The sequence below is a fragment of the Euphorbia lathyris genome, chromosome 1, assembly GCF_963576675.1.
Source record: "Euphorbia lathyris chromosome 1, ddEupLath1.1, whole genome shotgun sequence".
NCBI lineage: Eukaryota > Viridiplantae > Streptophyta > Magnoliopsida > Malpighiales > Euphorbiaceae > Euphorbia > Euphorbia lathyris.
Window position 1 is genome coordinate 134843342 of NC_088910.1, and position 72089 is coordinate 134915430.

Sequence of the window (72089 nt, forward strand, 5' to 3'; positions counted from 1 at the left end):
GCTGGATTTGGAGAAGGCCTATGATCGCATCAACTGGAACTTCCTGATGGAGAGTCTGGAGAGAGCTAGGATCCCGAACAGTTAGAGAAATCTTATTAAGGCTTGTATTACTTCTCCTGTGTTTCAGGTTATGGTGAATGGGGATATGTCGGAGGAGTTCTCTCCGGGTCGGGGCATCCGTCAGGGTGATCCTATGAGTCCCTTCCTTTTCGTTATTGCTATGGAGAGGCTGTCCCACCTTATTCAAGATGCCATTGATATTGGGAGTTTCCACCCGGTGGCCATCAACAGTTTCTATCCCCAGGTGACCCACTTAGTCTTTGCGGACGATGTCCTTATCTTTCTTGAAGGTAATGAGGAGCAACTGAGTGTCATTATGGATATTCTGGATTGTTTTTGTTCGGCCTCTGGTCAGAGACTTAATATCCAGAAATCTAGGATGATGTGCTCTAAGAATATGAATCTGAGAATTTGTAAAAGATTAAGTGATTTGTCTGGTATTCCTCTTACTAATTCTCTTGGGAAGTATCTGGGGATTCCTCTCCATAGTGAGAGAGTGTCTAAAGTTTCTTTTAAAGATACTTTGGACAAAGCCAATACGAGGTGTGCCACATGGAAAGCCAAGACTCTCTCCCTCGCTGGCCGTCTGACTTTAATTCAATCTGTGAATTCCACTGCTCCCAACCACATCATGCAGGCTTGTCAGCTTCCGAATCCTGTGCTTAATGATCTTGATAAGATTAACCGAAGGTTCCTGTGGGGGGAAGCTGCGGAGGGAAGAAAGATCCACCTGGTGCCTTAGAGTGAGGTTTGTCAGCCCAAAGATTCAGGGGGTTTGGGCATTAGGAGAGCTAAGGATAATAATAAAGTTTTATTAATGAAACTCCTTTGGCGTATGTGGCAATGCCCCTCCTCTCTCTAGATTCGCCTTCTTTGTGGTAAGTATCGAAAAGATAAGATCTTTGGGGGCTCGAAAGAGAGAGTTATCAATTGTTCCTTCCTCTAGAAAGGGCTTAGCACCGTTTTTGCTGAGTTTTGCTCGGGGGTTGGTCTGGATGTGGGTAATGGTAAGTCCATAAGCTTCTGGTTTGATACCTGGATTGGGGATAAACCTTTAGTGGATGTGTGCACTTCCCTCCGCCTAGTGATATCCAAAACTGGAGGTTAGCCGATGTGGTGGACTCTGAAGGGGACTGGGTTTGGCCTAAATTTGATTCTTTCTTTAGCCTTGAGACTCTCCTTAGAATTAGAGGAGTGAAGGTGAGTAATCAAGAGGAAGACATGGATAAGCATTGATGGGCGCTGACTAACAATGGAGTCTATTCTTGCAAATCTGCCTTTGAAGCTTTTTCCCTTAACAGGACTGATAATCCCTCGGATATTTGGAAGACCATTTGGTCCCTTAAAATCCCCTACCGCATGAGGAGCTTCCTGTGGCTGGGCGTTAAAGACAGATTACTTACTAACTCAGATAGATACAGAAGGCATTTGGCGACCTCTGGAGCTTGCGGTAGATGTAGAGGCCATGTTGAATCGTTGTGCCACGCTCTTAGGGATTGCCCTAAGAGTGAAGAGGTTTGGAAGAAAATTCTCCCTCATCATACTTTCTCTTCCTTCATGTCCCATTCTGTGAACGACTGGTTCTCAGATGGTATTAGGGGAAAGTTATTGTCTTATATGAAGCATGGGGACATTTTCTTTGCCATTATCTGTCATCAAGTGTGGAAATGGAGGAACGAGGACATTTTTGATAATAAAGCTGTGCTTTTGCCTAACTTAGCTGAGTTCTTCTTGAAGAAACTCTCCTCTATTATTGATAGTTTCAAAGGTGAGTCCCTTGCCAGATCTTCCCTGAGTAGTGATGTCCACCTCGTGAGCTGGAGCAGGCCGAGAGAGGGGGTTGTGAAGCTGAATACTGATGGTTCCTGCCTCAGTAATGGTAAGATTGCTGCCGGAGGTGTTCTTAGGGATGCGGGAGGCGCCTGGCTTTCTGGGTTTACCTAGAATTTGGGTTTGGGTTCTTCCTTCTCTGCGGAGCTCTGGGGCATTCTCTCTGGGATCCAGCTGGCGATTAGGCTGGGTGTTAAGAGGCTTTCTGTGGAGTCAGATAACTTGGAGGCCATCAATATGATTTTGGGTAGTCATGCCATGGGTCTTCATAGCCGCAACCTTATTAAAGCTATTAAGAGGCTTAGCCCCTCATTTGATATCCTTGAGTTCAGCCACATTTTTCGGGAGCAGAACCGTGTTGCAGATCACTTGGCGGTGGCAGGCCATGAGGAGGTGTTTAGGTGTTTTTACCATTACCGTTCCCCCTATCGCTCTTTCTCCTCTTCTTTTAGAGGATAGGATTGGGGTTAGCTTTCCTAGGCTAATCCCGGTGTAGTTGCTTGTTTTGCTTTGCTTTTCTTTCCTTTTCTACCAAAAAAAATTTATTTTGATGGACCTTTGAAAAAATAAATAAAGGAGGGACCATACTTCATATTTAACCTAAAAGATCTTGCTCTAAATGCATACCCACATGCAGAAATTTCTGTGCATATAATTGATGTCAGTTTGTAACTATTCATCTCTTTAATGCTATCTCTAAATTCATTTTTTCCAACCCAAAAATAGAAAATTGATTTTACTAATATTGTTGTATATTAATTCTTTTAATTTAAAAGCAGAGAAAAATTCATGACAAAAGATAAAATAAATGGTAAAATAAAATAAACATACTTTACCATTATATCACATTCCAATAATTTTTTTTTTGGTTGGAACAGGAAAGAAAAACAAACAAAAACCAAAAAGCCTAACCCGGGATTAGTCTAGGGAAGCTAACCCCCACCACATCTTCCAAAAAAAGAGAAGAAAAATACTCAGGAAGAGAAGAGAAGTTTGTGACGCCCAACATCCTCTCATGGCTAGCAACCGCCAAACGATCCGCCACCCGGTTTTGCTCTCTAAAGACATGGCTGAAGTTGATGGAATCAAAGGAACAACAAAACCTTCTAATACCTTTGATTAAATTTTGGCTATTTAAACAAATAGCTTTATTATCGGAGATCATTTTGATAGCTTCGAGGTTGTCAGATTCAACAAGCAACTTCTTCAAACCCAGACACTTGGCAAGTCTAAGGCCAGAAAAAATCCCCCAAAACTCAGCCGAAAAGGACGATCCCAAACCCAGATTCTGAGCAAATCCAGACAACCAAGCACCACCATCATCTCTCAGAACACCTCCTGCAGCAATTTTACCGTCCTTAAGGCAAGAACCATCCGTATTTAATTTCACCACCCCTTCTCTAGGCCTACACCAGCCAAAGAGGTGAACAGTCTTCTTCTGGGTAGACCTAGCAAGGGAATCCCCTTTGAAGCTATCAGTAATATTATATAATTTTTTAGAGAAGAACTCAACCAAATTAGGAATAATAACAGTTTTTCCTCCAAAAATCTCCTCATTCCTCCAATTCCAAATCTGGTGACAGACAATTGCAAAGAAGATATCACCATGCTCCAGGTCAGCCAACAACTTCCCACTAACGCCATCTGCAAACCAGTCAAGATCAGAATGGGCCAAGAAAGTAGAAAGCAGGTGGTGAGGGAGAACTTTCCTCCACACCTCTTTACTCCTAGTACAATCTCTAAGAGCATGGTAAATTGTTTCAACATGCCATCTGCATCTACTACAAGCACCAGAATCTACCAAATGCCGTCTATTCCTATCTGAATTAGTAAGCAACCTACCTATCCTTAACACCAAGCCATAGAAAGCTCCTAATGTGGTAAGGAACTTTTAAAGCCCAAATGAACTTCCAAACTTCAGAGTGAGGAACCGCCACATTTTGATTGAAGGCCTCAAAGGCAGATTTACAGGTATAAGCCCCATTATTTGTCAAAGCCCAACAATGACTATCCCTATCTTCCTCCTTGTTACTTATCTTAACCCCTCTAATCCTCAGAAGCGTATCCAGACTGAAATAAGAGTCAAATTTAGACCAAATCACATTCCAATTAATAATATATAGGTTTAATTTCAAATTAAATCATGTAGTTATAAGTTTTTATAGATCGGGACTTGTAGTTTTTTTTGTTACAAACAAATCATGTGGTTTGCAAAATTTTCATTTTGAGTTGACTTTGTCAAACAACGATATCAAAATGAAAACTTTCAACAATGAATATTGTTTAGTATCATATTTATTATGGAATCACATTTTTTAGTTTTCAAAATCATTATTTTTGGAGTTTTCTTTCTCTAAACATAACTTTCTCTCTCATAATAAACAACATATAAATGATCTCAAATATAAAAAGTTGAAAAATTAGAATCGCTTAAAATATAATTTAATTCTTGAAAATTTTTATTTTGAAGTCGTTATTGGTCAAGTTTGGCAAAGTCAACCCAAAATGAAAATTTTATAAACCACATGGTTTGGTTTATAACAAAAAAAAAAAAAAAACCCACATGTACCGATCTGTAAAAACTTATAACCATATGGTTTAATTTTAACCCTAATATATATTATTTCTTTCTACCTATTTTTTTCAACTGAAATCTAATAAACCATATGAATTCATCACCACATAGGTCATGAGTTGACTCAAGTTCTTATCGGGTTATTGAAGATTAAGAAACCCAACATGATCTAGAAGAGAGACCTAACCGGTTCCCAATCCAATCAATCAGATCAAGCGATCTATCCAAGTTTGACAACATTGTTAATATATTTAACATGAATATATATAATATAAGTACAACAACATGGTAAATTTTTCAACCAAATCGTGCTATTAGAATTATCCCGGTTAATCATATTATCTTGTTAGAAACTAAGAGTTAACTTATATAGTTTGGTTAAATTTTTCGAACAACTAGTAGTTCTAAAGCCCCGTTTCTTTGTCGAAAAAAAAAACGCTTTGGAAAGGATTTGGTAAAAAAAATTGTGTTAGGAATAAATATTTTCTGATGTTTGACTACAATAATGGAAGTAATGGATGACTACTATTTCAAAATGGGAAGAAAGAATGAAACAGAATTCTTAGGAAAATGTTAATCTTTTGCAATAGGGTAAAACATTTTCCTCATTTTCTTCGTAAATTTTCTATGTAAACTAATTTAAATTTTTTATTAACTTATTTTTCAAAGAAAACAAATATGGGAAAATCAGTAAAATATTTTTCTCCTTAATATTTTGAGAAAATTACATATAAAATCAATTTGGAATTTTTATTATGCTTTTATTAAATATGCAGTTTTTTTTTACTGAATTCGAAAAAAATAAAATAAAAAACCCAAACCAAACTTTTTTTTTAATGTGCTAAAACCATTTTTATTATTTTTTTTAAATGAGCTTTTATTTTTCAAGTACTTGATATTTTAAGAAATTCTTTATAATATTGATTTATCACGATATATGAGTATGAGATAGTTCTAAATATTTAGACTAATCATGACTAATATGTATTTTATCTTAATATTTTTGAATAAACAAACTCGTCCAATTATCTAAATTTGGCTTAAAGCATTATTTGGTCCTGACCTATCTAAAATTGTGTCATTTGACCTTTGATTACATTTGGCCATTGACCTATCTCATTTGGTGAAATTTCACCCAATTTATATGAATACTTAACGGAATCATTATCTCATTGATAAGTAACGATATTTTGACACTTGAACTTGAAACGTGATATTTCTTAAAGTTTTTTTTCCATATTATGTGGAAATAATTAATTAGATTAAAAGAACAAAAAAACAAAAAACAAATCCTAAACTAAAATCTATTAAGTTCAAGTGCCAAAATATTGTTACTTATCAATGAGATAATAATTCGGTTAAGTTTGAATTCAATTTGGATGAAATTTCACCAATTTGGGATAGATCATAGGCTAACTATAACCAAACAATACATCAGAAGTCAAATAATAAAATTTTGGATAGATCAGGCCAAATAGTGTTTTAAGCCTCTAAATTTTGATCCAACACAAACGGGCTTCCTTTTATTTGAATTGATCCGTTTCTATGGATCACTGATTCTTGAGCCCGCCAAAGTTCAATGGGCTTCATAAACCCCAAACGCAGAGCCAGAGGTTTAACCAGAATCCGTCCGACAGCCCTCGACTGAGCTTCAGAGAATCAGAGGGTATGGAAATGGAGAAATCAGTGGTAACGCTGGATAAAGGCACGGTATGCTCATCCTGGAATTACTGTGGTCAGAGGTTGGCCACCGGCTCCGACGACGGGAATCTCTCCATCTTCGACCCGCGAGAGCCAGCTTCTTCATCCTTCAGTTGTACCTCAAAGTTTAGGGTTAGTTAGTTCTTCTATTGCTCTTGATTGCTCTTTTTTACTTCTACCTTCAAATGAGCATCTGTAGCTATGATATCAGTTATTTTCAGAATTCGTTCAATTAGGTGATATTTGTGCAGAGATAATCGCTGGATGTTTTGTTTGTTTTAGCGTTAATTGTCTTGTTTTTGGTGATTGTGAGATTGATTTAGGTTCATGAGTCAGGGGTGGTGAAGATTGTTTGGGTTCCTCCTGAACATGGCGATGCTGTAGCGTGCATTTGCGCTGATGGAAGTTTGTCTTTGTGGGAGGAGGTCGTAGAAGGTACTTGTGTAGTTTATTCTGTTTTTGGTCTGTCCACCGTTGTTATTTCTGTCTTTTTAATATCCAATATCTTATTGTGTAGATTCACAACCTCTTCAATGGAAGCTCTGCAAAAGCTTCCAGAGCAAGGCCCTTAAAGTGTTGGATGTCCAATTTGGAGTCTCACGGACAAGTTTGAAAATGGTGAGGGTTGAACTTTTTTGTCTTTTCTTCCCGGTGGCTGCATTCATTTCTTTTTTCAGCTTAATCTCTACCACTGTTTTGCTATAGATCCTAAATTTAACATATTAAGTGCAGCTTCGCAATAGCTGACATTAACTGTTTTTGTGGAAGCTTATGATTATATGTCTGATGATATTGTAGTAACAAATTTAAGAATTAATGGAGTGTCCTTTTAGAGTATGCTTCGGTAAAAAAACCAATTGAACATAATAATGACCAAATTTAAGATGTAGAACAGCTGGAGTAGATATTGTTGGAAGTCATTAGCTAGAATAATGATAAATTGAAAAATCCAGCTGGAACGTCCATCTCATGGCCCATAGTGTGCCCTCCTATGAGGACCGAGGTTTGATATACAGGGGAACCATGCGGGACGGTATTCGGAATTGGATAACGAGATTATACTATTAGCTTAGGTTGGGCATTACTCCTGTAAGTAGGACTTGGAAGAATCCCTCAGGAGTAGAACTTGGAAGAATCCTCATAGGGGAGAAATCCGCTCGGTATTAGTTCGCTAGCCGGTGGCTTGGGGAAGTCTTGTCGCCACATGGGGACGTTGGCCTAGCTCAGCTGTATTAGTTAGGAATTGCACTCTTGATCCTACCAGATGTTCTACATCCTCTTCTTTGCCATCACAGGCTGCCTAGACTGCCGAGTGAAAACAAGGAAACACAACACCACTTTAAAGATCACAAGTTACTTGAAAACAGCGAATTAGTATTTTTTATTCCTTGTGCTTGTATGATGCCTGTTCGTAGTAAGCTAATGCATGTGTTAGCAAGTGGCTGACTGGTCAATAATTTTTCTAGTTTTTTCCATGTCAAGTATTTTGGGAGATAATATGTGTTTATCTCAGATGTAATATCTTGATAACCTATTGATCTGATCTGATCAGATCATATGAGACCTTGTAACAGGAAACACAGCCTGTTGTTAATTTATGTTATGAATGCTCATAATTTGGTTGCTGAAAATGTTCAGATGTCATTGGGTGGCACAAAATGATGCTCTTAGTTTCCTTTTCTAAATGCAACGACTTCTGTATCATGTGCTTGTTTTACACTATCTTAATACCCATAAGATTGGGGTAAATGCACTGTTGGTCACTTAAGTTTTGACAATGTCCCAAAAAGGTAACAACACAAGAGTTTATTTTGTTTCACTAACATAATTCATTGCATTTTATACCAATAAAGCCACTTTAAACATTTTCAGATCAAATTCTGGCTAGAGATTCTGATTACACCTACTTTGAGTTTTGCCACCTAAGTGCCATGTGTATCCATTGTCTTCTTTGCTTTTCAAAAACCTTGACACTCCAGCTTTATCGATAAGTTAGTTGAGGTTAAGTGAAGGTTAGGATGTAAGAGAGAGGGAGTGAAATGTGGCAGTCAAGGGATACACACGGCAAAGATGAATTGACTAGGCATCCTTGTCACCATAATTTGATCTGAAAATGTTCAAAGTGACTTTATTGGTGCAAAGATGGGTTATTTTATTTAGACAAAATGGACTTTTTGTGGCCCTGCTAGTAAACTAAATTGTCCATCAGTGCGATTTACCCCATAGGATTTTGTAGATCAATCTCTCTCTCCATTTCTTGCCTATTGCCCCCTTCTTGCAACTGAAGAAAAAAAAATGATAATGAAATTAAAAAGTATTGTAAGTTGCTGTTTAGTCTTTGCAGAATGACGACTCTTAATATTTCTGTTCAATATGTAACACATTTGTACAATTTTGAAGGTTATGGCTTACTCAGATGGTCATGTGAAAGTCTATGAGCTCTTAGATCCCTTGGAGCTGAAGAATTGGCAGCTTCAGGTTACCATTCTTGCATGATTTAGAAAGTTAAATCAGGCTTCTTAAAAGATTTTATCTTATTCTTTTACCTCATTCTTTTCATACCAGGCTGAATTCCAAAATGTTATTGATTCAGTATCTACACTTGGGAAGGCAAATTGTTTTTCTGCATCTATTTCTTGGAATCCCGCACAAAGGGAAAATAACCAGGATTCAAGCTTTGTTCTTGGTTTCAATTCAGATACACCACAACTCAACTCCTCCAAGGTAGGTGATGTATAGCTTGGGAGTTCAATTTGATTTCTATTGTTCTACTTTTTATTTATGAATTTATTTAAACCTGGGTAAAATACATTCATGGCCTGTGAACTACAATGCTACTAACCTTTTGCCATTTAAACTTCATTTTGTGACATAAAAATCCTCGAGCTTTACATTATTGTAATATTAAAGTCCAGATCAAAGAAAATCCGCTTAGAAAATTAACTAAATGATGATCATGGCAAGTTTGACTATAGCACTAATTTTTTTAATCCATGTCGCCATGAATTATGGTCAAATAACTATATACAGGTCACCTTTTTGATAATTTTTTGATGAAGTTTTTGGACTTCAATGTTATAATAACATAAAGGTTAAGAACTTTTATGTCACGAAATAATTTATAGGGGCCACAATGTTAGTAGCTCTATAGTTCAGGTGCCATGGATGTATTTTACTCTGGGAAACTGAGTCAAAACTCTTCCAGTGTCATTCTGAATCACATTTGCACGCGATGTTCAATTGTTGAAACGAAATGCAAGTTTGGACTGGTTATTATGCTCTAAGTTCTAACAGAACTTGAGCTTTGTAATAATGCATAACTTCGAGACTGATTAAGAAAATAAGTAATTAGGTACGAGCTATCAGATTGCTTAAGCTAACTGGCTAGTAGATTTCCATAGGTATGGGAGTTTGATCAAGCCCATCAACGATGGCTTCCAGTTGCAGAGCTGGCTTTGCCTGCAGACAGAAGCGATCAGGTCTTCGCAGTTTCATGGGCACCCAACATTGGTCGGTAAGGGATTTTAATATCTTATACACTTCTTCCAATTTTTATGAATATGATCACATGTTGTTTCTATGGGAAATGGTAGGAAAACCGAAATTATTAGGAAAAAAAGCATCTTTAGGTTCTTGAGCTTTTCGATTTTTGTTGATTGAGCCCTTGATCTTTCAATTTGATGCATTGAGTTCTCGATCTATTGGATTCGCACACATTAAGTCCCTGCTTGCAAATTAGCTGTAAATATCTTATTAGTTAAAAGAGCGTTACTCATTTTATCGGCATCTTAAAATGTATTTTTACAGTTCGAAATAAGTTTTTAACAGTTTCTCTATAGTCACATTAGACATATAAGAAATTGCTTTCGAACTGTTAAAAATTCAAATTTTAAATGCAGGTGAAATGAATAACACTCTGTTAATTGAGTTGTATGTTCGAGGTTAACTTTCCTGGTTACCAGTTTCTTAATGCATGTAATTATAATTGATCAAGAGGTCAGTGTGTCAAATTGAAAGACCAGAAGCTTAATCAACTAAAATTGAAAAGATGAAGGGCTTCAGAATGTTTTTTTTTCCAAATTATTGTGCGGCAAATTTTTTTACAAATAAATTTTTTAACACTTTCTGCAGGTATTTTGTGAGACATTATCTAGAATGCTAGCAAAATAATAAGAACCAACTTGTTACACAATTATGGCTACTGAACTTTACTCATTTTCATGGTAGAACCACTAAACTTCAAAACGTAACATAAAATCCACTCAACTTAAACTAATGCGTTAAAATGACCATTAACGACCTTAAAATGGAAATGTTCAAGTATTAAAGTTGTTTAGAATGACATTTACCATGAAACCACATTTTTTTTTCCCAAATCATCATTTCTCGAGCGTTCTCTCTCTCATTCATTTTCTCCCTCCTAACCAAACAACCTCAAAACGAAAATTTTGAAGAATTAAAGTTGCTTAGAATACTAACAATTTTTGGAATTTTTTATTTTGATGTCGTCAATGGTCATTTTGAGGTGTTGATTGAAGTTTAGGGGTCATAATGTTAGAAAGTGTAAAGTTGAGTGGCTTTTATGTTACATTTTGAAGTTTAGTGGCCATACTGAAAACAAGTAAAGATCAATGGCCATGGGTGTAATTTACCCCAATATCTATGTACTTGTTAGTACAAGTTACAATTTTACCATTAACAATGCAAATACTTATAATGTATTGTTTTTTTTTTTTTTTTTGTAGTCCATATGAGATTATAGCTGTTGCTACACACAAGGGCATTGCAATATGGCATCTAGGCCTGAACCCTGACATGGATGGAAGACTTCCAGTGGAAAAGGTCGCAACGCTCTCTGGATTTCAAGGCGAGGTATTAGATCACTAATAAACTAAAAATCTCCACCCTTTGAGTTGGTAATGCATCTTAAAGAAGAAGTATTCCAATTTTTTTTCTTCATATGATTTTGAATGAAATCAAAGTAAATGCAATATATATGAGACTATAGTTACATGAATATCATAATTAATTATAAAATTACAACTATGTCAGATTATGAAACTTAATTCTGAAAATGTCATTATTTTCTATATATAACAAATAAAGTATGCTTTTACACCCTAGTCTAAAACTTCTAAACTCCAATTTATAAATCCTAAACTCTAGATAATATATTCTAGACCCCTAATTTATAAACTCTAATTCTTAAAATAAATTAAAAATAATGATTTTATTAGTTTGATATAATTCAAATTAGGATTTGATATAATCGTAGATACTTTTTCAAAAGTGAATTTCTGTATAAATTTCCCTAGTTAGTAAAGGCCTAAAGCACACTATGGCCCAAGGGGGTCCTGGAGCCTTGGCACACGGTGCTGGCTCGCGCCTGAGTGGCATAAGGTGCATTAAAAGAATAAAATTATATAGAACCACCATAAATGACAATATTTCAAATATAAGAAATTGTAATTAAAATCAAAATGCATAAAAAAATAGAAATCATGTCAATATCCTTAATAATAGTAAATTGTAACATACAATAAAACTTATATTCTAAAGTGTTATAAATCATGAAAATAGAGAGAAATTCATGGGATACGGTGTAGATTAAGATTCTACATGAATATATTAAACTTAAGATGCTTAGACATATTTATACAAGATTCTCCCTTAGTTACTCCTACAATTAAGCAAATATAACAGCCCCACTAGATCTACTAGCAGCCATCTAGCTGTTATAGCAGCCTTAGGCATGCTTACATTTATTACATTGACTTATTGTGTAACATACAGTTAACGTGTTAAACTAAATAGTAAACCCAAAGTTGACTAATAGTTACTTCTTATCAAAAGTCTCCAACTTCAAGATTATGCGTCTTTCTCTCTTTATGTTTTTTTTTTTGTTTATTTTTGCACACTAGATGTGTATAATGCAACGATGGAGATTGAACATGTGGGTCAATAATATAAAACCCAAAATAACATGTGACACGAAAGGTGCGCCATTACGCACCTCTGATAACCATGTCCAGGCGCACAAAGGCACATCTCGGGGTTGCCAGAGCAACATCGTCCGCCTTAGGGGGTGTGAGAGTATTAAGCCTAAAAATTAATTAGCGGAGACAGTCTTTTAGTTAAAATTAATTACATTTCTTAATTCTTGTGTCTTACCCTTAAAAGACATCTGTTGTGGAACTGAGTAGTTATTAGACTATTACTCCCTTCATTTCAAAATAATTTCACATTTGACCAAATCACACATATTAAGGAAATGATTGATTTGCATTAAATTTGTGGAACATAGACTATAATACGTTTTTATCTCTCTTTATTAATAATTGTCATTTTTTATGCCACTCATTAAATTGAACTACTGTTTATAAATTGAAAACTTAAAATGACAAAAAGTGCAATTAATATTAAAGTCATTAACAAAATAGGAAAAGGTTTCCTTGAAAACTAAACCAGGCAAATAATATGAAATAAGAAAATTTGATGAAATGTGACAAATATTTTGAAATTTGAAATGGAGGGAGTAGTTAATTAGCTTAGGATTTGGTTTAGAATTTTTATTATGAATTATGATTATGGAAGAGTTGGTAGTTAATCTGAAAATTATTTCATATTTTAAAGATTGTGGATAATTGTCTCTAAAAGAAGATTGTGGATAATTGGATATTGAAAAACTGTTGTTATTTATGATTTTATATAGTCCCTCCCGTCTCAAATATGTGGTGTTAGGATTATCAATTTGGTCTTTTTATACTTTAATTAATATTTTGTCGACATATATTGGAGACCGGAGAGAGTATTAGTTTTCGTTAGCGCGTTTTTGTCTTGTCTCGCTTAGGCACGTTATGCGCCCTATGCATTTGATTTGGAATGATGGTTGTAAAATTGTGATCAGGTTTGGGAGATGGAATGGGACATGAGTGGGATGACCTTAGCCAGCACAGGATCTGATGGGATGGTAAGGCTCTGCCAATCTAATTTGAATGGTGTTTGGCATGAGCAAGCTGTATTTGATTCCAATTCTTAGACATTGCTCTTTATTATTATTATTTTTCAAATGATGATTTTTCTTCATTTGTGCCAATGTGGAAACTTTGTTTTCCAAATGTTAAGGTTATCCTGGTCTTTTTTGTTTCATTTACATCTTTGATTGCTTTGGAAGGATATTCAATCAGTTCCGCATCGTTTTCCTGCCGTGTTCGCTGTTCACATGTAATTTTACTTGAATTAAGGGTCAATTTGACCCCTAAAGTTGGCAGACAGTTCAGTTTAGTCCAAATCGAAGTTTAGGTATCAATTTAGTTCTGAAGTTGGCAATATTTGACAAATTAGCCAAAATTTGAGAAATTTTAGATATTGAAAATTGATTGTATTCGGTCAAATTTGTTAAATATTGCAAACTTAGCCTATTTAAATAGTAACAAACCATAGTCCACCAGTGTTGCTTCAAGCTGCAATTTCCATGACAAATAGTTGGTGGTTGTCAGTTTGAGAACGTTTGAGAGGGAGAGGATGGCTGGGTTGAACATCATTCGGAATATTATTGTTTGCTGTAGTTGAGAAGCATAGGCAGAACAAAGGAAGAAAAAAAATAGGTTAGGTCTTATCTCCAATAAAATTGACTCTTAATTCAATTTTACTTACTATGTTAACGGTGACAAAAAAAAAGGGAAAAATACGAAAATAAATTGTGATTTGGCTGATTTGTAAAGACAATTTATGTGGTTTAAAAGTTTATAAACAGGATTTTGTTATTTGTGAAATTTTGTAGTTAAATTATACGTGAGTCAATTTTTCTATCAAAAAGTAATTGTGGTTTAGTTAATTTTGTAAAGTCAGACATTGTATTTTGAGTAATTTGCAAATTTTATCTTTTTAATTGCTTCAAATTGCATGATAATAATTTTTGACAGAATGATTGAGTTTGTAAATTGTACAAAGCATAGATCTGTTTGTGAATTTTAAACCACATGAACTGTTTTTTACAAATTGGTCAAAATATAAGATTTAACTTTAGAGTTTTTCCTAAAAAGTATAGGAGATATTAATAGGCTAACTCGATCAGGTAAACTCCCAATCCACTAGAGATTAGTTAAGCTTATGTGACATTTTTAAGTATATTTAACTGGAGAGATTTTTGCAAGCTCTCTTGATTCAAAATAAGACAGAATTTCATAGATGTTAGATGTGAATTTTTTTAATAAATATAAATAAAATGAATAAATAATATTGATAACATCAGAATACTATCACTGAATTTAATTTATTATTATTATTTATTTGAGTGATTAATTGATTATATTTTACATAAGTTTAGAGGACTAATTGAATATTTTATGCAAGTTCAAAAGACTACTAAAACACTTTAAAACTCAAGATCAATCAAACATTTTAGACAAGTCTAATAAAAATAAAAATATAGATACCAGCAAATATATATATATATATATATATAATTTAAGAACAACCGTACATATTTGAATATTGGGAGTCTTGAAATCAAGTTAGCATAAAAGAAGTGGATTACTAAACCCAACCCCAATTTCACACTTCCAGCCCCGGAAAAAGACGTAACCGCCCTTTAACCAAAAACTGAAAATTTCAATCCCTCCCAAACTCTCTCAAAGTCTCCCAAATACATTTTCATCCGAATCAAAGACAACACGTTTGATGGAAGGCAATCCGTTATCACCGGGAGGAGACGGGAGTGATGCTGTGTCTGAAGCCGAGGTATTTTTCCGATTGAACTTCATTTCATTTCTGTAATTTGAATTAAAAAAAATCTGGTTCGGTACTCGGGCGTGTGAGAATCACGCCTCACCATGTGGTGGGGCATATGGGTATCACGCCCACCACATGGTGAGGCGTGATTCTCACACGCCCCACTGCATGGTCGGGCGTGATACTCATACGCCCCACCACATGGTGAGGCATGATGCTCACACGCCCAAGCATATTTGTGGCTGTTTTTCAGGTTTAGACACCGAAACGCTGTAGAAATGTCACGTTTTGGAATGTAATGTTCGTTATTTATCATTTACAAGAGGTTTCGTGGGAAGAATTTGACGGAAACGGCATAGATTACAGTTCGCAGTTTTTTCCCAAACAAACGTTTCAAACATATCATAAAGTTGTTAACTGGGCAAAACAGACGGCAATTGGGATCAGGTTCGAGTTAACCACAGCGTCGCACAAGACGGGGCGCAAGTCAAAGTGGATATTGGTTAAATGTGCTCGCGGTGTTAAGAATTATAAAAGGAAAAATGATATGGATATGGATGTTATACTACAGAAGAATACAAAAACAAAGTACTGTGGTTGCAAATTCCAGATAAAGGTTATGGAAATCGCTGAATTGGGCGGTTGGGTGGTGAATGAGATTCCTGGAGATAGAGGACAGCACTGTCATAAGTTGGCTGTATATCGTCAGGGCTACAGACAGATGAGCGGACTAAGCCCGGCGTCCAAAAAACTTGTTCGTGAAATGAGTTCAGCTCAAGCTAAGCCTTGTGCTATTTTTGCTGCAATCAAAGAAAAACATCCGGAGGATTGCCCGACACAAAGACATATCTATAATTACAGGGAGAAAATCAGGACTGAGAGCTTTGAGGGCCGGGATGTAATCGGTCAGTTTTATCGGCTTGCTATAGATAAGGAGTACATACATTGGACGCAAGCGGTGCCGGACAGCAATGTTGTGACTCACTTATTTATGGCACATCCAACATCGATCACACTGTTCCGATCTTATTACTTGTTTGTTGGTATGGATTCAACATATAAAACAAACAAGTATAAGATGCCATTCTTTGAAATCATTGGAATGACGCCTTCAAACAAAAACTTCTTGATCGCCTATGCAATCATGAAGGATGAAACTGAGGGTAGTTATATGTGGGTGTTACAAAAATTGAAGCTTTTGCTCCAACCTGATGTGCATCCGACAGCCATTACTACAGACCGGGAGTTAGGACTGATGCGGCCAGTTCGTGAGGTATTTCCTCATAGTCATCATTTATTGTGCACATGGCATATTAATAAAGATGTGGAAGATAGAGTAGGCAAGTTATGTGGAATGAAGAGGTTTGGTGAAATTTTTAAGAATTCTAAATGGAAACGTATAATTGAAGCCCCGACAGTAGCCGAATATGAGGCGGCAGTGGTAGCCATGAAGAATACTACTGCCAACTGGCCTCATGTGATAGAGTACGTGGAGACCACATGGCTAGTGCATAAAGAGAAGTTTTGTCGAGCATGGACGAACAAGGTGTTGCACTTAGGAAACACCACAACCTGTCGAGTGGAGAGTTCACATGCACAGTTGAAACAGTGGTTGAATTCATATACTGGTACACTCGATACAGTGTGGGCGAAGGTGCACAAGGACATTGAGGCTCAGATTGAGGCGATCAAGTAAGACATTTATTCTGTTATTTGCTTTAATCTTTTAAAATTTAATACATTAGTTTTGTAATCCTTCACTGTATATAATCAGATACTCACTCGAGGACTCGAGAAGAAGATCTGCGGTGAATCACTGTGGAGCACCTTTCATGTATCTCGACTTACACGTTTCACATTACTGTTTGGCTGTACTAAATGTCGAGCTCAAGCGTATGCACGGATTGAGTATGGATGTGGTAAGTGAATGCGGATGCGTGTTGCCCATGACTCATGGCATTCCGTGTGCATGCGAGCTTAAAACATATATTGACACAGATGAATCGGTCTGTGTTGACCGCATCCATCCTTTTTGGAGATCTCTTGCGTTTGAAGGGTTGAGTGACATACCAGTTACTGCTCCAGTATATGCTGACGGGTCTGAGGATCACCGATTTTTTCAATCTCTTGTGGAAAAGGTTGAAAAATTAGATCCTTCAATGGTGCGTATCATATCGATGTACATTCATGATCAGATAAACCCGGAACAGAGTGGCTTCAAAGAACCTGAGGTCAAAGACACTGTTAGGGGTAGACCAAAGGGAAATTCATCGACGAAACGAAATCCGAGTGCATGGGAGTACAGTCAACGAGGTCGAGCACGGTCATCAGGTTCGAGGAGTAGTCATAGTCGAGGCCGTTCCTCATCCTCATCTTTGCATAACAGCCAGATGCCGGGTATATTTTATTTCATTAATATATGTTGAAGTTAAAGTAAATATATTTTTATTGATGAATTTCATATATTAATATTTTCAGTCGGATTTGATGCGGATATCGCCGGTTACCACCATTTGCATCAGGTTCAAGGTCTCATCGTACCATTTATTACTGGATTCCATGATGTTGTAGCAGATGGTAACTGTGGATTTCGTGTTTTAGCCGATGCCATCACCTATAACCAAGAGGAGTGGAAGCTGATGAGAGTGCTCATAGAGATTGAGATGCGGGCAAACCGTGATCTGTATGCGATAGTGTACGGGAACGGATTTGATGCTGCCCTCACACGTATTAAATGGGCAGGAGCGGGTTGTGGTGAGTCCCACTGGATGGTGAGTCCGGATGACTTATATGATGTTGCATCTGTATTGAATGCAGTAATATTCCTCTTTACTACACAACAGTTAGGATGTTGCACTATACTGCCGATGCGTTCGGACGATGGAAGACCACCAGAGCGAGAGATTGTGATTTGTCATTTGGGGAGTTATCATCACTACATACGTCTTTATTTACATCCTACGTTTTCAGTGCCTCCCATTGCCACCCAATGGCGTTTATTTTGTCATCCGAGTGTTCGTCACTTAGAGAATCTATACGCTGAAAGGAGAGAGGCTTGGACTAGATTATATTAGTTTTATATGTTGTGAGTTATAATATTTATTAATTAACTTATATTATTTTTACTGATTTTAGGACTAAATTGTATGGTATTTTTAGGTTTTAAGTACAATTCTGTAGTTACGGGTTTAACGGCCTATTTACGGGTTTAACGGCCTATTTACGGGGTTAAAAACCTATTTTTTTTGCCAATCCGACACGTATCACGCCTCACCGCGTGGTTGGATGTGATAGACACACGCCTCACCGCGTGGTCGGACGTGATAGCCAACTGTCCGACCTTGCGGTGAGGCGTGGGGCTATCACGTCCGACCACACGGTGAGGCGTGATATCTATACGCCCGACCACGCGGTGAGGCGTGATGACCACACGCCCGCATGTCGGATTGGCAAAAAAAATAGAAATTTCCCTCTCCAAAACCCATGAAAGGGCATTTTCGTCCTTTCACGGGGCTAGCGGTGGGAATTTGGGGCTGGGTTTAACAACACCCTAAAAGAATTAACAATGTTATCATTTTGTGCCCTAAGTGTGTGTGCACATATCAAATTTCAAAAGTCAACATAAAAACAGAGATTTTTGGAAGAAGTACAAATAAAATGTCTTTATTTGCCCAATTTGTATAAAAATTTACAAATGAAGATTTTTTGTATGTTTTATTTACAAAATAAAATATTATAATTACATAGACAATTTCGATTACAACCAAATACATTTTTATCTTAAAAAAATTATTTTTACATATTGACAAAATACAACCCTAAAAAAACAATTCTCAAATAGAAAAAATAAAATATATGATGGATATTTTACGTTTTTTACTAATTAGAGAGTTTATAAACTAAATTGATATTTAACTTCATTTTACACAGTTGCAATTTTATTTTGTGGTTTTTATTTTATCAATATATAAATATATAAATGTAATTTAATTTTTTTTTAAAACGCTCTTAATTATCATTTGAAGGACCCAAAAGATGGGTTACCAATAACAACAATCAAATACGCGGAATACCAATAACAACACCACAAGGATCAATCTAACAAACAATCAACCAAAGCACAACCCAAGTTCCAAATCAAAACAGCAACAATAACCACAAGAATGAAAATCCAAAACCACAATCAACAACACAAGATTTATACATGGAAAACCTCTTCGGTGTGAAAAGTAAAAACCACGGGACCTTTGAGGAGTCCACCCTACTTCTCTTATTATGATAAAATTGAGGGCAAAACAAACCCAACAAAGTCTTACAAAAGGTTTATAACCCACCAATAATCATGAAACAATAAGAGATTTCAAAAAGTAGACAAATACCAAGAAAGAGAAGAAATCAATCTACAATCTGCCCCAACTCCGAACAGACCTTCCCGACCTCCGAACGGCAATCCCAACGGTGAGAACAAGGAACAATATGTCTAGAAGCTCCTGTCCAAAAATCGTGACGATCCGACGGTTCAATCTCCGAGAATCGATAAAAACGTGAACTGACCTAAAGAGAGAAAGGCCAAATCCGAAAATCTCTTTTGTGGGTGTCTTTTCTTCTTCCTTCACTTATATTAAATGAATACAACTCATTCCAACAAATACACATTAATATAGCTTCTCAAAGAAGCCAAAATTAATAATAAATGGACTTTAAATATGGGCGAGACCCATAACAATCTCCCACTCCAGCCCATCACGGAGAGAAGAAAAACTCAAATTCTTCAACGTTTGAATCTCATCCCGGAAAGCTTATTACAAAGCTCAAGCTTGCTTCCGGGAACCACCTTGGTTAACATGTCTGCTGCATTTTTATCTGTGTGGACTTTCTTTAACAGCAATTCTTTCTCTTCAATCACATTCCGCAACCAATGATATCTGATATCAATGTGCTTGGTACGAGCATGATACATGGCATTCTTGCTCAAGTCCATAGCACTCTAACTGTCACAGAATGTCACATACTCACATTGCTTCAAACCCAACTCTTGAAGAAACCTCTTCAGCCAAATCATCTCCTTACATGCTTCCACAGCTGCTATATACTCTGCCTCAGTAGTGGACAATGCTACAAACTTTTGTAGCTTGGATTGCCATGAAATGGCTCCCCCTGAAAATGTAAACACATAACCTGAGGTAGACTTTCTATTATCAAGATCACCAGCCATGTCTGCATCTGTATATCCTTCAAGAATCGGTTTGCCACCTCCATAACACAAACTCAATTTGGAAGTACCACGCAAATATCTGAAAATCCACTTAACAGCTTCCCAATGAACCTTACCCGGATTAGATAAGTATCTACTCACCAAACCAACAACCTGTGCGATATCTGGTCTAGTACAAACCATATCATACATCAAAGAACCAACAGTAGATGAATAAGGAACATAAGACATACTTGCTTTTTCTTCATCTGTATTAGGACAAGTTCTTTTGCTCAACTTGAAATGTGCTGCTAAAGGTGTATTAACAGGCTTGGCATTCTTCATATTGAACCTTTCAAGCACACGTTCAATATACTTTTTTTGAGATAACCACAACTTTCCAGCTTTCCTATCACGGACTATCTCCATTCCAAAGATCTGCTTAGCTGGACCCAAGTCTTTCATGTCAAATGACTTGGACAAATCCTTCTTCAAGTTGGAGATCATCCCTGAATCTTGTCCAACTATCAGCATATCATCCACATATAAAAGAAGGATAATGAAGTTACCTCCAGGGAAATTTCTAAAATACACACAAGGATCTGCTGAAGTTCTATTATAACCATTCTTTGTCATAAAAGAATCAAACTTCCGATACCATTGCCTTGGTGCCTGTTTGAGCCCATAAAGACTCTTCTTCAACTTACAAACAAGCTTTTCTTTTCCCTTCTCTTCAAAACCTTCAGGTTGCTCCATATATATCTCCTCATGCAAATCACCATGTAAGAAAGCAGTTTTCACATCAAGCTGCTCCAACTCCAAATCAAGACTTGCAGTTAAACCTAAAATAGTTCTTATAGATGTCATCTTGACAACAGGAGAGAAGATCTCATCAAAATCAATGCCTTTCTTCTGATTGCAACCCTTTACCACCAATCTGGCTTTGCGCTTCACTATCTTGTCACCATCTTTCTTGTTCTTGAAAACCCATCTGTTTTTCAAGACCTTCTTACCTTTAGGAGGCTTCACAAGCACATATGTCTCATTCTTTTTCAAGGAATCCATCTCTTCCTTCATAGCATCAAGCCAAAGATTTTTGTCTTTACTAGACAACACTTCTTCAAAGTTCTCTGGCTCCCCCTCATCAGTGACAAGAATAAACTCTGAACTTGGATATTTTGTAGAAGGTTTTCTTTCTCTAGTTGACCTTCGAACTGGTACTTCTTCCACCAAAGGAGCCGGCTGCTCCCCCTGCTCATGAACATCCTCTATATCATTCTGATCATCATGTGGAACATCATCAAATTCTGCTACACCACCACCATCATTATCAAATTCTGGTGCATCACCATCTTCATTTGGTTATACCTCCTCAACACCATCAAGTGTTGCTTCAACATTCTCATTTGTTGGTTGCTCAACAGGAATAGGAATAGAAACAGAAGACACATCAGTAGTATCAAAAGACAACGTAGGAGTAGAAATTTACCTTGTACTTAGAAGTTCTGAGCCCATCTCGTGCTCAAAGAATACTACATCTCTGCTTCTCACCACTTTCTTCTTCTCTGGATCATAGAGTCTAAAACCATACTCCTCATCACCATAGCCAACAAATACACAAGGATTAGTCTTGGAATCAAGCTTTGATCTCTGTTCTTTCGGCACATGCATGTATGCCTTGCATCCAAAGACTCTCAAATGTGAATAAGTAGGATCTCTACCCTTCCATGCTCTCTCGGGTATCTCAAGGCCAAGAGGAATTGATGGTGAACGATTGATCAAGTACACTGAAGTATTAACAGCTTCAGCCCAAAATGTCTTTGGAAGATTAGACATTCTAAGCATACATCTCACTTTCTCCACAATTGTTCTGTTCATTCTCTCTGCTACACCATTGTGTTGAGGGGTGCCGGGCACAGTTTTTACATGTCTAATGCCATGGTGTGAGCAATAATTTTGAAATTCTTTAGAAGTGTACTCACCACCATTGTCAGATCGAAGACACTTCAATTTTCTTTCCGTCTCCCTTTCTACCATGACATGAAACTTCTTGAAAGTTTCAAACACTTCACTCTTTGTTTTCAACATGTAAACCCAAGTTTTTCGAGTAGCATCATCAATAAAAGTGACAAAATATTTACTGCCACCAAGAGACTCCACCTCTGAAGGACCATAAACGTCAGAGTGTATCAACTCCAACTTTCCTTCCTTCTTTGTAGACTTCTTAGAAAAGGAAGCTCTATGTTGCTTTCCTGCTAAACAATAATCACAAGGGTCAAAAGAAACAGATTTATCAACAGGAATAAGAGATTTACCTGCCAAAAGCTTTAACCCTTTATCTGTCATGTGTCCCAATCGTCTATGCCACAAATTTGGAGAGTTCTTTTCTTCAACTGCATTTAGCTCACCAGAACATACATTCAAGTATGTTTTATACAAAGAACAACACAACTCGCCACGAGCAACTGTCAGTGAACCCTTGGACAATCTCCATTTGCCATCTCCAAAGGTATGTCTGAATCCTTCTAGATCAAGAACATTTGCAGATAATAAGTTAAGGCGTATATCGGGAATATGGCGCACATTCTTCAATATAAGCATGCACCCAACACTTGTCTTCACTCGAATATCACCCATGCCAACAATGCTTGCCGAACTTTGATTTCCCATCTTGACACTACCAAAATCTCCTGCTTTGTAGTTCAAGAAGTATTCCCTTATAGGAACACAATGATAGGAAGCTCCTGTATCAACAAGCCACTCTGTGCCTGAACCATCAACATGATGACACTCACTAGTTGCACAAATCAAAGAAACACCATCATCACTTTTAGAAGTGACAGCTGCAGTATTTTTGTCATCTCCCTCCTTCTGAGAATCTTGCTTCTTGCCTTGTTCTCTTTTCCAATGGTAGCAATATTTCTTTATGTGACCCAGTTTGTTGCAGTGATGACATACCATAGGCTCTTTCCCATCTCTGGACTTAGACCTACCTCTTGAGTTACCACGCCTCTTTGGACCTCTACTCTTGCCTCTACCTCTGTTCTCAACAATAAGAGCTTGTGAATTATCAACTCCTATCTCCTTTCTTCTTATCTCTTCATTAAACATACCCTCTTTAATCACATCCAAAGAAAGTACACCATCAGGAGCAGAGTTACTAATAGTCACAACAAGAGTTTCCCAACTATCTGGCAATGAACTCAATAGAAATAAAGCCTGCAACTCATCATCAAGAATAATCTTCATAGTGGTAAGTTTGTTGATTATATCTTGAAAATCACTAAGATGCTCAGAAACTGACTTCCCACTTTTCAACTTCAAATTAACAAGCCTCTTAATCAAAGAAGCCTTATTATGAGCAGTCTTTCTTTCATAAAGACCTTCTAATTTCTTCCACAAATCATATGGGTCAGACTCTTGAGAAACATGGTTGAAAATGCTAATATCAACCCATTGTCTGATAGTCCCCAAAGTCTTTCTTTTCAACTTTTCCCATTCTCTATCTTCCAATGTTTCTGGTTTGACTGGTTTGGACAAACTACCATCCTCTTTGGTTTCTGCATCAATTGGGTTATACAAATCTTTGCAAAATAACAAATCTTCCATCATAGGTCTCCATATAGAATAATTGGTTGATGTCAATTTAACCATGGAACTATTACTGCTATTAGACTCCATAGCTAACTTCAAAAATTAACCTTGCTCTGATACCAATTGAAGGACCCAAAAGATGGGTTACCAATAACAACAATCAAATACGCGGAATACCAATAACAACACCATAAGGATCAATCTAACAAACAATCAACCAAAGCACAACCCAAGTTCCAAATCAAAACAGCAACAATAACCACAAGAATGAAAATCCAAAACCACAATCAACAACACAAGATTTATACGTGGAAAACCTCTTCGGTGTGAAGAGTAAAAACCACGGGACCTTTGAGGAGTCCACCCTACTTCTCTTATTATGATAAAATTGAGGGCAAAACAAACCCAATAAAGTCTTACAAAAGGTTTATAACCCACCAATAATCATGAAACAATAAGAGATTTCAAGAAGTAGACAAATACCAAGAAAGAGAAGAAATCAATCTACAATCTGCCCCAACTCCGAACAGACATTCCTGACCTCTGAACGGCAATCCCAACGGTGAGAACAAGGAACAATATGTCTAGAAGCTCCTGTCCAAAAATCGTGACAATCCGACGGTTCAATCTCCGGGAATCGATAAAAACGTGAACTGACCTAAAGAGAGAAAGGCCAAATCCGAAAATCTCTTTTGTGTGTGTCTTTTCTTCTTCCTTCACTTATATTAAATGAATACAACTCATTCCAATAAATACACATTAATATAGCTTCTCAAAGAAGCCAAAATTAATAATAAATGGACTTTAAATATGGGCGGGACCCATAACATTAAGAGTGTAATTTCAAATACTTTATTTTGTAAAAAAAATATATCACATATCTCCATTTATAAATTTTTAAATCACATATCTTTATTTGCAAATAGGACTAATCACGAATATTTTTTTTTTACTTTACCGATTTTTTTAAAGAAAATAAAAATGTTATTTGATGGAGCTTAGTTTTATATAGGATTGTCATTTTTTTTATTAGAAACCGGGATTTAAAGAAATAACCTTCTTTACACAATTTTTATTTTTATACTATTTAATATTATATAAGATCATTTGGAATATAATTAATATACATAACACAAATATGAAACGATACTTTTGACACCTCTAATTTTATCGTCAAACGACACAAGGCCACCAATCAACTATACTATTTGTTTATTGAAATTACAATATACTATGGAGAAAAGTATAGAAAATTAAAGTCCGTTTATTTGCCGAAAAATGCTATATGTTTTGGAAAATATTAAATAAGAGAATTTTTTTTGCAGGAAAATAAATTTTTCAATATTTGACTATAAAAGCGACAAACGAAAAAAAAGTGGTAGGTAATTATTGTTTTTAAAAAGGTAAGAAAAAATGCAGTAATACTCTAAAAAGGTAAGAAGAAACGCAGTAATATTCTAAAAATGTCTAAGAAAATATTTTACTGGTAAAACATCTTGCTTACTTCTTTCATATATTTTTCAGTTAATTAATCTAAACTTTTCCATTGATTTATTTTTCCAAACAAATAAACAGTAGAAAATTAAGAAAATATTATCATGTACAATATTTTCCAACAAACAAACGAGCCAATAAAACTAAATAGAGTTAATTTCAAATTAAATCCTCTGGTTACAAGTTTTTACAGATCGGTATCTATGAGTTTTTTTATTACAAACCAAATCCTATGGTTTGCGAAATTTTCATTTTGGGTTGACTTTGCCAAATTTTACCGATAACGACTTCAAAATAAAAAATTTCAAGAATTAAAGTTGTTTAGTATCATATTTAGGGTAAATAATTATAAGGTCTTTATGTTTTTACTTAACACGCTAGTAAGTCCATCATATTATTATAAGGTCCTTAAGTTTTATCTTAATCAATTCTTTAGTCCTTCCATTTGTTTTTGTAAATGAAAGTCCAAAATTGCCCTTAGTTATATACATAAGAAAAATTATCTTTTAGTTTCAAATTTAATCTAATTAATCTTAATGAAGTTTTTGAACTATATATACACCGAAATTAATATACTTGAAAAGAAAAAATGTATTGTTAATTTTCTTAAAGTGTAATTATTTTTTTCGTTATTTTTTAATATAATATCTTTAAACTAACATTAAATATTATTATAAATTTTTTATAGTTTTTTTAAATCATATATATTTTTTCTTTGTTTGTAAAATTTATTAGGATTGCAATAGTCTTACTCTTATTTTAATAAATTTTGAAATATTTTTCATTCATTTTTTAGTCAATAAATTTTGTGTTATTAAATTAAAGTTCTATAATTATATAAAAATTAATAAATCAATTACTTTATATTGGAGATATTATGATTATGTAGGAAAAAAGAGAAAAAAAATATAAAATAGAAAACATAGATGTTTAAAACATAAAGTAAAGGGTAATTTTGGTATTTTAAAATTTATTTAGTATAGTTTGACCATTGACCCAAACATAAGGACTAAGGAGTTAGCAAAAACAAAAACTAGGGGACTATATAATTATTTCTAAAAACATAGGGACTAAGTAATGTATTAGGTAAAAGCACAAGGACCTTATAATTATTTACCCTCATATTTACTATGAAACTACATTTTTTATTTTCAAAATCATTATTTTTGAAGTTTTATCTCTCTAAACATTAATTTTTCATCCCATAAAAAAAACAACACCTAAATGACCTAAAACCTAAAAAGTTGAAGAATTAAAGTTGCTTAAAATATCAGAAAAAACAACGCATATCATAATGTGTGATGTGGTAGAAAATGAGCTCAAAATAGGGGCCAAGGATCGGTGACCCCGTTCCCATACCTACATAAGTTTTTCAGGATGAGATGAGGACGAACATAATAATGAACAAAAGCTATGGATAATGAGCTAATGATTGAATGTGTAACGTAAAAATTGACTCACTATTTATAATGGACTTGAACTGACAGATTTTAAAGCGTGTAGAGACATGTATCGTCTATATATCATGCAGAGTCATGTATCCACTAAGCGAGAATCTGTTTACTTCAAATGTATCAGGTCCATTATTGATTAGGGGTAATATGCTGTAACGACTTGATCTCTAGCAGGTCCATTGTTGATTATGTGATTGTGTGATCTTTTAAGATGACGCCACGTGGATCCCAAACTCATGGGTGATGGTATGGTCTTACATAATAATGCCATATGGACCAATTTATATTCATTTGATATAAATCATTTATTTGACATGAAAATCCTGATCCCTAATCATTTCCCAATATAAAAACTCAATCTAACAAATTCTATGAGTTTTTATATCAAACATCTTTTGTTACGTAGAGTTTAGGTAAGGGTAGGTCTATCCACTCCCAATGTCAGGACAAATCATAAACATCGATGAGAGTTTACAGTGGAATTTACATATCATCTATCAATGAGGGCTAAATTTTAACGGAGTGGGGAATCGAACCTCAAACCTGTCAACCCTCATTAAACATCCGGTCTTCCACTTTATTTGGAGGACCCCAACGTATATTGTAACCATACTTAATAATTAAAATATAGGACCTCTTATAATATATGTAGATCTATGTTATAAGAGGTCCCCCATTTCACGTATAAAACCGGATATTTCTAATAATTTCCTCAAATCCTACACTATTTATGAGGTGACATGTCACCGATACTATCGAGGACTAATATTTTGAGATTAATTGATCATAATATATTTATATAAAATTACTTCTAATTCAGCTGTACACAGCGAAGCATGATTGAATTGTATATTGAGATCAACTAGTAGAAACTTGCAGAAAAGCAAAAGAAGTAGAGATTAAAGAGATGAATCATCAGAGAAAGGTGTGTGTTACAGGAGCTTCTGGTTATATTGGTTCCTCCCTCGTTAAAAAGCTACTGGATAAAGGCTACATTGTTCATGCTACTCTCAGAAACTTAGGTATAATTCCTCTCCTTAATTCATTTTTGTTTCTTGCTTTTTAAGTGTTTGTGTAAATGTCTGAGAGAAATCAATTAATAGTTTCTTTGGGTTAATTCATGATTGATTCTTGCTTTTCAAGTGTTTGCGAAAATGTTTGAGAGAAATCAATTAATAGTTTCTTTGGGTTAATTCATGGTTGTTTATTGCTTTTAAAGTGTTTGCGAAAATGTCGGAGAGAAATGGTCACTCAATTTTGAATTTTGTTTCAATTAAGTTATTCAACTTTTACCGATTGGTGACTGCCATTCAGCAGACATATGTCGTTTGGCAGCCACATGTTTTGATCAATAGTGAAAGATGATTACTGCTATGTGACAGTCACGTAGATTATTTTTTGCTTTTCAAATAGCAGGAGAAACTTAATTCAAACAAAATTTAAAGTTAAATGACTTTGTTGAAACACGTTGAAGTTTACTAAAATGTATAATTGGTCAATGAACTTTCACGTTTACGTCACTCAACTTTAAATTATTTCAATAACTTTGAATTTTATTTCAATTAAGTTAACCCCGTGATTTCAAAAGCAAAAGGATATCGGAAAATTGATGTAACCACATCAACAATAGTAAACTTTTATCACTATCTGAATCAACACATGGCTGCCATCTAGCTGACCGAAACGATACGTGGCTACCATCTAGGTGACACGTGTCGTTTCGGTCAACTAGTTGATAACCACATGTCATCTAGGTGGCAGGTGTAGTTTCAATCAACTAGTTGACAACCACATGTCATCTAGGTGCCGTCAAGGGTGAAAGTTTATTGGTGCTATGAGTCACGTCACTTTTTTGGTGACTTTTTGCTTTTGAACCCACCTAAGTGACTTAGTTGAGACAGATTGAAGTCGGGTGACCATTTTGAAACAACTATGAAAGTTAAGTGAACAACGATGCATCTAACCCATAGTTTCTTTGGGTTAATTCAGGATTGTTTCTTGCTTTTTAAGTGATTGTGAAAATGTTTGATAGAGAAATCAATTAACAGTTTCTTTAGGTTAATTCATGATTGTTTCTTGCTTTTTAAGTGTTTCTGAAAATGTCTGAAAGAAATTAATGAATGACTGCAGAAGATGAATCCAAAGTGGGATTGCTTAAATCACTTCCAAATGCAGAGACTAATCTTGTACTATTTCAAGCTGATATATATAATAACAACAATGATTTTGAGCCTGCAATTCAAGGCTGTGAATTTGTTTTTCATCTTGCTACTCCTCTGCAACATGATTCCAACAGCTCTCAGGTATTTATGGCTTTTTTTAACAGTTCATTTCACCTGCAATGCAAATTTTTTTTTTTTTTTTATGACTGATATTGCTGGATTAAAAACTGTAAAACCAAATTTCAAACTTCACAATTCAAATGCGTAACACTTGTTACCGGGATATAGGGATGTAAACGAGACGGGATCCGTTCCGTTGGGATTCTGCCCCGTGAGGGACGGGGAATCCTCGATTAGAATGCAGGGATGAAGATTGTTTTGTCCCTCGACGGGAGAGGGACATGGATAGGTATCCCCACCCCGTGGGGATCCCCATACCTGTCCCTGATACACTCCCAAGGGATCCCGGTGGATTCCCCGATTAATTCCACATTTAACATTTATTTTTTATATATTCTTTTGTGATTCTTTTTAGAGTTATTAGGGTAGGTCAATTTTATTTTTTTATTTCTGCCACTCAACTCTAACTAAATCTTATCTTATTATTTATCGTTATACTATATCAAATGCTAAGAAGATGGAGAGAAAATAGAATAAAAGTTTTTAATATATTGAAAAAAATAATGAAACGGGTAATGGGGGTCCTGTAGAGATAGGGATTCCATGTGGGCCGGGGAGGAGAACAAAAGTGTCTCCATTTAGGTTTCGGGATGGGGATTAGGAATCCCTGATAAGTCCGCCCCGCTCCCCACCCTGTTTACATCTGTATAGGAATAAGACAACCTCAGCCTAAACTTCAGTTGTGAATTATGATGAAAACTAATAATAATGAATTTTTTTTTTTAAAATAATGAAATATATATATATATATATATATATATATATATATAGTAATTAAAAATAATCTAGCATATTCGCAAACTTTCGAGCCGAACCTGAGGAAGTTCAAGCTCAGCTTGTTAGTTCTCAAACGGATTCCGAACTCGAGTCAAGCTTTATCGAGCCGAGCTTTGACTGAGCCGAACTCGAATAGTTTGCGAACTACCAAGACTCGCTGACACCCCTAATATGAATAGAGTAATTACAGGGCCAACTAATAGCCATAGCAAACTAAAGTCCGTTTCGTTAAGTCATACCACCTATACACTTTGTCAAATTTGACCATTACTTGAGGGTTTTATTGCAATCACCTCCTTTTGTCAAATTTGACCATTACTTGAGGATTTTATTGCGAGCACCGGGTGCTTGCAATGCCCCTTTGGAATTGTAAGGAGTATTGCAAGCACCGAGTGCTCGCATTAAAACCCCATTACTTCACTTCATGCATTGGTAATGTGACACTCAACTGAGTCAAGAAGAGTGAGAAAAGAAGACAACGATGAACAATAGCTTTAAAAACTAGTGTTGATGTCCAACATATGTATGTCCCACAATCTTTTCTCTCTAACCGAGTGTGGATGTCAATTGATGAGCAAGTATGACGAAGACACATACGTGGCAAAGAGTTGATAAAAAAAACAGACTTTGGTTCGTCGTGCTGTTAGTTGAGCCTGAAATTGCTCTATCTATATAACTTTAAGCTCAACATTGAACAATTTTATACGCTAAATCTGTGTTAAATTAAAAGAATAGAATTTAATCAACAAAAAATCGAAAACGATCTAATATAATCATCTATATTGTGAAACAGTATAAAGACAGGGTTGAAGCAACAGTTGCAGCAACGAAAAGTGTAATTTATTGTTGCATTAGATCAAAAACTGTGAAGCGTCTGATATATCCAGGCAGTATTGTTGCAGTTTCTCCATGGAATGATGATGGAAAAAGCTTCAAGTCTTGTGTGGATGAATCCTGTTGGACCCCTCTTCATCTCTCCTTTCCTTATTCCAACGACGCCCTATTGGTACTGCTTTAATTACAGTTAAAATCAGGTTATCGTGTCAAAATCCGTTAATAATTTTCGGTGATATGGATTAAAAAAAAAGTTAATGATATAGGTGAATTATACTCATGACATTTCAACCTTGGCTGCCTTTTTTCTATGACCCCTGAACTTCGAAATATGATAAAGAAGTCCCTGAAAACTTTAGTATTTAATAGCATAAAAGTCGGTTAACCTTTGACTGTTCTAATAGCAGTTAAGCCTCCATTGCAAAGCTGATTGAAATGATATTCTAAACAATTTAAATTCTTGAATCTTTTGGTTTTAAGATCATTTAGGTGTGTGGGTTGTTTCTAGAGTTGCAAACTAGACGGAGATTCTCCATAACTGTCAGAGATCCATCCCGTCAAGGACAGGGAATCTCCGCGGGGCGTGGATGAGGATTGTTCCCACAAAGGGGAATGGGTTGGGGATGGGGATAGGTATCCCACCCTGTGGGGATCCTCGTACTCGTCCCCAATGTCCACGGATTCCCCCCAATTCATTCCCCATTTAAGATTAATTTTTTTTTTCTTTTATATATATATATTTTTTTGTAATTCTTTTTAGAGTTATTAGGTTAGGTCAATTTAGGCGTTTTTTTTATAAGAGAGAAAGTTAGTGTTTAGAGAGAAAACTCAAAAAATGATGATTTTGAACAATAAAAAAGTGGTTCCATAGTAAATAGGATACTAAACAACTTTAATTCTTGAAAATTTTCATTTTGAGGTCGTTATCGGCCAAATTTGGCAAAGTCAATAAAAAATGAAAATTTTACGAACCACAAAGTTCGGTTTGTAACAAAAAAAACCACAGGTACTAATCTACAAAAACGTGAAACCACAGGACATTTATTTGAAATTAGCTCTATTTTTTTGTAAATTTTTTTTTATAGTTATTAGCTTAGGTCAATTTTATTCTTTCTTTTCGTCACTCAAATTCAAACTCAATCTTATTCATTGTTGTTATACTATGTTAAATGCAAATAAGATAGAGAAAAAATAAAAGAATGAAACAGAGAATGAGGATTCCCGCAGGGTGAGGACGAGAAAAAATTTGTTCTGTTTAGGTTGTGGGGACGGGGACTGGGAGTATAGTCAAACTTGTCCATATCAGCATTTGTTTTTTTACTGATTTTTTTTTGTTCTGTACTACAATGTTATGATAGTGTAAAGTATAAATGTTTTTATATCAAGAAATGAAGTTTAGAAACCATAATATTAATAGCGGTACAATTCAGACGCGTAAGTGCATTTTACTAAGTTTCTTCAAAAAAAAAAAAAAAAGTGCATTTTACTAAGTTTTAATAATTTATTTTTATTTTGTGAAGGAGTCTATAAGAGCAAAGACACTTGCAGAGAAAGAGGTTTTGAGAGTTGAAGAAGATAAACTAGAAGTGGTAACTCTTGCTGTTGGGTTAGTAGGAGGACAAACTAGTCTTTCCACAATTCCTAAGTCTCTTCATTTGCTAATTTCACAACTTACAGGAAATTTAATTGGATATCAAGTTTTGATGTTCTTACAACAAGTTTTGGGTTCAGTTCCAATTGTGCATATTGATGATGTTTGTGAAGCACATATCTTTTGTATGGAAAACTCAGAAATCAAAGGAAGATTCATCTGTTCATCTTCCACTCTAACTACCAAGGATATTGCTTCTTACTTCAACATTATCCTCAATTCAAGATTCATCACAAGTAAGATTTTCTTCTTTGCTTATGTTCTTGATTGTTTTTTGGGTTAATTCTAAAAAAACGAATGTGGTTACACTGATTTGTAGATAAAGGACGGATAGGTTTTTTTTTGTTTTGTCAAAACCGTGTTTTTTTTTTGTCAAAACGAGGACGGTGCTCATCGCCATTTTACAAAATCATGGATTTTTGGATTGACACTACCAATTTGACCGTTAATGAAAATTCTAAGAATTTAACGATATTTTAAGTAACTTTAACTTTTCAACTTTTTAGTTTGGCAAAAAGCACAATTAAGCCTCTGAATTTTATCCATTTTAAGGATCATGTCCCTAATCAATTATTTTTTCACATTGAGCCCTTAATCATTGATTTTGTATGTATCCGACCCTTATTTAACTTTTCTATCGAGTTTCGATGGGACGCATCGTCAGGACGATTAAGCATGTTGACATGGACAAATAAAAATAAGATTTTCTTGACTAGAGAGTAAAAAGAAATTACAGAAATCAATTTTCAATATGTTCTTCAAAACTCTATCTTCTCCTATCCCATTTTGCAATTTCCAGCATTAGAACCGCCAAATCGATCTTCTCTCCTAACACAGAGATCGATTTCCATCTTGGAATAACCTACTGAAAATCGATTTCTATAATTTATTTTTTATTTGTCCATATGAAAGTGAAAATTCCATGTCAGCAAGTTGATGTAAAGGTTAAATAAGGGACAAAATCACAATAAAATTAATGATCAAAGGTTCAATGTGTAAAAATAATTGATTAGGGACTTGATCCTTAAAACAAGCAAAATTCAACGGTTTAATTATGCTTTTTGCCTTTTAGTTTTGAGGTCATGTAGGTCTTGTTGGGGTGAAGAGAGAGAAAATTAATGTTTAGAGAAAAAAAATAAAAAAATGATGATTTTGAAAAATAAAAATGTAGTTACATAGTAAACACGATATTAAAAATATTAAATAACTTTAATTCTTGAAAATTTTCATTTGTCAATATCAATATAAAAGTCTTTGATTTTGCACAAGTACAGTTCTTGATTTTGAAAAAAAAAATCATATTCATCTATAAATCAGTGTAACCAATCTTGGAATCATTCCTCCTGCAATGAATTCCAATGGATTGTTAAAAATATGTTTGTGGTTGTAAAAGAAAAACTAATTATAAAATTAAGGTGTTTTGGAAACATTTTAGAATTTTAAGTTAGTCAACTAAATTTCTAGGAGTTCGATTCTCGGAATGTGTGTTTGGGATTTAAAATCCCAAACATGCTTTTCCGTGAAGTAATTCCGGAGATCAAGAAGAGAGTCTAGGGATGCAATTGCAATCCTAAACTCTCAGAGCACATGGAATCACTCTTGTCAAGGTGGATTCCAATTGTGTGAACTTGTTTGGTAAAATTTACTAATAGCTGTTTGTCTAAAATGACAAATAAGGATAGGGTAAAACATTTATTTGGAATTAAAGAATATTAATTAAAGGTAAAAATATCCATAAAAAGAGTTGAAGCAATAAGCTAATTGAAAAAGCTCCTAAAATTAGCTTTTTGGACCCAACAAGCTCTTTCAAACCTCTCTTTACCAAACACTACTAGGGATAATTACTAATCTAACCCAATGAAGGACCCCACTTTACATATCTAACCCACCTTCTTTTCATTTTACCAAATTAGACAAATAAACCCATTTTGGACAAAACTACCCTTGTTTTAGTTTGAAGGTTCATCTCCTACCTCCCGCTGCTTCCACTTCGACTTCCTCACCTGACCTTTCCCATTCAACTTCATTGTGGTTCATCTTCTTCAGTTTCAGTTCGTTTCAACTGCATTTTACGTTTTGAACTCATCACTATATATAATCCGGGTTGTTCTTCTCTACATTTTCATTTTTATTTTCATCTCCTACCTCGACACCAGTTTCAGTCCGTTTCATTCTTCTGCGCGCGGAACTTATGGCGAGAAAACGGAAGGCGACGGCGGCGACGGCAAGCGAAGAGGAAGGACGGACGAAGCATAAGGTAAGCATGCATCATCTTCTTCCCTGTTGTTACCGCCATTAATGAAGATTAAATGCGCTCGAATGCGCTCGTATGGTAACTGTATGTAGATATGGTTGCATTTGTTACCTAAATGCGTTCAAATGCGACAAGGTATTATACGTGAACATAGTGTCGCATTTGTTACCTAAATGCGACAAATGCGACGAGCCATTCCATTAAACTGTCGCATTTATTACCTAAATGCGCTCAAATGCGACAATCTACACCATGAAACACTGTCGCATTTGAGCGCATTCACAGACGAATGCGACATGATTGTAAGCCTTATACATAGAATATGTCAGTTTTGTTAGAGAATTTAATGTGTGTATGTTTAAAATTGTTACAGCATGATCCCAGTGAATCTAAAAAGAGAAAACATAGTTCCATTTTCAAATATCCCAAGGCGGTTAATTCGGATGCTCAAGTAACAGTGAGATTTAACGTGGATTCTGGGGTCATGATAAAGAAGTATTTGAGTGAAAAGCAGTTAGAAATGTATAGGAAAACATGTTTTGGTCAATATTTGGATATGAAGGTTGCTAGTTTCTCTTCTGGCATAGTGCATCATGTCCTATCACGGGAGATTAAACATAAAGAAAGGAAACACAGGGAGATGTGGTTCAGGGTGAGGGGAGTTGATATGCGGTTTGGAGATTGGGAGTTTGGCTTGATAAGTGGTTTAAGGTTTGGGGTAAACATTGGGGAATTCATGGAAAGAATGTATGAATTAGAGATGCCGCATAGGTTGCGAAATAAGTACTTCAAGCAATACCAGACAATAACGACAATTAACTTCTTGGAAGTTTTGCAAAGTGTACAATGGAAGAAGAAGGATGCGACTGACAGATTTAACCAAGATGCTGTGATGATTGCCATGTTGTACTTTGTGCATGGCAATGTATTGGATAATGCTAACGAGAGGCATGCAAAGGATTGGGTTTTGGATCTTGCAGATTATCCAAGACTGTTTAATGAGTTTCCATGGGGGACGTTGGCTTGGGAGGAGACATATAGATTCTTGGACTGGGCTATTAGCAAAAGACTGGAGCAATTAGAGGCAAGTGCAGCGGGAAATAGGAATCGTGTTCCATATCAACTTATCGGATTTGCACACGTATTTCAGGTATGATTTGTGTATATATGTTTGGTGTATGAATGCGTCCGAATGCGATTACCAAATTTGCATCTGTGTCGCATTTAGTGTTGAATGCGCTCAAATGCGACAAGGTTGGGTTGCTAACCTTATCGCATTCGAGCGCATTCAACACTAAATGCGACAATATTGGGTTCTAACCTTGTCGCATTCGAGCGCATTCAAATGGAATGCGACAATGTTATAATTCTTATCAAGGGATACCCTCTTATTTGCAGACTTGGATTCTTGAGTTGTGGAATGTGACTCATGCATATTACACAATGAGAAGTGGCAACCCACTTCCACGCTTGCTGAGATGGACCCAGAGAATAGTCCCCTCAAACAAAGCAGTCAGAGAAACGTTTTCTGTAAGTGGAATGAGATTTGTATGTTTCTCTTTATTTTGTATTTGTTTACCAATACATTGCTATTTTTTTTTTTTGCAATGTAAGGTTGCTGATCTTCCAGACGCGCGTCTTGTGGTTGAGGATGAAGAGAAAGAGTTCGATTGGTACACGTATTTGGTGGACCATGTTGAAGGACGGGAAGCTGATATAAATGCAATATTTGCCCCAATAATGAAAGGTAAGGAGAAGGTTGAAGCTGAGGAGGAGGAAGGTGATGAGGAGGAGGGGGATGATGAGGAGGGTGATGATGAAGAGGGAGGTGATGGAGGTGATGATGAAGAGGGTGGTGAGGAAGGGGATGATGAAGTTGATAGATATATCATTGCATCACGGTCACAAACGACCGAGATAAAACAACTTCAAAAAGTTCTAACGGATGTGCTTGATAGGCATCATAGGTGGTGCAAGGGACAATTTAGCAAGGTCGACAGTAGGTTGGGCAACCTAGATGAATGGGTATCATTGATTGAGGGGGATATGAAAGAATTAAAGGTGATGGGTCGACCCAATGCTAATGTGGAGAATGAGGAGGCTGAGACCAGTAAAGTTCGGGAGGAGCCGATGAAAGATGGAAAGGAACAAGAGGCAGATATGGTTCAAGAGGAGCCGATGAAAGATGGAAAGGAACAAGAGGCAGCTATGGTTCAAGATGATTTGACCAGGGGCGATGAGGAGGTTGAGAATGTTATTGTCGTACTAGACGATTCTGTGCCCGAGGAAGTTGCACAAGTAGATGAGGTTGTCCATCTTGATGATTCTGTGCCTGAGAAAGTGGCACCAAAGTTGCAGCAAGAGGTACAAGTTGGTTGAATTTATACATATCGTATCTCTGGGTCGCATTCTGTTGTGGAATGCGCTCTAATGCGACAAGATGTTACATTATAGCTTGTCGCATTGGAGCGCATTCATCTCCAATGCGACAAGATGTTGCACTATAGCTTGTCGCATTCCATTTGAATGCGCTCGAATGCGACAAGGTTAGAACCCAATATTGTGGCATTTAGTGTTGAATGCGCTCGAATGCGACAAGGTTAGCAACCCAACCTTGTCGCATTCGAGCGCATTCAACACTAAATGCGACACAAATGCAAATTTGGTAATCGCATTCGGGCGCATTCATACACCAAACATATATACACAAATCATACCTGGAATACGTGTGCAAATCCGATAAGTTGATATGGAACACGATTCCTATTTCCCGCTGCACTTGCCTCTAATTGCTTCAGTCTTTTGCTAATAGCCCAGTCCAAGAATCTATATGTCTCCTCCCAAGCCAACGTCCCCTATGGAAACTCATTAAACAGTCTTGGATAATCTGCAAGATCCAAAACCCAATCATTTGCATGCCTCTCGTTAGCATTATCCAATACATTGCCATGCACAAAGTACAACATGGCAATCATCACAGCATCTTGGTTAAATCTGTCAGTCGCATCCTTTTTCTTCCATTGTACACTTTGCAAAACTTCTAAGAAGTTAATTGTCGTTATTGTCTGGTATTGCTTGAAGTACTTATTTCGCAACCTATGCGGCATCTCTAATTCATACATTCTTTCCATGAATTCCCCAATGTTTACCCCAAACCTTAAACCACTTATCAAGCCAAACTCCCAATCTCCAAACCGCATATCAACTCCCCTCACCCTGAACCACATCTCCCTGTGTTTCCTTTCTTTATGTTTAATCTCCCGTGATAGGACATGATGCACTATGCCAGAAGAGAAACTAGCAACCTTCATATCCAAATATTGACCAAAACATGTTTTCCTATACATTTCTAACTGCTTTTCACTCAAATACTTCTTTATCATGACCCCAGAATCCACGTTAAACCTCACTGTTACTTGAGCATCCGAATTAACCGCCTTGGGATATTTGAAAATGGAACTATGTTTTCTCTTTTTAGATTCACTGGGATCATGCTGTAACAATTTTAAACATACACACATTAAATTCTCTAACAAAACTGACATATAATAAGGCTTACAATCATGTCGCATTCGTCTGTGAATGCGCTCAAATGCGACAATGTTTCATGGTGTAGATTGTCGCATTTGAGCGCATTTAGGTAATAAATGCGACAGTTTAATGGAATGGCTCGTCGCATTTGTCGCATTTAGGTAACAAATGCGACACTATGTTCACGTATAATACCTTGTCGCATTTAGGTAACAAATGCGACCATATCTACATACAGTTACCATACGAGCGCATTTAATCTTCATTAATGGCGGTAACAACAGGGAAGAAGATGATGCATGCTTACCTTATGCTTCGTCCTTCCTCTTCGCTTGCCGTCGCCGCCGTCGCCTTCCGTTTTCTCGCCATAAGTTCCGCGCGCAGAAGAACGAAACGGACTGAAACTGGTGTCGAGGTAGGAGATGAAAATGTAGAGAAGAACAACCCGGATTATATATAGTGATGAGTTCAAAACGTAAAATGCAGTTGAAACGAACTGAAACTGAAGAAGATGAACCACAATGAAGTTAAATGGGAAAGGTCAGGTGAGGAAGTCGAAGTGGAAGCAGCGGGAGGTAGGAGATGAACCTTCAAACTAAAACAAGGATAGTTTGTCCAAAATGGGTTTATTTGTCTAATTTGGTAAAATGAAAGGAATGTGGGTTAGATATATAAAGTGGGGTCCTTCATTGGGTTAGATTAGTAATTATCCCTTCTTATAACCCCTCCTTTATTCCCAAACATCTTTCCCATCCCAAACAACGTTATCGTTAATCGCTAGCTTCCCACTCCTTTACTAACTATTCTCACCAATCAAACTCTTAGAAACACATAAAAAAATATAATAATAGTATATTTCAATACTTGAAGAACATATAAAGAGAAAAATATTGTGTAAAAAAATAAAATATCTTTCCGTGTTTGGCAACAACACCAGAAAATATTTTTCGGTGTTTGGCTACAACACCATAAAATATTTTTCGGTGTTTGACTATAAAATTGGAAAATATTTTCCAAAATTTCATGCATTGAAAATATTGTGTCGAAAAATAAAATATTTTTTTGTGTTTGGCAACAACACCAGAAAATATTTTTCGGTGTTTGGCTATAACATTGGAAAATATTTTCTAACCACTAAATATAGATTTTCTGTATTTTTTTATTTTCAATTGTATATATCAAAAACAAAAAAGAGATTCATATGTATTAACCACAAATTAAGCACCAAAAACACACATAAATTGTAAGGTGTCGTTTTGTTGGTGGAATGGAATGGAATGGAATAGAATTGTTATTACAAAGGAATAGAATAGCAAAGAATGGAATAGAAATTCCTTAGGAATAACTATTTCTATGTTTGGTTGGTGGAATAAGATAGAATAGAAATAATTTTTCATTCAAAAGATAATATTACCCTCAAATCTATTACTATAAATTGTATGTTTTATCGTGTTATTAACGTTAGTGTTTTTTTTGCATTTTTTCTTCATTTTTCGTGTTTTTACGGTTAGTTTTTCTGTTTTTCAGTTTTTTCCTTTTTCTTGTTTTTTTGCGTTTTTTCGCATTTTGTTACTTTTTCGTGTTATTTATGTTTTTTTCATGTTTTTCGTATTTTTCACGTTTTCGTGTTTTTTACATTTTCGTGGTTTGTTTGCATTTTTTGTCTTTTCATGTTTATCACGTTTTTCACGTATTGTCATGTTTTTGTGTTTTATCATTTTTCGTGTTTTCGTGTTTTGTCACTTTTTCGCATTGTTCATGTTTTATGCCTTTTCAAATGTTTGCTTTTTTACGTTTTTTTTGTTTTTCGTGTTTGTTCACCTTTTCATGTTTTTTGCGATTTTTTTTCATATTCTCTAGTTTTGTAATGTTTTCACATTATTCATGTTTTTCGTGTTTAATATTTTTCGTATTTTTACATTTTTTTAACGTTTTCCCCATTTTTCTCTAAATGCGTATGTTTTGGGGAAAATGTTTTACTCTTTTGAAAATGGTAAAACATTTTCCCTTATTTCTTCCTTCTTTTTCCATTGACTTACCACATATTTTCCTTTAACTTATTTTCCTGCTCAAACAAACACTGAAAAATTGAGAGAATATTTTTCTGCAGAATATTTTTTCCCAAACAAACGGACCTAGTTTGTTATAATTTACAATTCTCACTTGGGAATTTGAAATCAAGTTTTAGTTGTTGCAATTTTTTTAAAAACTTAATTCTGGAATTCGGTTGATAAAAAGTAATTATTTATGCAAAGCAAGGAGGTTCCATTCTGTCATCGACATCAATTCAGTTTCTTCTAAACTTTACCTTTATTTTATTTTTTATCATTAATTTTAGGATAATTAATTTATTAGTCTCTATATTTTGACAAAACATACTGTTTAGTCCCTGTATTTTCAAAAACACATGGTAAGGTCCCTAACATTTTTCTCAATGAACTGTTTAGTCCTTCTGTCTGTTTGTTAGATTTTTTTACCGTTTATGACTTTAGAAATGACTAAATTACCCTTTACTATTTACCTTCAAACTTTAGAAGAGGAAATACAATTTAGAAGAAGAATCTATTTGTATGGAGAACAAGAAAAAGAAAAGACTCAATGCTTACGAATTTGAACGATTTATGAAAGAAAATCAAGAAGAAGACTACTCAAAGTTGATTTCAGATGCATTAGAGTTTAAAGGAAAGGAAAAGAAGAACGCAAATCCAAATTGACTAACAAAATCTTCATGAGAGTCTAACGGCAGGGACTAAACAGTTCACCGAAAAAACGTTAGGGACTAAATAGTTCATCGAGAAAAAGGTTAGAGACTTTATCATGTGTTTTTGAAAATACAAGGACTAAACAGTGTATTTTGTCAAAATATAGGGACTAATAAATTAATTACCCTTAATTTTATCATCTATCTTTCCAAAAGGTGTTGTAGATTAGAAATAAACTAAATCATCATAATTATAACTATGGTCAGAAAACAATCTTTGATTAATGAGTATGAATTTATAAAATAAGGATGTGATTTTTTTTTTTTTTAATTCTATGAGTGTCATTTCATTTAAATAAGCTTTTAACAAGAGCCGTAAAAAAAAAACTTCAAATACAGGGTTAGGCTATAACAAAGTAAGCATAAAAGGCATCATAATTCAAGAGAATGTCCCAAATTTAATAACGGAACTCATAATTTAAAGTTTGTTCAACGAACATTTCAATTCCGGACATGATTTTCAATAGGTAAAATGAATTTTTTAATTTAAAACTCTATTAGCATTACCACAAGGTTATTAAAATTATCATTTATATCAATTCAAATAATAAAGTTTTTTGAAAATAAAAGGCAAAAAGCATCCTGAGGCCTCTGATCTTTCATTGTTTGATGCATTAAGCCCTCGATCTTTTATTTAGACACATTGAGTCCCTGATCTTTTACCATTTGGTGCATTAAGCCCTCGATCTTTCATTTAGACACATTGAGCCCTTGATCTTTCATATATGGGTGTATTAGGTCCTTCCATAAATCAATTAATATATAGGTTTATTAAGGGCATGTTTGGTGTGACAACAAATGATGTTCTAAAAATAACAAATTCTAAAATAAAAAATATATTATACAAATTAATAAAAATAAAAAATAAAAAATTTATTGAACACAATAAAACCTTGTTTTTCGATAATTATGTTCTAAAAATAAAAATAATGTTAAAATTAAAGCACATTTTGTGGAAATAAGAAGGGTAATTTTATCAATGACAAGTAACTACAAACAACTGTTCATGAAAAGAGCTTTTCATGAAAAGCTCCAAAATGTTGCAGTGTCCAGAGAAAATGCGAAATGCTGCAGTTATATAAACTTAACCAAACATGCCCTTAATAAACATATATATTAATTGATTTATGAAAGGACCTAATACACTCATATATGAAAGATCAAGGGCTCAATGTGTCTAAATGAAAGATCGATGGCTTAATGTATCAAATGGTGAAAGATCAGGGGCTCAATGTGTCTAAATAAAAGATCGGGGGCTTAATGCACCAAACAATGAAAGATCAGGGGCCTCAGGATGCTTTTTGCCAAAATAAAATTATCATACACATTTTTTTAAACATCGAATTTAATTTATAAATTAAGTCATCTCATCATAAGATTGACATTTGAGTAATTTTTCATTCCTTTGCAAAGTCTTTAAACAAAATAAGGTAAGTATATAAATAGGGTTGTAATCCAGCCTAGCCATGTATGCTTATACTCATCTCATTGAAAAATTAACAAGCTCAAATTCAACATCTTGTTTGAAAGCTGCTCTCGAACTTGTTCACAGCAACTCGATAATTCTGTTTATAAACTTCGCTTCCAAACAAATCATCAATCATACTAATATGAATTTTTTTTAACACAAAACTAAATTGTTTTACATTTCTTTTTATAGAAATACAATTATTATTTAAAAATAATCGTTAAAATCTTAATCACAATGGTGTTCACGAACATTATAATCAAGTTTGTTCATAAACCTATAATGGAGACTGCTCGCAAACTTCCAGACCAAGTTTTGTTGTGTTCAAACTCGGCTCGCTTATAAATTCAGTTAAACTCAACCAAGTTTTTATCGAGCCAAACACCAAACTACTCATTAGCGGTATAAATTCTTATAAACCCTTCCCTTCTTCCCAAAACAAGGGTAAGATTAATCATTAGCTTTCCATTCCTTTACTAACTCTTTCCAACTCCACATTCAATCAATCTTTTAAACACGCATTTAAAAACTATACTAATAATATATTTCAATAAATACTATTTCACTATTTTATTTTCTATTCAATCTAAATATTACAAAAATTTTGAAAATAAAAATAAAAATATTAAAATAAGAAATGTAAAGGTTACTTCCATTAAAATTTTCCAAGACTCTCAATTCCACCTAACAATGAGCCATAATGAACAATAAGGAGCCATCATTTACTGCTACTTTTTCCTTTCTCCTTGTTTTGACCTGGAGATACAATGATTTCAAAAGTTCAGCACATCACAACTTGCAAAAAGTTCATTAGATAGATGTAATTACGATGAAAAATGCTTCAAAACTCATGGATAGTGGCAACAGGTAGGATACCCACGGGTAATATCAATCCCAAATCCTTATCTTTTTATTTTTTAATTATCCGTACCCGTCCCATTACCCTAACGGGTATAGTTTTTGCATCCCAAACCCGTCCCATTTAATTCGCAGGTGCCCACGGGTACCCTTACCCGTTAAGAATCAATAAATAAAACAAAAATATTACAAATCTAATAAAGTATAAATTTAATAAATCATTCATCATTCATCTAAAAATTGAACAAATCAAATGTATCACTCAATAGTACCATATTTCTTATATTTTTAAAAGTTATCATTAATATATATGCATAACAAAATTACATGTAGCCCGAAAACACGACACGAAATCGATACTAACCCGAACAGGTTAACACGATTGTGACACAAAAGTTTTTGGATTGGATTTGGATTTACTCTTTTTAACACAAACCCGAAAATGACACAACACAAACACGACTCGAACATGAAATTGCCAGGTCTATTGAAATATATCAAGTACCAAAATAAAGCAGACTTTATGAAATGAATGGAAAAACATCTTGATGCAACAATAACAACAACAACAACAACAAAGCCTTAGTCCCAAAATGATTCGGGGTCGGCTAACATGAACCATCATATAAAACCGTCAAATCAAGTCGTGTCAGCGATACAAATTCTCTCTCTCCACTATGTCTATCCACTACCATATTTTCCTCAATCCCCAATAAACTCATATCACTCTCGATCACCCTCCTCCAAGTTTGCTTAGGTCTTCCCCTACCCCTCACCACTACATCCCATTTGCCACTCTTCAGTCCTCCTAACCGGCGCATCAAGCGCTCTTCGTCTTAGATGCAACAAAAAGATAAAAACTATCAACCCAATTCAGTTCGTCCAAAGTTACGTTATGAAGATACTATCATACTCCCAATATTCATTTACATTTGAAAACTTGAATTGAATTCGCATTCAATTACATTTGATATCTATGCAGCATGCTACCATTAAGAGCAGTTTCACTACATTCAATCAAAAATAATGGAATATTAGTCTAATGTGAGACATTTAACGTATACCACTCACACACATCTAAAGCGTGAAACCTTTAATAGTATTTACTAGATAACAAATAGATCAAGCATAACCCAACAATTATCATTATATCAATAGCTTCAAAATGCACTAAGAAACAAAAGGTTGATGAGATAACGCATGGCTTTAAGAACAATAGTACATGCCAACATACCTACTTTATGATGGAGACTAAAATGGCCATAAAACGTGTTGCCCAAATATCCAAAACCTCATTAAGTTCGTCTTCTGTACATGGTGAAGTTCTTTCAAAAACCTTATTAAATAGAAAATGTAAATAAATTATTCAAGAGTGATATAAATAAGCATATAAATTAAAATATACAATAAAGCTTACATTTTTTTAAATCTTGAGAATCATGTTGTCGTAAAACTATTTCCAACATGCACCGCATTACAAAGTATCCACATTCTGTAGATCCTTTTTGTTGAGAACACTGCACGTAAATTTACAAAACGGCAAATATAATAACAAAACCACAAAAGCCAACTCCACAAATCATATCACCCAACTAAACAAACTCTAATACGAAAAACAAAGCACGCACGCTGAGAGGAGACGAGTGGTAGGATTCATCCCTCTTATTAATAGGGATCTTTGATTCCTACGGGTTTAGCTTGAAAATATCTTTGTTGATTTAAGGTCAAAATCAATACTGTCGTCATAAATCCGTATCCCTTCCCTTCTTCTCAAACAAATCAAACTCTTAGACACATATTTAAAAACTATCCTAATAATATATTTATAAATGTTACAGCAAATTTAAAAATAAGAACAAAAATATTAAAATAAGAAATGTAAAAGTTACTTACATTAAAATTTTCCAAGACTCCCAATTCCACCAAAATCAAAGTACGAAAGAATACATTTTCTCCTAACAATTTCATCTTCCATTCATCAAGATAACCTGAAATAGAGAAAAAAGAATGAAAGTTGCAATGAGTGGTAGAAGGAATGGTTGCATTTATATCAGAATAATGCCATCAATGAAGAGATTAAGGTTAGAGAAAAAGAGAATGAAAGACAAAAGCTAAAAAGTAGTGATGAAAGTTGTAATTGATATCAAAATAAAGCCATTTTGCTTCAAATTTTATGAAATCTCAATCCTAATTAATCAAAATTTGAACAGATGTGCAATTAGAATGAAACTTTGAGCACCCAATGAGTTTGAGAGAGGAGGAAGAAATCACAATAATAATGCCATTTTGCTTCAAATTTCGAAATCTCAATGCTAATTAATCAAATTTGAAGAGAAACTTAAGTTCTTAGGGTTTTAAGTTTCAACCGGATCTGCAAATAGAATGAAAGACAAAAGAGGGGAAAATAAGTGATGAAAGTTGTAATTTATATCAAAATAAAGCCATTTTGCTTGAAATTTCACGAATCTCAATGCTATTGAATCAAATTTTGAATAGATGTGCAATCAGAATGAAACTTTGAGCGAGAGGAGGAAGAGATCATAATAAAAATAATAATGCCATTTTGCTTCAAATTTCATGAAATCTCAATGCTAATTAATCAAATTTGAAGAGAAACTTAAGTTTTTTTTACGATTAAAGATTTAAATTTGAACCAGATCTGCAATTAGAATGAAAGTTTGAGCTCAAACTGAAACTAAGAAACACAATTTAAGAAACCTTTTATGTATTAGATACATACCTTTGATCAATTCGAGCTCAAGTTGCTGTGGTTATGGCTTCTGTTTGATTCGATTCTAGCAAAAGGAGTTTAGATTGTCAAACGAGTGAGTTTGAAATTGGGGATCTAGAGCAAATAGTTTCTTGTTGTCGATCTATGTCAGGCCGTTCTCTATCGTCCATTTATTTTCAATGGACGGTCTTAGATTCAAGATGATTCTGTGACCAGGATCATTGATGTGTGCAAGTGCAGTATGTTTTTAAAACAAGGGTATTGTCATACTTGGCCATCCTTTTCCATCCTTAGCAACCGAAAATAACAAAAATACCCTTTCAGGTATTGGGATGGGGAAGGTGGCATTTTTTTTTCCTCTCCCGACACGCGGACGTGAGGTTATTACGTCTCACAATGTGATGAGGCGTAATAGCCTCACGAGTCGTGGGTGAGTGTTCTATGAGAAGTGCCGATCTAGTCGGGATGTCCTACCTCTTAAAATATTCAAATAAAATAAACTTAATTTTTTTTTGAAAAAATAAACTTAATTCTGATTTTTTTTTTAAAAAAAGAAAAAAATTGAAGTAACATGTGAAAGGTTAATAATTATTTTAAGTAATACAAAAAAAATTGGAATCTTGTAAAAGTCCTTCAAAAGTCTCTCTCGTAAAACCTCCGTGCGTCGTCGACGCCTGTTGCTACCCTGGCAGCACCGCCACCGCGAGATTACTGCCGATGAGAGGGTCCTTCCATTACCGGTGAAGGTTAGTCTCAATTCTGTTTGAGTGTGTGTGATTTAGTTGTTGTTTGGAGGCGGTTCGGACCGATTTGCGATCTTGACCTAGAAATCGATTCTGGTCGTTTTTTCGTTCCTGGAGGCGAAGGAGCAGCGAGGAGTGGTAGGCGAAGCCGTGAGTAGGGCGCGCCGGCGGGTCTGATTCCGGAGGCTGGGTAATTGGTTCGGTTGCTGTGAAGTAATTTTGGGATTCCTGAGTTGCGAACAGATTGGGAATTCTGCTCTATCACGGGATTATTGCACTGGTTTCTTGATTCCACCATACTGGTTAAATTGAGTGGAAAATGGACAGGGAAATGGAACGATTGAGAATTGAAGGTGATGAAGGGGACACATTGATTTGATAGCGACGCCGGTTACGGAAGTAGAGGTGGATGCGGGTCTTCGATTCCTGGGAAGATTCGTGGCAGACAGGCCGCTTAATTTCTTGAGCATGAAAAACAGATTGGCAGTCTTGTGGAGACCGGTTAGAGGAGTTGATATTCAAGAGGTAAGCTCTAACCTCTATTCTTTTGAATTTTTTCATCCAATTGATAGAGATAGGGTCATTGCTGGAGGTCCTTGGTCGTTTGACAACTATGTGTTGATTATGAATGTCTGGAATTTTGGAGTCCATGTGGACGAGGTGAATTTAATGCATTACTCTATTTGGGTGCAAATTTATGGGTTACCTGTGGGGACTATGTCAGAAATAGTAGGCAAACAACTAGGAAACTTTCTTGGTAACTTTGAGGAGTATGATTTGAATAACAATTCTGGTATGTATAGACAGTTTATGCGTATCAGAGTTAGACTTGACAGTGAACGACCACTGAAAAGGTTTAAAAAACTAAGAAGCACAGGAAATATGTGGGCTTTGGCAACCTTCAAATATGAACGTCTGGGGATTTTCTGCTATGTGTGTGGCTGCCTGGGACACACGGAACGGTTTTGTGAAAGAATTTTTAACCTGCAGGGGGGAGAAATTCAAAGAGAATGGGGAGAATGGCTTAAGGCCCCAGTAAGGAGAGGAGGGGATCAAAGCGGGGCTAAATGGTTAAGAGAGAGTAATGGGACAGGGAGGCAGCGGGGGATTGGAGGAGGGAATGGCGGAGGGTTAGGAGTAATGAGGGATATAACCAATATGGGGAGAGGGAGAGGGGTGAGGGGGCCAAACACACAAGTCGGGGGAGGAGAGAGGGAAGTTCTGATTTGCCCAATTACAGGGCCATTCTTTAAGGTTATAATAGAGGAAGAGGGTGAGGTAATAAGGGGAGAGGAGGGGAGGGACAAGGGGGAGGATACTGAGATGGAATTAAACGACATTAGAAAGAGAAGAAGGGAGGAGCAGGGCAAGGGGAGGGAGGGGGAAGGAGTGAATAGACAAGTGGAGGAAATCTCTGTTCCTGGAAAGGATAAGGGGATTTTAACGGAAAATGTTTCGGCGAGCCCTAAAGGACAGGGCCGCCGGAGAGAATGAGTTGTTTAAGCTGGAACTGTCGTGGCTTGGGAAACCACCGGGAAGTTCGCTCTTTGAAGGAGCTTGTTTCTTCCCAAAGCCCTAGTATTGTATTTTTAATTGAAACATTAGTAGAAGATCAGAGAGTTAATGTAATAAAACAGCAGTTGAAATTTGAGGGAGCATTCCCTGTCAGTAGAAGAGGCCGGAGTGGAGGTTTAGCTCTTATGTGGAAAGCAGGAATTCAAGTGATGGTTAAAAGCTTCTCTGACCATCACATTGAGGCAATTATTACTAATTCGGCCCAGGGAGATTGGAGATTAGTAGGCTTTTACGGCTTTGCTGATCGTAGTAGGCATGGAGAATCATGGGATTTACTGAGGAGATTGGCTAGTGATTCTTCTCTTCCGTGGGTTGTGATTGGAGACTTTAATTGCATTCTAAACAATTCTGAGAAGGAAGGGGGAGCTAGTTACCCTAATCTTTTAATGCAGGAGTTTGCCAAAGCGATCGAGGATAGTGGTTTATGCGAACTGGAATTGAATGGTAACCCTTTTACATGGGAAAGAGGCAAGGGTTCTGAACTATGGGTTAAAGAAAAACTTGACAGGGCTTTTGCTTCAGCTGAGTGGTTGAACCGGTTTGATAATTATCAGCTCAAGTCCTGTATGTCAGGGTACTCGGATCATCTTTCGCTCTCACTTCATCTGGAGCGGGAAAGAAGTAGAGGTAGAGGAAAAAGATTCTTTTTTGAGGAAGCTTGGCGTAAGGAACATGAGTTCCAAATTCTGGTTCGAAGTCATTGGAAGGGGCAGGGTCGTAAACCAGTTCAAGAGAAATTAGAGGGGTGTGTACAGAAAATGGATGTGTGGGGAAAGGGCTTTAATACACGGTTCAAGAGCCAGATCAGAAAATGGAGGACCCAAATGGAGAGGTTACATGGCAGCAGTGATAGGGACTCCATTGCCGCTTATTTCCTTGCCAAAAGGAAACTTAATGACACCCTTGAGGCTGAAGAGGTTTATTGGAGGCAGAGGGCTAAGGCTTTCTGGTTGACTGAAGGGGACAGAAATACACACTTCTTCCATGCTAATGTCAAAGCCAGAAGACAACAAAATGTTATTGCCTCTCTGTTAGATGAGAATGGGGGAGTGATTGAAAACCAGGCGGGTTTATTGGACCTTGCGCAGCAATACTTTCAGGAAGACTTCTCTGCTTCGAATTTGAGTAGGGTGGATACGGTCGAGGTTATTGACACATTAATTGATCCCTCCACAAATGAATCACTTATTGCACCTTTTGCTCTAGAGGAATTTAAACAAGCCCTGTTCTCTATGAGTCCTAACAAATCCCCTGGCCCTGATGGGCTTAACCCTGGTTTCTATCAAGCATTTTGGGATACAATGGGGGGTAGAAGTGGGAGCAGCTTGTGCAAGGTGGCTCCGAGAAGGGGAATTTCCGAAGGGGATAAATGATACCACAATTGTCCTTATTCCAAAGCTTGATAACCCTCAAAGGCTTAAGGATTTTCGCCCTATCGCACTGTGTAATGTCATCTATAAGATAATTGCTAAGGCCTTAGCAAATCGGTTAAAAAAGATACTCCCTCAAATTATTGGTGACACACAATCTGCTTTTGTCCCAGGCAGGTCTATAATTGACAATGTTCAGGTGGCCTTTGAAAGTATACACTTCATGAAGAGATTAAACAGAGGGAAGAATGGTCAGGTTGCCTTAAAAATTGATATTAGCAAAGCCTATGACAGAGTGGACTGGGAATTTCTGAAAGCAGTGATGATTTGCTTGGGATTCCATGAAACCTGGATTGGGTGGATGATGCTCTGTATCACAACTGTGAAATATAAGGTGTCAGTCAATGGGGAGTACTCTGACCAAGTTGTCCCAGGAAGAGGGTTGAGACAAGGGGACCCTCTATCGCCCTATCTTTTTATCCTGTGTGCAGAAGTCTTATCTAAACTAATAAGAAAAGCTGAAGATGAAGGGCTTATCTCAGGGTGTAGGATCTGTAGAAGGGCACCGGCTGTAACACATCTCTTTTTTGCTGACGACAGCTTCCTATTTTTTGGTGCTACTTCAGTTGAGGCTAGAAAGGTCATGGACATCCTATCAGAATATGAGGTGGCATCGGGTCAGGCAGTAAATTTGAATAAATCAGGGATCTTTTTCAGTTTAAATACGTCTGAGGAAGCAAGAGCTGAGATTAAAACGATCATGGGGGTGAGTACTCCACTTGACACAGGTCGCTACTTGGGATTACCGTCACTTATCGGGAGATCCAAACGCAGAATCTTTACTTTTCTGATTGATAGATTGCGCAAGAGATTTGGAGCTTGGGGTCTTAAATTCCTTTCCCAGGCTGGGAAAGAGGTTCTTCTCAAGTCTGTGGCTCAAGCCTTGCCAACTTTCTGTATGAGTACGTTCCTTTTACCCTTATCTATCTGTGATGAGTTGCAAAAATTAATGAATTCTTTTTGGTGGGGAATGAAACCTGAGGGGAGGAGAAACATTCACTGGTTTGATTGGGGTAAACTGTGTAGATCAAAAGAGTTAGGTGGGATGGGTTTTAAGGACCTACATACGTTTAATCTGGCAATGTTAGGCAAACAGGGGTGGAAATTACTAAAATTCCCAAATACTTTAGTAAGTAGAATGTTCAAAGCTAAATATTTCCCTATGGAGGACTTACTTAGCTCCAAATTAGGCAATAATCCTAGTATGGTTTGGAGAAGTATATGGGAAGGCCTTAGTATATTGAAGATAGGAACTAGATGGAGAGTGGGAAATGGTAGATCTATCAGAGCTTGGGAGGATGCATGGGTTCCTAAATTAGAGGGTTTTTGCATAAACTCCTTTATGGTACCTGGATTGGAGAATTTGACGGTGGCTGAACTATTACTTGAGAACGGGTGTGGGTGGGACATACAGAGACTAAGCGGGTGCTTTAGTGAAACGGAAGTGCAGGCTATTAGTGATATCATCCTGCCATATAATGCAGGGGAGGATATGAGAATCTGGCATTGGTCAAGGGATGGACACTATAATGTTCATTCAGGCTATTTGTCTGGCATGGGCATGGTAGAAGGAGACAGAGCTCATGAAGGTTGGAAGAGGTTGTGGAAGTTGATGATCCCCCCAAAGCTTAAGCAATTTATTTGGCGCCTCTGTTCGAAATGCATACCCACTAGGGTGCGGCTGGCCCAAAGAAGAGTCCCTATTACAACTGAATGCCCTGTATGTGTGGAGCAAGAGGAGTCGGATAACCATTTATTTACTGATTGTTGTTTCGCATGTGACATTTGGCGTATTGCAGGAATACCTACTCCGTCCTTGGGAAACATGAATCTTAGTGATTGGCTCCTACATGCGTTAAGTGACTCAAATCAAGATTTGATCGCCAGAATATGCTGTGCACTGAAAGCAATTTGGGACCACAGAAACAGAGTCCTCTGGCACATGAGATGGTGGCCGGCAGACACCAGTTGGCGTATCAGCCTAGAAGCAGTTCAGGACTGGAGGGCCTATCAACAAAAGGCGTCGGGCACTAGAGCGGCAACATGGAATGGTGTGACGGGTCAGCAAAACCGCGATGGAGTCGACGGACCATTGATCAGATCAGACCTGTAGACGCTGCCGTCGTCTGCATTAAATCGGCAACAGACCGCGGTTGTCGCTCAACAACAACAGCATGCACAAAGGGCAACAACAGGGAGCGACTTTAATCACCCAAATGATCCCGTGCTGACAGAATGGCGCACCGCGGGGCAGATCGCAGTAACTCAGAGATGGACAACACCTAGCCCAGGCTTTGTCAAATGCAATGTTGACGGGGCAATCTTCAAAGAGCTGAGGAGCAGCGGTATGGGAGTGGTTATTAGAGACGAAAGGGGAGCTTTCTTACTATGCAGCAGTAGCTTTGTCCCAGGTATAAAAGAGCCCCGTGTCATTGAAGCTCTTGCAATTCGTACGAGCTTACTCTGGCTCTCTAATATGGGTTACACATTTGTTGAATTTGAATCTGACGCTAAACTAGTGGTAGATGCCATTCATTCCGGAAAACAGGATATCTCTGAGTTCGGAATGATAATAGAGGAATGTCGAACAGTATTAAGATCCACCCCATCATTTAAATTAGTTTTTATTTCTCGTATAGCGAACAGTGCAGCTCATTTGGTAGCTAGGCTTGCCTGTTCCAATGCTAGCGATTTCTTTTCAACTGTAGTGCCGAAATGGCTTGTGAACACTATTTCTATGGATGCGAATCCATCATCTATATGATCTTATCTTTCTGGTTCAAAAAAAAAAACATGTGAAAGGTTGAAAAGAAAAGAAAGATAAATTAATAATGCATTCACGTGATGCATGGCTAGAAAAGACAACAAATCTTAATACAATGTTTGAAATCAAAATATTTATGTGATGTATTATGTAAAGACTTGTGTTTAAATTGACAATGTTATCAGAACCGGACAGGACATCAAACCAGATTTATGATTGGGTCACGGGTCACTTGGTCGGATCGGATGGCTCGGAATGGTCGGACCGGATGATGTAATAAATAAAAAAATATATTAGTTATATATAATTAATTCAAAATTATAAATATAAACTATAATTAATTATAGTCTTTTCTTTCTTTTTCCTACCAAAAAAATAAACTATAATTAATTATAAATATAAACTAAATGTCTTTCAGAAAAACTTACAATAAATATAATTAATGAAATTATGATAATAAATTAAAAATACAAATAATTAATAAATGGTTTTTTTTCGAAAATGAAAGGAAAAGAAAAAAGAAAAAGAAAAGCAGAGATAACTCAGACGAGAGAGGTGTATAAAAAAAATTGAATATAATAATCATTAAAAGGAGCCGCAGTGTTATTGATATAAAGTCTCACATCGCTAATCTGATGAGAAGAGGATATGTTTAGTAATTATAAATAGAAGTGGATCAAAGGTCAATAAGTGATCCATCCTGTGGGCCTAGTGGAATGAAATTTATTTCATTCATACTATATCTGTTTGTCTAACAGATCAGTTTTTTTGTTTTCTTTTTTTATTTGAAGAAAATGGATTCTAATAGATAAGTTTTAAATTTTTTTTTAAATGTAAAAGAACCGAAGTTGCACCGGTTTCCGGTTTGACCGCCGATTTCCGATCTAACTCCGGTTCTTGCCGGTTTTTTGTACATAAAAAAACCGGTGTAACTCGGACCAGAAGTCTAACTGGTTCCCGGTTCGACCGATTGAACGGGTCGGTCCAGTCCGAGTTATATAACATTGTAAATTGGTGTAGACGTTTGTGGTAGAAAATAGTCAACATATGTGGTCTGGCACTCTATAAATTAGAGTTAGTGTATTGTAATATTAGTATGCAAAAAAAAAGTGTGAGTGTGTGCTATTAGTGCTTTCATAATGAAATTGAGTTATAATAAAAAAATTGTGAGTGCAGTGAGAGCATGAAATATTTCGTTTAAAAATATCAATATTACGCCTCTTTATTTCTTAAAATTTCTTCGCTATCTCCAACAAAGTGGTATCAGAGCCACGTTACGAGAGTCAGTCTTCCGTAAAAATAATTATATTGTCTCAAAACCAAGTGTTCCAAAGACCCTACAAAAATGTCAGACGGTCTCAAACTTCCTTATCAATACCCTCAGCTCACCAAAACCAATTATTCAAGTTGGTGTATTCGAATGAAGACGTTACTTGGATGTCAAGATGACTGGGACATTGTTGAAAAAGGCTACGTAGTCCTAGCCAACGAGGCAGCGTTGCCACATGCAGAAAAAGATACTCTGCAAAAAAATCGTAAAAGCGATCAAAAGACGCTTACTCTCATCCATCAATGTTTGGATGAATTAATGTTCGAGAAAGTAGCCGAAGCTACCACCGCCAAACAAGCATTGGAAATCCTACGAGTTTCTCTTCAAGAGGAGAAGAAAGTTAAAAAAGTTCATTTGCAGATGTTGAGAGGAGAATTTGAGACGATGAGGATGAAAGAGACGGAGGCCATTTGTGATTACTCATCCCGAGTAAAATCTGTCGTAAATCAGATGCGGCAGTTTTTAGAGAAAAAATTGAAGAGTCTGGAATTGTTGAAAAAATTATGCGATCACTGATAGCGCGGCGCCTAGTGTGAGCTTTTCTTACGACGATTAAATGTGTATTGCGGTGAATGTGCTATGAATATGGATGTGATCTTTTAAATGTTCTTAGCTCTACTAGACACTACGACTACTTAGGGGCAAGTGTACCCCGTCGTATCAAGTAATAATCCGGTTAAGACCGGGTATCGAATCCACGGGATTTATAATTACAAGTATTAGACGACTCGGTTTCGTATGTTATTTAAGCGGCGATTACTTTGGGGGTGAAGTAAGATACAACTACACACTATCCTAACTATTGGCGACTCAGATTTATGTAGCTAAAACCCTATGAAGTGGGATGAATATCGATAAGTTATAACCACGATAAATAATGACTCTAAATGTTTACGGATAATAATTTACTCTTGCAAAGACGACTAAGTGTAGTAGGACCGACCCGTGAAGCACTTAGACTACGTAATTCCTAGTCAAGGCGTGTCTAATGCGGGGGAATTAGAAACTAGGGTCCGTAAGTTCTATGGTTTGTCAATTCCTACGGTTTCCGGTTTGTCACTTCCGGTAGGGCAACACCTATATAACTCCCTAAAGATAGCCCGAATGGCGTCGGAAATCACGTTCTCCTACACAATAATCAATTATCAATATCAAAACAAGTAGTAAACACTAACACGTAGAGGGAAATAGAGATTATAAATCATGAAATTATAAATATGAAATGTATATAAATGGAATACAACCAAGCCTAGTACATAGGAAGAGTACAAGCTAATTAGCACGTAAAAGGGGAGAATCCGCCTTTGAAACTAGCTAACCGGACTCAAAGCCGTCCCCTAGGTCGTGGAGGTGGAACTCTCGAGCTTGGTGACGAATGGTGGAGCGGAACTTCGATGGAATGCCGAAACAACCGAACAAGCTCTCGAGGTGGAGAGTTTAGCTACAAAAACTGAATCTACACTACAACAAGTAACAAAACAAGTATAGTTTGCTCTCTAGTGTGTAATTATTTGTTGATATCAAATGAAGTTCAAGAACTTCCTATTTATAGACATCAAGCAAGGGCAAGCTTGTAATTTCACAAAGCACAAGTATGGAGCAACATTATTTGGTGCAGAAATCCCATGATACGCCCCGCGTGAAGTGGTCTACGCCCCGCGTAAATGCACATTCCGTCAGAAATCTCCTACATGTGGACCAATTCGTTGTCTTGTTGTCTCAAGCACACCCTGCGTAAAGGATTGTACGCCCCGCGTGTTTGAGTCTCTGAAGTTTTATTGCTTGAATTGGAGCTTTTACGCCGTGCGTAGCTGAAGTACACCCCACGTAAATGATTCTCTGATCTTTTTATGTTGAAGAACTGCCTTTTACGCCCCGCGTATATGGTGATACGCCCCGCGTATGGAGAGTTGACTCCGGGAGACAATGCAGTCTGACTTTCAGAATTAGGCCAATTATTGCCGACATGTGTCATACGCCCCGCGTAGAATGGCATACGCCCCGCGTATGTTGAGTCAATTCCACATGGCTCCTGCGGATAAGGCAATTATTGCTGACACCATGTTTCACGCCCCGCGTAAGGGATGATACGCCCCGCGTAGGGAGTGGATTTTTGCTCATTTCTCGTACCTGAAATACAAATCTTGAGAGCCGAGTTAGCTTGACGTTTTTATTTGCTAAACTAATCAAAAACGAGGAAAATTAACTGAAAGTACGAGATTTATTTTTATTTCTTTATTTTATCAAAACACTTTATTTTTGTAATTAAACTTATTTATTTTATCCAAAATCAACTCGTAAATCACGCTAAAAGATAGGGGTAAAATACCCCTATCAAACCTCCTCGGACTTTAAAGTTTTACTTATCCTCAAGTAAAAGAAATCGAAAGACAAGGGATTGAGAAAATTAAGAAACAACCCGAAGGTTGGTTTTGCCAAGTGCGTGATTTCAAAGTTATGGTTTTGTGCAAAGGTTTCGGTAAGTACCTACGCAAACAATTGAGTACGGAACTTGTTTGAAACCTCCATGATCAAGATTTAATAGGCAATATTAACGGGTCTGATTATCTTTTGAGAACCGAATAGTACCTCACCAAGGGATTTCGCTCTTACGCTCAATTTTAGGTGGGTCGGTGTTTTAGCACTCTTCTTTGCACTTACTCGAGATCATGCTGAATTTGCATTTTTATCCGGGTTTTTCCTCCTAAAATATGGTTAGGCAATATTAAAAATGAACCCGGAGGGGGGTTGTAATGTGGGTGGCTTCTTTAGTGGTTAGTTTAAAGGAACTCGAGTTCAAAAATACCGTTTTGTGATTGCACCGTATCATTGTTTATTTCGGCCTTGGCGAATTTTACAAAATATACTTCAAAATTGCTCGGGTGGAGCTTGAGAATGCCTTTTTATTTTTATTGTATCCTTTGTTTTGATAGAGGCACAAAAACCATATTTTGAGAACTTACGGTGCTCATTTGCTAAGGCCGTGACTTATTTCGGGTAATTCGGGTGCAACTTGATTATGTCGGTAATTGAACAAGAGGAAAAAAGGTTAAATTTTAAGAGGGTATTAACAAAGAAGTTAGTTAATAGGCTCGAAGGGGTTTCCTAATGTTCAATGAAAACGAGAAAAATAAATTAAGAAAAATTAGCCTAAGTGGGTTCGGTTTATCATCTATTGCCTTTTTACCACAAATAAGTGTACTTAACCCAGTATTGGATGCAAATTCTATGAGTCGAGTGAAGTCAAAGCTCTCGAAAAATTGTGAAAGAATTAGAGTTCTCGTACGAACTCTTTTAGGCTTCAAGAATACCTCACAAAGATTCGGGTTTAAATTGTGTACTATCAAGTTTTCGCTAAATTCTCAACTATCCCGTTTTTATTGCCTTTTTAAAGTTTATTATGGAGATAACATTTGGGTTAAGACTCAATGTCTTAGTTTAGTACTAATCCTAAGTTTTGCACAAATTCCCTAACTTTAAGATCAAGACTAAAATTTCTTAATCGAATCATTCCTTTATGTTCCGTCGCTTTTATTTTTTGATGATAAATAACGGAACTTTAATTAATTTCCGAAGGAGGGTTAGCGTGTCGTGAAAATTTAAAAGAGTCAATAAATGAGTTTAATTATTTTGTTGTTATTAAATTTTTATTTTTGTTTTTGGTAGTGCAAACCAAACTAAAAATGCGGGGTTGCACGGCCCTCCGCGTTATTTAAAATGACGCCTATTCCAAGGGCATCGCAAAAAGAGGTTAAAACAAAAACAAAAACAAAATAAAGGTAAGGAAGGAAAAGAAGACCCTTAGTGGTCAGGTGCCCTACGCGAGGCGTGCCCAGGGGGGCGCCCCGCATAGGGCGGCGTTTATATCCCTTATTTGGGCAGAGACTCAAGTACGCGGGGCGCAGGGAGAAGGCGCCCCGCGTGTTTGAGTTTCTGGTTTTTTTAGTGTATGAAAATAAAGAGTGCGCGGGGCGTACTATGGGGTACGCCCTGCGTGTATTTATTATAAACAGCAAAAATAAACGCAAAAATAGCACGAGACATAAACGGAAATTACTAATATAATAAAATAAAAAGATAGTACATCAAAACAACAAAACATCAAAAGAAAATGGAAAACACAAAGGAATGGAACTATGGTTGAGGTGGAGGTGGATTGCCATGGAGGTTGAAGTAGGAGGCGAAGGAAGCGGTGAGAGCATCGAAACGAGTGTCGATATGGGCCCGGTCCTCACGTTGTTGTGCCTCAATAGTGTCGAAGCGGGAGTCGAAATGAGCCCGATCCCGACGTTGGTTATCCTCCAAAATATCCAACCGGGCATAAAGAGAGTTAAAATCATGGAGGGGTGGAGGACTAAAATTGTGACCCAAGCTCGAGTCCGAGTCACCCTCCGCATTGGAGTTGGCTGCCCCCGAGGTCTCGCCCGGGCCGGAAGTTGGATTATTTAAGGATTTAAAAGCATTTTTGTCCAATGGCCGAGGCACAAGGCGCGGGAGGCGCTCGAGGGCCGCTTCACCGAGAGCGGCAAGGGCGAAGATGGTGACGAGGTGGCCAAAACCGAGCTTGGCCTGCTTCTGGATGGGTGTGGAGTGGAGGTGAGCAGCCACGTGGTAGGCGAGGTCATAGGTGAGCCCATTGACACAACAGTAGAGGGCCAACAGTTCATGTTTGTTGACCTTAGAAGCCTCGGACTTCCTCGAGAAGTAAAATGAGATGAAACGGTGGAGAAGTTGGAGGATAGGGTCACGGATGAGAGATGGGTGGAGGTTGGAGATGTGATAGTCATCGGACCCGGTAATGGAGGCCCAAAACTCACGAGCGGCAACGCCGGTGGGCCAACTAGATCTGCCCCCTCCGTTTGGAAAGTGAAATGGTGTTGGAGCCATTGAGTGTCAATGGAGAATGGGCGGTTGTGGAGGCGGAAGTTGAAGAGTGCGGCTCCGGGGACGTTGTTGGAGGTGAGGGTGGTGTAGAACTCAAGGACCAATGAGGGGTACACGTGGTATTCTTTACTATAGATGTCGTACCATCCGAGGGCACGGAGACGAGCTTCAAAAGGCGTGCTGAGATCGTGTTGATCGAGCACGCTTCGTGGGATATAGGGAAGCTCCATGACGGTGGCGGCACAAAGGTCTTCGTACCGGGTGGCCTCCTCCTCGGTGAGAAGGTGAAAAGGGGCCCGGTATAGGCGGGTGAGAGGGGGCGTGCATTCCCGCTCGGGTGGCTGTTGTGGTTGGTTTTGGGTGCGGGAGGAGCGAGTGGTGCGAGCTCGACGAGCTTGCATTTGTTAGTCGAGGGGAGTGTTAATGGCTGCTCGTTTGCTTCGGGTCATGATTGGATGAGGAAGAAGGGAGAAGGAATGAAGAGGGAGTGGGGGACGAGTGTTGTGAAGAGTTGGGGTAGTTGTGAGGAAGGAAAGGAAGAAAAAGGGAAGATATATATAGGGGAGAAGTGGGGGATCCGAGGGGTACGCGGGGCGTAAAGGGGCCACGCCACGCGTATCCCTCCCCCTGATGTTATTTTGCGCAAGAATGGTGAGATACGCGCGGCGTAAATAGGGTTACGCCATGCGTATCGGACCTCCTACTCCTTTTTTATGACAAAAAGGGCGGAGACGCGGGGCGTAAATGGGGTTACGCCCCGCGTATGAGGACGGAAGATGAAGGATTTTTGTGGTTTTTGGTAATTTTCTGATTTTTTGACTTTTGGATTTATGAGTGTTTAATGATTTTTTAATTGATTTTATGATTTTTATGTTTTATTTATGACTCTTTTTAATTTTTATTAATTTGTAATTAAGGAGGTAGTTAATGAAAATTTATTATGGAGGGAAGTTGAAAATTTGAATTTGAAAGGATGGAAATTGATTGGGTGGAAGAGGAGATGGAGTGTGGAAGTGGAAAAGTTGTATAGGGAAGATGGGTGATGGGAAGTTTGAGAGAGAGGGAGTTGCCATGGGGAGTTGTGATTCACAACTCCCCGAGGATACGCGCGGCGTACCCTAGGGTACGCCCCGCGTGTCCTCTACGTGGCACTTATTAAACAAGGGCTTCAATGAGTAATGTGTACGCGGGGCGCAAATTCAGGTACGCCGCGCGCAGTGTGTCTTTTATTAAGTAAAAGAGGCAGACACACAACTACGCGGGGCGCAAGGGGTTGTACGCCCCACGTATTTTAAGGGTTTTGGATTAATGTGGGATTTGTTTTTCTTTTGATTTTATGAAAATAAAAGAAAATGGGAGAAAATAAAATAAAGTAAAAATGAAGATGAAAATAAAATAACAATAATGCAAAATAAAGAAAAGAGATAACGTTTATAATACATATAGACAAGTGGTTCGAGGAATTCAAACCGATGCTACGTTTTGAGTCGAAGTAGCTCGACTTTCTTATATGGCGGCTTATTGCAAGACGTCCGCGTTGGAGCTTGACGGGTCCGAACTCCTATTGTTGAGGAGCGTTATCACTTGTCCGGATTCCCTATTCTTACCTCGCGGGTTTTGTTCAGTGTTCGCTGGGAGGGTTCCTAGTGGCCTTTCTTGTTATTGACGGTTTAGGTGGGCCACCTGGCGGCTAAGATCCCTGCAAAACACTTCGCTATCGGAAAGACGGGTTAATATGTCCTTCAACAAGGACGTGACCGATTGGTCGTGTACATTGTTGGAAGGTGGAGCGTTTCGATTACCGGGCGCGGCTTGTGATTGCCCGAGCCCACTTTCCCTAAATTCTTGCTCAAAGCCGGATGGGGGCCTCAACACGTTATTATTATTGCCATATGATAAGTTCGGGTGTTGGTACCGAGGCCTCCATCCGCCGTTATTATTATTATTATTATTATTGTGGTGAGAATAGGAGTTCGGATGGGAATTATACCTTTGGTTGCCTCCTATATAACTTACGTTTTCGGTATCACCGGAAGGGGCTACCGGTTTGGCAATTAAACGCATCATGGTCTCCACCACAGCGAGTGCACATCAGGACCTGCACACTTTTATTGAGGCTCAATTGGGCGATCAACGAGTCAAGTTTCTTGTTCATTTCTGCTATGGAGCTTTTCAGAGCCTCTTTCTCCACAGCGAACGTCTGGTGTCGCGATGGGCCGGTAAGCCGATCCTCTTGCCATTGCACACTTTTCCTCACGAGCTCATGAATGAGCTTGTAGGCCTCACTAGCTAACTTACGAAATAGATCCCCACCTGCAGTGGAATCAACAGTCGCACGGTTAGTGGGGGTTAACCCGTGGTAAAAAGTGCTTACCAAGTCGTGCTTTGGGATGTCATGGTGGGGGCAGTTTCGGAGCAACTTCCGGAACCTAGCCCAAGCTGCATGAAGGGCCTCACATTCCAACTGCCTGAAGGATGTGATATCGGTCCGTAACTTGACTGTTTTGGACGGCGGAAAATAGTAGGAAAGGAACTCCTTTTCGAGCTCTTCCCATGATGTGATGGATCCCGCCTCCAATGAGTGTAGCCATTCCAACGCCTGTCCTGTCAATGAAAAAGGAAACAATTTCAGTCTTACAGCCTCAATGGGAACACCATTTTGCCGAGAGGTATCGGCACACATAAGAAATTTATCCAAATGTTCGTTGGGGTTCTCATGGAGTTCCCCTCCGAATTGACCACATTGTTGTATCAATTGGATCATTACGGTCTTGATCTCGTATGTGTTGGTCGGGATCGTGGGAGCGACAATGCCATTACGATTCTGGGGGCGATGCGGAGCGAGGATTTCCATCATCGAACGCGTATCATTTCCCCCACGGATGTTGTTCACGTGTGGCCTTTGGTTTCCGTCGGGTTGGTTGACCTCGGCGTTGGGGTTTGCCATTCTCTCTTTTCGAATCCTACAAAGAGTGCGTTCAATTTCGAGATCAATAGGAATAAGAGAATCACTTTTCGATCGGGTGTGCATAAAGTAAAAAGAAGTATAAAAGGTTATCAACAAGAAAGAATAATGTTAGTCAAAATATATATAAACAATTTATACAAAAAGAATGCTTAAACCAACAATGAAACGTTTTTGTCTAATATTGTAGGAGATTATAAATCCCCGGCAACGGCGCCAAAAACTTGATAGCGCGGCGCCTAGTGTGAGCTTTTCTTACGACGATTAAATGTGTATTGCGGTGAATGTGCTATGAATATGGATGTGATCTTTTAAATGTTCTTAGCTCTACTAGACACTATGACTACTTATGGGCAAGTGTACCCCTTCGTATCAAGTAATAATCCAGTTAAGACCGGGTATCGAATCCACGGGATTTATAATTACAAGTATTAGACGACTCGGTTTCGTATGTTATTTAAGCGGCGATTACTTTGGGGGTGAAGTAAGATACAACTACACACTATCCTAACTATTGGCGACTCAGATTTGTGTAGCTAAAACCCTATGAAGTGGGATGAATATCGATAAGTTATAACCACGATAAATAATGACTCTAAATGTTTACGGATAATAATTTACTCTTGCAAAGACGACTAAGTGTAGTAGGACCGACCCGTGAAGCACTTAGACTACGTAATTCCTAGTCAAGGCGTGTCTAATGCGGGGGAATTAGAAACTAGGGCCCGTAAGTTCCGTGGTTTGTCAATTCCTACGGTTTCCGGTTTGTCACTTCCGGTAGGGCAACACCTATATAACTCCCTAAAGATAGCCCGAATGGCATCGGAAATCGCGTTCTCCTACACAATAATCAATTATCAATATCAAAACAAGTAGTAAACACTAACACGTAGAGGGAAATAGAGATTATAAATCATGAAATTATAAATATGAAATGTATATAAATGGAATACAACCAAGCCTAGTACATAGGAAGAGTACAAGCTAATTAGCACGTAAAAGGGGAGAATCCGCCCTTGAAACTAGCTAACCAGACTCAAAGCCATCCCCTAGGTCGTGGAGGTGGAATTCTCGAGCTTGGTGACGAATGGTGGAGCGGAACTTCGATGGAATGCCGAAACAACCGAACAAGCTCTCGAGGTGGAGAGTTTAGCTACAAAAACTGAATCTACACCACAACAAGTAACAAAACAAGTATAGTTTGCTCTCTAGTGTGTAATTATTTCTTGATATCAAATGAAGTTCAAGAGCTTCCTATTTATAGACATCAAGCAAGGGCAAGCTTGTAATTTCACAAAGCACAAGTATGGAGCAACATTATTTGGTGCAGAAATCCCATGATACGCCCCGCGTGAAGTGGTCTACGCCCCGCGTAAATGCCCATTCCGTCAGAAATCTCCTGCATGTGGACCAATTCGTTGTCTTGTTGTCTCAAGCACGCCCTGCGTAAAGGATTGTACACCCCGCATGTTTGAGTCTCTGAAGTTTTATTGCTTGAATTGGAGCTTTTACGCCGTGCGTAGCTGAAGTACGCCCCGCGTAAATGAGTCTCTGATCTTTTTATGTTGAAGAACTGCCTTTTACGCCCCGTGTATATGGTGATACCCCCCGCGTATGGAGAGTTGACTCCGAGAGACAATGCAGTCTGACTTTCAGGATTAGGCCAATTATTGCCGACATGTGTCATACGCCCCACGTAGAATGGCATATGCCCCACGTATGTTGAGTCAATTCCACATGGCTCCTGCGGATAAGGCAATTATTGCTGACACCATGTTTCACGCCCCGCGTAAGGGATGATACGCCCCTCGTAGGGAGTGGATTTTTGCTCCTTTCTCGTACCTGAAATACAAATCTTGAGAGCCGAGTTAGCTTGACGTTTTTATTTCCTAAACTAATCAAAAACGAGGAAAATTAACTGAAAGTACGAGATTTATTTTTATTTCTTTATTTTATCAAAACACTTTATTTTTGTAATTAAACTTATTTATTTCATCCAAAATCAACCCGTAAATCACGCTAAAAGATAGGGGTAAAATACCCCTATCAATCACTACTACCAAAATTTGATTACGTAGTGGTGGCTATGGAAGAGTCCAGAGACATCAGTGAAATGTCTGTTGATGAAGTTGTAGGGTCATTACAAGCACGCGAGGAGCGGTTTGAGAAACGAAGAGAAGATTCCGTAGAACAAGTCTTAGCAACGAAGGCTGTGTTTAAAAATGGCGAAAGTAGTCAGTCCGGCAGAGGACGCGGAAGAGGTCGAGGAGGAAATGGTAGAGGACGAGGATGTTGGTCCCTTGTAGGGTTGCAAGTATAGTTCCAAGGGGGGGGGGGTTAGGAACTATTTAAACTTTTTCGCAATTAAGGCAGACTTCTTCTTTCTAAGGAAAAAGGTTTTAACAGCGGCGCTGAGTAAACAGCAAGATACTGGCTTAGTCAACTGGTGACTAGGTCAGTTTCTTAGCTTGAGTCAGGAGATAGCACTTAGAGTCTATTCCTGAGCTCAGATGTTCAACACGCACAACTCAACTTGACCTCTTTACTTGGTCAGTTTTTGGTTATTTTAAGCAAGCAATATATATAAGGAGTTAAAGGTAAGAAATACTTTACTCAGCAGATTTATCCAGGTTCGGCTTCTTCTAAGCCTACGTCCTGTCCCCGGAACACGTTCCGAGATTTCGAATCCTCTACTGAGCTCTTTAAAAGTAGAGCCTCAAACCTTTTACAATCTTAGCAACTGAGTATAACAAGAGTACCTTCCTCTATACCTCTACTCAATCCTAATCTCACGCTGAGTACTATAACCGAGTACTCAGCCTCTCCTTTCTAATCTCTAGAAATGATAAGTGTTTTGTCCTATACAATGATTTGCTAAGACACTTTAGACGATTGAAATAATCACTCTAGACTTTTACACAAATATATGAATTGTAGTGTAAGATTTGCTTTGCTTCTTTGCTTGCAGAACTTGTGTAGAAATTTGGTCAGCGTAATGGCTTGATCAAGTTCTGTGTAGAATGAAGCTTCTGATGGCCCTATTTATAAAGACGTCTGGGCATCGGTCATTTCGAATTTCGAAATAACCGTTGGAGGGAAACGGCTTCCTGTCGTTGTCATCCTGACTTGCTCAGAGCTCTCGGCCAATCAGATTTGTGTATCTTCTGTCCTCGGTCAGCTCAGCAGAATGTCTCTCCTTTTATGGTAAAGTCAACTGGACAGCATACTGTGTCGTCTGAACTTTACCCAAAGTAGAAATACTTTGTCTGGAAGTTTTCCTTAGCCAGCTGCTGTCTTGTACGCTTTGTCGAGTCTACTCAGCAGCTTCATCTTGAAGTTGTTCCCGAAGGTCTTCTAGATCCTTCTCTTGCTGAGTTGCGTTTTGTCCAAAGTGACAACGTTTTGACAAACGCGGGCCGAGTTGTACTGAGTTGTTTGACTTGGGCTTTGACACTTGTATTGGGCTTGGGCCTTTTAATTCTTGTGTCTTATAATCAATTTAACTCAACATTGAACAAACACATTAGTAGAATAAATCAAAGCATTTAAACTTAGTGTGTTTAGAATATGTATTTCAATTATACTTAAACAATTTTGTCAAATCAAAATTATGTGGAAAGGTGTTTCAACAAACTCCCCCATTTTGATGTTGGCAAAACTATTCAGCGAGGAACTCAGTATTGAGCTCCCCCATGATAGTTGACCTATTGTAACTTAGCAAACTCCCCCGTAAGGGTTGAGCTACTGACTTAGTTTTACTCTAAACATTTAAAGGTTTAATCGAGTAAGTCTAAGGTCAGTTTTTAGATATAGGTCAGCTTATTCAACATATTCTATTTACTCAGTATTAAGCGGAAGGTTTAATCATTTAGAGTGCGCTGAGTAATTTGTTGTTCAATGAGTTCTTAACAGACAATGTTTTATAAACACATAGGTCAATGTCAAACATGTTATCAGCATTTGATTTAATCAATAAGTTTTATAAGTATTAAACATGGCTGATTAATTGAAGATACATAATGACTTAATACTTGGCATCAGATAAAATAACTCATAACTCATATAATGAACGATGCAAGTAATTATATAAGTAGTCAGTGCATTAGAAATAACAGAAATAGGTACAAAGGATAACATAATAAAAACGTTCTAGCCTATCTCTATTTCTTTTTCTTTTACTGAGACTGACTACGCTCATGCTGAGCTCTAGCTGCTTGTTCTTTCTCCCCCATTTTGTCAGCATCAGGAGGAGGAAGTCTGAAGGCGTCAGTTAAGACAGCTCGAGTCAGTTCTTGAGACAGCTCCTTAAGTTTCTCAGCGCTTTCATTGACGCCGTCAAAAATTGCAACTCCATCACCTGATACCTCTACGGGTATGTTGAGTTCAGCAGCGCTGATCATGTTGACGACAAACGCCTGAGATTTGCCTTGCCAGATGAGTGCTTCAGTAAGACCAGCTATGACTTGGTGAAAGGTCTTTAAAAGGGCTGTGTCGTAATACTGACGTTGAATATTGGTATGACGAATGTGGTTGAAGGTTTGTCGTGTGATAAACAGCATCTCATTCTGTTTTATTGCGTCAGTATCCATCTCTTGCTTATTCAGATTCAGCAAGCGAACAACTTCACCAATTTGCTCCACTGAGCACTGATTGTAAGAGACCATTTGCTCATTGGTCTTAAGTTGCTCGGTGTGAAGCTGAGCAAAAAGCATCTTTACCTCATCAGAGGTTGCATATCCAGGTTGCACAGTTGACAAGTTCTGTATTTGCTGTTGTAGAGAATTCAAGTGTTGCACAGTTGTCAGCTGGATCTCGGCCAGCCTGGCGATTGAATCCTGCTTAGCTTGCTGTGTCTGATAGGAGATGATGACGTTCAGTAAGTCCTTGAGTCCCTTAACTTCGGTGAGAAGCTGAGTGACCGGGGAGAGCTGAGTAGTCTCAATAGATGAGGACCCAGCAGCTGGAGGAGTGGACTGTTGAAGGTCTCTGATCAACGCTTGCACTGAGTCAATGATCCTTTTGCCAGACTCAGTGGCATTTAGATAGCTTTGAGAGCCTTCAAGGACATCAGTGTGACCGGAAGGAAGAGGAGTGAAAGGAGTGACATGGTCAGTGACTGGAAGTGTTGTACCAATCTGCACTTGAGGTTCTGGGATAGTTGATTGATCGGTAGAGATGTTAATAGGAGAAGTAGAAATGCGAATACTGTCTGTGCTGACGGGGGCGGATATGTTTGGAGTCAGCACCATGCTTGAAGAAATAGCATTTACAGTAATCGGCTCAACCTGACTTGTTGAGGTGGCAGAAGCATTTTGGTCGGCATGTTCCTGTTGGGAAGAAACAGAGGCTTGCTTTTCTAAGGACGCCGATGCAGTAGAAGTTGGTTGGCGTTTGAAAAATTTGAGCTTAACTGTGGAGGGGTCCTTGGTTGGCTTTGAAATAACAAAGTCAGGAAGAGTTGGTGGTGGCACAGGAGGTTCACTGACAGTCTTCTCACTGGCCTTAACCAATTTTCTTCGTCTACGTGGTGGAGTGTTACCGTGAGTAGCATCTCCTGAGTGAGAAGGAGAAGATTCGTGTTGCTCATTATTAGGTTGGTCAGTTTGCACTTGAACTTGATCAACATGGTGTTGGTCAAGTACTTGCTCTTCTCCAGCAGCCAACACAGTATTGGCATGCTCAGTCTCATGTTCACTGGCTGTCTCCTCAGAGTCCTCAGCGTCATCCTGACTACTGGCCTCTTCTTCTTCTTCTTCTGTACTGTCACCATCGAGTTCTTCCTCAACTTGTGAGATGAAATGATCATCCAGTTGTACCTCATGCCCGTCATGCTCAGCTACTGTACCTTGACACTGGGTGAAGTGAGAGTCACCAGGTACAACGATGTCAGTAGGTATAGCGTCGAGTGGAGTCAGTGTAGAAGGTTTCTGCTTCTTCTGAGGTTGCTCAGTAGTTTCCTCAGTTCCAGGCTCACCTTGCCTGCTTCGTTTCTCAGCTTACTTACCAACTGACTTCTGCCTTTTAGCTGGAGACTCAACATTTTTGGAAGGAGTCTCAGCAGCTTTTCTTTTTCGAGAAGCTGGGGCCTTAGTCCTTCTTGCTTGCTTTGGGACAGCAGTTCCCTCAGCGGCAGCAGCAGCAGCTTTACCTTTCTTCAAGGGCTGTCCGAACTTTAATGCTCTCAGTGAAGCCGCTGTGATCTCAGATCCTCGAGTCATCTCCTCATTGACAAGATCAACTTTGTGGTCAATTAGGATTCTAGTGATGATCGATCCTAGCCTCATCGTACCAGTACTTCGTAGGAAGCCAGTGACAAGAAAGACTGGCATATTGATTGGTGTGTACGTCAGCATATGCCATATAAAGCATTGCTCGAAGTTCATTGCTGAGGTAGTGCAGTTGATCTTCGGATAGATGAAATAGGTCAGCAGATAATGAGCCATCTTCTGGTGCTGACCCATAGATGAAGCTAAGACTTCTCCTGAGTGGCCCTCAGGTTTGCAGAAGTTGACCTGGTACCCAGTGCCATCCTGATCTCCTTAGCCTTGCTCCCTCAGTCTTTAACTAGAGCAAGTTTCCTAGGTATAGAGGGTTGATGAAGATGGTTTTCTTTTTCACCTCGGTGACCAGGTAGTCCTGGTTGTCGTTAGCAACGCGAAGGTTGTGGTAAAATTCCCTCACAAGGTCAGGGTAAGTATGATCCCTAATTGAAAATAGCCCCGTCCATCCATTCTGTGAAATCCACTCGCAGAAGGGTTGTTCGTTTTGTACGAAGGCTTCAGATACCCATCTTGAGGGCTCAACTTTCCATTCACGGACGTTTTCGAAAACCTTTGAGTAGGTTCTGACTTTTACAGGCTTTTCCTGACCAGCTTTTCCTTTGCTGGGTGTTGGAGGATTTTTTGTAGGTTCATCGGAGCTAGGTTTAGAGTGACCAGCACCGGAGATGTTGAGAGAAATCCTAGTCATTGTTGAAGATTTGAGAGCTTAGAGGGGTTTTTAGAGAGAAAGAATTTCTTTGCCTGAGAGTTCGATAAGCGTAAAGAATAAAAATGGGGAATTACCCATTATTTATAGAGGTGAGGAATGGATCTTATCGAATCCATGTGTCAGTTTTGCCTCGGGATTGTGAACCGACAATAATCCTGGCATTTATGACACATTCGGCGCGTACGTCATCCTAGGTGGCTATACGCGTGCTTTTTGCAATTATTCTAACGGATATAACACTCAGCGTTTAGAATAATAATCGTTTGATATTCTGAGTGGTCAGTATTGCATAATGGGATGATTTCTAAGTTTAAGTTTAAACTAACTTACTCAGTGTGCAAGTTTACTCGGTATTTGCTGTTTAATTAATTTCAATGAGTACACAGCAAAAACAATCATTCAGCATAGTAATTCACTCAGCATGCATATTCATTTAGTTCAGGAATTTACTGAAGAGGATTAAACATACCAATAGCTTCTCTCAGTATGCTGAACTGCTCACGGGCCAGTGGCTTCGTGAAGATATCCGCAAGCTGCTCGTCCGTTGGGACAAAGGTCAGCTTGATTTCACCCTTGAGTACATGGTCTCTAATGAAGTGATGTCTGATGCTGACATGCTTCATTCTGCTGTGTTGAATTGGGTTCTTCGAAAGATCAATTGCACTTTTGTTGTCACATTTAACTTCAATTGTCTTCGTTTGAACACCATAGTCTTCAAGCTGTTGCTTAATCCATAGGACTTGAGCAACACAATGACCAGCAGCAATGTACTCAGCTTCAGTGGTAGACAAGGCTACTGACGCCTGCTTTTTGCTGAACCAGGATACCAGACAGCTTCCTAAGAAGTGACATCCTCCAGAGGTGCTTTTACGTTCCAGCTTATCCCGTCCATAGTCAGCGTCAGTGTATCCGATGAGTGTGAAATCATGAGTATTGGGATACCATAAACCTGCGTTCACTGAGCTTTGCAAATATCTAAGGATTCTTTTTACAGCAATGTAATGAGATTCCTTAGGGTTAGATTGATATCTAGCACAGTAGCATACTAAAAACTGAATGTCCGGTCTACTGGCTGTTAAGTAAAGTAGAGAGCCTATCATACCTCGATATAATTTACTGTCTACTGACTTACCATTCTCGTCAGCGCAGAGGATAGTGTCAGTGCCCATAGGAGTGGATATTGGCTTGCAATTTTCCAAGTCATATTTCTTTAATATCTCCTTGGCATATTTGGCTTGACTGATGAAGATGCCATTCTTTCCTTGTTTAATTTGAAGACCGAGGAAGAAGTTGAGTTCTCCCATCATGGACATTTCAAACTCAGTCTGCATTTGTTTGCTAAACTCCTTGCACATTGATTCGTTAGTTGCACCAAATATTATATCATCAACATAAATTTGGGCCAGCAGGGTATCTTTACCCTTTCTCTTAATGAATAAGGTTGTATCAGCTTTGCCCCTGACGTAATTTCTAGTTAGCAGGAAACTGGTCAGCCTCTCATACCAAGCACGTGGTGCTTGCTTGAGGCCGTACAGAGCCTTTTTGAGTTTATAAACGTGGTTAGGGAATTTATGGTCCTCAAAACCTGGAGGTTGATTAACATAAACCTCCTCGTTTATAACTCCATTAAGAAATGCACTTTTGACATCCATTTGGAATAATTTAAAGTTCATGTAAGATGCATATGCACATAGAATTCTAATTGCCTCTAGCCTTGCCACTGGGGCAAAGGTCTCACCGTAGTCAATACCTTCTTGCTGACTGTAGCCCTGAGCTACAAGCCTTGCTTTGTTCCTGACTACATTCCCTTGTTCATCCATCTTGTTCCTGAAGACCCATCTTGTTCCAATGGTCTTTTGGCTCTTTGGATGAGGCACTAGCTCCCATACATCGTTTCTTCTGAATTGATCGAGCTCCTCTTGCATTGCGATCATCCAGAATTCATCGTACTCAGCTTTAGCGAAATTCTTCGGTTCTTGAACTGAGGCAAAGGCTACATTGCTGAGGTACTTCCTGAGTTGATTCCTCGTCATCAGGGTATTCCCAGCAGAATCAAGGATTTCACTTTCTGAGTGCCCTCTTGGAATCCTTATCTCTTTAGGTAGATTTATGTCTTGTGCTGTTTCTGTTTCAACAATCTCTGCAGAAGTAGATGGGTCAGTAAAAGTAATCTTAGGTTCACTCTTACTCTTGGTCAGCCTTTTAGTGAATGACTCAGTAGCTGGTTCTTGGTCAGCGGTGGTTACTGAGTGTGGATCATCTTCGGTCAGCGGCTGGTATCTACCTGCAGGGTTAGTTTCGTCGAACTCTACATGTACAGACTCTTCTAAAACTTGAGTTCGCTTATTAAAAACTCTGTATGCTTTGATGTTTGTTGAGTAGCCCAAAAAGATAGCCTCATCAGCTTTTGAATCAAACTTTGCTAAGCTATCTTTGGTATTTAAAATAAAACATTTACAGCCAAAGGCACGAAAGTATCCAATATTGGGCTTTCGTCCTTTCCAAAGTTCATAGGGGGTTTTCTTTAATATAGGTCTAACTAGAGCCCTATTAAGAATATAGCATGCTGTGTTAACAGCCTCTCCCCAAAAATACTTTGGAAGCCTATGCTCATCCAGCATTGTCCTGGCTATTTCAACCAGAGTTCTGTTCTTCCTTTCTACAACCCCATTTTGTTGAGGTGTTCTAGGAGCAGAAAAATTGTGGTCAATGCCGCTGGCTTCACAGAATTCAACAAACTTTTGGTTTTTGAATTCTCCACCATTATCGCTACGGATGTGAGCTAATTTTAGGTCTTTATCATTTTCAATTTTTCTAACCAAATTTGAAAATGTCTCAAAGGTTTCATCCTTGCTGGTCAGCAAGATGACCCACGTATACCGAGAGAAGTCATCTACAATGACCAAGGAAAATCTTCTTCCACCCAGACTCAGCGGCTGGACTGGACCGAAGAGATCCAAGTGTAGTAACTCTAACGGACGCTTAGTTGAGACAATATTTTTGCTGTGAAAAGTTTGTTTGGTTTGTTTTCCAGCTTGGCAAGCGTGGCATAATTGATCTTTTTCAAATTTAAGTTCAGGCAGTCCCTCAACCAATTGCTTTCTTGCTAATTTGGCCAGGAGGTCCATGCTTACATGACCAAGTCTCCTGTGCCATAGCCAGGAATTCTCTTCCTTTGATACTAAGCACACAGTTTTTGAAAACTTTTTCTCTAAGTCTAGCATAAAGACATTATCTATGCGAGGGGCAGTTAAAATTAACTCATTTGTTTTACCCTCGTATATTTTACATCCAGTAGCATCAAATATAACTTTTCTCCCATTGTCACATAGCTGAGCTACACTGAGTAAGTTATATTTGAGTCCGCTGACTAGGGAGACAGATTCAATAGTAGGATTACATCTGATGGTTCCTGACCCTACTATCTTACCCTTCTTGTTGTCTCCAAAACTTACACTTCCTCCTCGTTTACGCTCAAACGTGATGAACTGAGTTTCATCACCAGTCATATGCCTCGAGCATGCGCTGTCAATATACCACATCTTTGACTTCTCAGCACATCTCAG

General features: G+C 37.7%; 3 protein-coding genes and 1 long non-coding RNA gene across 6 annotated transcripts; 3 read left to right on the top strand and 1 right to left on the bottom strand.

The window, feature by feature from the left end:
* Positions 1–6070: 6070 nt before the first annotated feature.
* On the top strand, positions 6071–13372 carry LOC136211055 (protein SEH1). Its single transcript, XM_066002577.1, has 8 exons — positions 6071–6298; positions 6490–6601; positions 6684–6784; positions 8567–8644; positions 8732–8890; positions 9568–9680; positions 10912–11038; positions 13074–13372. Exons 1-8 carry the CDS (start codon positions 6134–6136, stop codon positions 13203–13205), a joined length of 987 nt encoding a protein of 328 aa, XP_065858649.1. The 5' UTR covers positions 6071–6133; the 3' UTR covers positions 13206–13372.
* Positions 13373–27409: 14037 nt separating this feature from the next.
* Positions 27410–51703, top strand: LOC136219525 (NADPH HC-toxin reductase 1-like). Its single transcript, XM_066006958.1, has 5 exons — positions 27410–27657; positions 28766–28938; positions 30548–30760; positions 32109–32475; positions 51390–51703. The coding sequence occupies exons 1-5, from the start codon at positions 27543–27545 to the stop codon at positions 51701–51703; spliced, it is 1182 nt and encodes a 393-aa protein (XP_065863030.1). The 5' UTR covers positions 27410–27542.
* LOC136215603 (uncharacterized) lies at positions 34731–37043 on the top strand. Its single transcript, XM_066002944.1, has 3 exons — positions 34731–35643; positions 35892–36023; positions 36108–37043. The coding sequence occupies exons 1-3, from the start codon at positions 34816–34818 to the stop codon at positions 36870–36872; spliced, it is 1725 nt and encodes a 574-aa protein (XP_065859016.1). The 5' UTR covers positions 34731–34815; the 3' UTR covers positions 36873–37043.
* LOC136215619 (uncharacterized) lies at positions 42733–46060 on the bottom strand. 3 transcript variants are annotated; one of them, XR_010682672.1, is made up of 5 exons: positions 45852–46060; positions 45005–45099; positions 44529–44877; positions 44346–44447; positions 42733–43009 (listed from the first exon to the last, which is right to left on the bottom strand). It is a non-coding gene; the product is annotated as an uncharacterized lncRNA (long non-coding RNA). The 3 variants fall into 3 exon arrangements; XR_010682666.1 differs by having other exon boundaries at positions 44529–44628; positions 44740–45099; XR_010682660.1 differs by having other exon boundaries at positions 42743–43009; positions 44529–44628.
* Positions 51704–72089: the final 20386 nt, after the last annotated feature.

Excerpts from the sequence above, each read along its gene's own strand:
- LOC136215603 (XM_066002944.1), top strand. The coding sequence starts at position 34,816 with ATGTCAGTTTTGTTAGAGAATTTAATGTGTGTATGTTTAAAATTGTTA. Across the intron at positions 35,644-35,891 it reads GATTTGCACACGTATTTCAG|ACTTGGATTCTTGAGTTGTG; the intron begins GTATGATTTGTG and ends TCTTATTTGCAG. Across the intron at positions 36,024-36,107 it reads CAGTCAGAGAAACGTTTTCT|GTTGCTGATCTTCCAGACGC; the intron begins GTAAGTGGAATG and ends TTGCAATGTAAG.
- LOC136211055 (XM_066002577.1), top strand. The coding sequence starts at position 6,134 with ATGGAAATGGAGAAATCAGTGGTAACGCTGGATAAAGGCACGGTATGC. Across the intron at positions 6,785-8,566 it reads CACGGACAAGTTTGAAAATG|GTTATGGCTTACTCAGATGG; the intron begins GTGAGGGTTGAA and ends ACAATTTTGAAG. Across the intron at positions 11,039-13,073 it reads TCTCTGGATTTCAAGGCGAG|GTTTGGGAGATGGAATGGGA; the intron begins GTATTAGATCAC and ends AATTGTGATCAG.
- LOC136219525 (XM_066006958.1), top strand. The coding sequence starts at position 27,543 with ATGAATCATCAGAGAAAGGTGTGTGTTACAGGAGCTTCTGGTTATATT. Across the intron at positions 27,658-28,765 it reads TGCTACTCTCAGAAACTTAG|AAGATGAATCCAAAGTGGGA; the intron begins GTATAATTCCTC and ends GAATGACTGCAG. Across the intron at positions 30,761-32,108 it reads ATTCCAACGACGCCCTATTG|GAGTCTATAAGAGCAAAGAC; the intron begins GTACTGCTTTAA and ends TATTTTGTGAAG.